This window comes from Trichechus manatus, unplaced genomic scaffold (genome assembly GCF_000243295.1).
Source record: "Trichechus manatus latirostris isolate Lorelei unplaced genomic scaffold, TriManLat1.0 scaffold00073, whole genome shotgun sequence".
In the NCBI taxonomy this organism is placed as follows: domain Eukaryota; kingdom Metazoa; phylum Chordata; class Mammalia; order Sirenia; family Trichechidae; genus Trichechus; species Trichechus manatus.
The window spans coordinates 13,465,788-13,537,876 of NW_004444009.1; the positions used below are offsets into that span (position 1 = coordinate 13,465,788).

The 72,089-nt window shown below is 38.5% G+C and overlaps 1 protein-coding gene and 1 pseudogene across 3 annotated transcripts; both read left to right on the forward strand.

Moving 5' to 3' along the window:
- The first annotated feature begins 31,582 nt into the window (after positions 1-31,582).
- LRIF1 (ligand dependent nuclear receptor interacting factor 1) lies at positions 31,583-55,808 on the forward strand. Of its 3 annotated transcripts, none has more exons than XM_004380420.3 (4): positions 31,583-31,873; positions 50,469-51,969; positions 53,403-53,675; positions 54,501-55,808. In XM_004380420.3, exons 1-4 carry the CDS (start codon positions 31,806-31,808, stop codon positions 54,939-54,941), a joined length of 2,283 nt encoding a protein of 760 aa, XP_004380477.2. In that variant the 5' UTR covers positions 31,583-31,805; the 3' UTR covers positions 54,942-55,808. The 3 variants fall into 3 exon arrangements, with proteins under 3 accessions (XP_004380477.2, XP_023590724.1, XP_023590723.1); XM_023734955.1 differs by lacking the exon at positions 31,583-31,873 and adding an exon at positions 45,760-46,073; XM_023734956.1 differs by lacking the exon at positions 50,469-51,969 and having other exon boundaries at positions 31,594-31,873.
- A 453-nt stretch (positions 55,809-56,261) lies between these two features.
- On the forward strand, positions 56,262-57,465 carry LOC101356644 (60S ribosomal protein L17 pseudogene; annotated as a pseudogene).
- The last annotated feature ends 14,624 nt before the right edge of the window (positions 57,466-72,089 follow it).

A 72,089-nucleotide genomic window follows, 5' to 3' on the forward strand; every position in this document is an offset into this window, starting at 1 on the left:
TGCTGAGATGGGTTGTTTTTGCCACATACTAGGGTCGACAGGGTGGGCTGGGAATCAGTGCAGGGCAGGTTCCAGTAGGCCACTCCTGTGCTGCTTGGGGGTGTGATGTTCAGTACATGGTGCAGGTAGGCAGGAAGGGGGGAGACTGATGTTGAGCTAAGATTGGTATGGGAAAGAAAAGAGAGGAACAGGGACCAAAAGCATAGAAACAAAAAAGAGTCTAAGGGAGCTTCCCTTTCGAGTGGAGAGATAAGAAACTGAGAAACAGAAAAAAAGGGAAAAAGGGGAAAATAAAATAAATAAATAAATAAAAATTAGGATAAAGAAAAAGAAATCCTCCAAGGATCCTACTGGTGTGGGTGCTAAATCTCAGGAAGTGGCTCCTAGGCTGAGAAGTACAGCCTGCCTAGAAGAGGTAGAGATGTCACACACTGCCAGGTATTCAGGTGACAGGAAGAGAAGGTAAGTATAGAGATACAAGAAACTGAGATATGAAGAAAGAGAAAAAGGAAAAAAGAGAGAAAGGAAAACAAACAAAAAAAGAAAGTAATCCCCCCCTCCCAGGGATCCCACTACCTGGCTGTGCAGACTAGGGAAGTAGCTCCCAAGCTGCACCATACAGCCTGGCTAGAGAGGCTCCTAACCCAATAAAAGAAAAAGAAAACAAACAAAACAAAACAGAACTAAAAAGAAAAAAAAAGCCCTGGTGGTATACCAGCATGGTGGCATGGTCTGGGAATCAGTTCCACAGTCGAGTGGCACTTCATAGCCTTTCAAGAAGAAGCAAAGAACTTCTGGACAACATGGCGCTATAGACAGAAGCACAACGTGGTCCCTCCACAGCAAAGATCTGGAAAACTAAGTCAGAGACACACATCAATCCTGAAACCCTAAGCATCAAATGAAGAGATAAAGAACTCACCCAAGCACCAAAGGGAATAAAAAACTGACAGAGAACAGAGAGTGAGGAGAGATGCATTCAGAGGTCCCCTATGAACTAACACAGCATGGATCTGCCATCTTAGACTCCTATCAGAGATCAGCAAATGGGGGTATGAGAAAGCAGCTTCACAGAGCTTCCAGCAGGAGACAGAACAACCAGTAAACAGCGATATATGCTTTCCCACCCCCCACCCTTTCCACCCCTACTCGTCCTCCTCTTCTACCTGCAGCCAAAATTTCTTGGCTGGGAAGCACTTGCTTCACCCCGGAGCCACTTGGATTACACCCGCTCACACTGGCTGGCTTCCTCAGTGCAATTTGTTGGCTGCCGGTGTTGCTTTTTTCCACTTCTTTAGATTGCTTCCTTACCTCTCACCACCTCCCCCTCCTTTCTTTCAAATACCTGGCTCCGTGTGCCATCTTTGCTTCTTCCTGAAATACTGCAAAACACTGCTTGACTGTGAAGCTGCTTCTTGGCCCGTGCTGCCACACTGATGGGACCCCAAGGCTTTTGTTTGTTTGTTTTCTTTTTCTTTTCTCAGCTCAGAAGCCCCTTATAGATGGGCAGTACTGTGCAGCTTGGGAGCTACTCCTTACTCTGTGCACATGTGCAGTGGCATCCTTCAGGGCATTTCTTTTTTGTTTCTTTCTGTTTCTTTGTTTTGTTTTCTTTTATCTCTTTCTCCCTTTTGTATTTCTTCATTTCTCAGTTTCTCATCTCTGTACTTACCTTCTCCTCCCAACCCCTGAATGTCTGGCACTGTTTAACACATCTACCCCTTCTATCCAGGCTGCACTTCATGGTCTGGGAGAAACTTCTCCAGTCCTCACAGCTGCACCAGTGGGTTTCCTGGGGGTTCTATTTCCTTTTTTTCATTTTTCTAATTTTTATTTGTTAATTTTTTTCTTTTATCCTTTTTCTTCCTTTTTGTTTTTCTCCATTTCTCAGTCTTTCATCCTACCACTCCAATAGCAAACTCTCTTAGCACACTTTCTTGTGTGAATGTTTTTGAATCCTGCTCATCGCTCATCTCTCTCCTCTTTCCCATACCCATCTTAGTTCCACACATCAAAGTCTCACCCCTCCTTCCTGCCTACCTGCACCGTGCACGGAACATCACACCCTCAAGCAGCACAGGCACGACCTACTGGAACCTGCCCTGCGCTGATTCCTGGCACATCCTGTCTGCTATAGTATGTGGCAAAAAAAACCCATCTCAGCAACTCTCCTTCAGCAGGACCTGCCCTGCTGTAGCATATCTGAGTGACTGACCCTGCCCTTTGGAGAAGGAGGTGAAAAGTATCGTGCCTACAGATGAGCAAACAACAAAGAATGCACAGCGGCCCAGCTCAAACATAACCAAATTAAAAAAAAAAAAAAAAAAAGGACAGAAGGACAAAACAAATCTACAATCAATAAACAAAGAAAATAACTACTGCATGTCCCGAAGACAGCAGACAATATCAAAACATATACAAAAAAAAAGACAGGATGGTTCCAGTAAGGGTCCAAAATAAGACACTATATGACTTTCCAGTAGAAGAAAAGGCACTAGAACTACCTGATAGGGAATTCAAGTCTCTAATTTTCAGAGCTATCCAAGAATTGAGGCAAAAAGCAGACAAAAAGAGGGAAAAATAGACAAATTCATGGGAAAGGCAGACAAATCCATTGAAAATACAGACAAAAAAAATGGAGGAATTAAGAAAAATAATACAGGAACAAAATGCCAAAATAAATTCACAGAGAGAGAGCATATAAAAACAACAATTAGTAATCCAAAAGAGAAAGAACAAGATTCCAGAAATAGTGTCTTAGAAGGGCTGAGGAGCAGATTTGAAACAATGGAAGACAGGAACAGCAAAATTAAAGACAACCACTTGGATACAATTATGTTTGAGGAAAATTTTTTTAAAAATACCAAAGAAAAAGGAAGAAAACCTGAGAATTATGTGGGATACAATCAAAAGAAAAATCCTTGAGTGACTGGAGTTCCAGAACAGGGGGAGAAAACAGAAAACACAGAGAAGATCATTGAAGAACTGCAGACAGAAAACTTCCCTAATATAAAGAAAGATGAAAAGCTGACCATCCAAGAAGCTCCATGAACCCCATATAGGATAGACCCCAAAAGAAAATCACCAAGGCATATCATAATCACACTCGCTAAAACCAAAAACAAAGAATCCTGAGAGCAGCTCGAGAAAAATGAAAAGTCACAAACGAAGGAGAAACAGGAAGACTAAGCTCGGATTATTCAGCAGAAACCAAACAGACGAGAAGGCAATGGGATGACACATATAAAAACATGAAAGAAAAAAGTTGCCAGCCAAGAATAATATATCCTGCAAAACTCTTGTTCAATATGATGGTGAAACTGGGATATTTCCAGATAAACAGAAATTAAACGACTATGTAAAAACCAAACCAAACTTACAAGAATTATTACAGGGAGTCCTTCAGTCTGAGAACAAACAATATCAGACCACATGCTGAATCTAGAATGCGGGATCATGCCAGCCAGATATGAACCTAGGAAATGAACTCTCAAGGACTATCCAGAAGCAAAAGAATTACAACAGGGAGCCAGAGAGGTTAATCTGTAAATGACAACAACATAAGAACAATAAAAGAGTGAATAAACAGTGTAGGTATACAACCTATTAATAGAGAGGAAGGCAAGGTGATACCAAGTAATAATAGACTGCTTCAAACCTAGGAAGATAAGGGTAAATTTCAAGGTAACCACAAAGAAAGTTAACAAACCTACTCATCAAAATAAAGAAGAAAAACATGAAGTCTTAGTAAAAAAAAAAAAAAATTACGAAAACAAAAGAAATGAAAAGAAAATCCACAAACCAAAGGAATTCAGCACAGGAGAGTAAGAGGAACAAAGAAAATGTCAGCACCACAAAAAAAGCACTACAAAATGACAGGAATAAACTCACACCTATCATTAGTTACACTGAATGTAAATGGCCTAAATGGACCTGTAAAGAGATGGAGAGTGACAGAATGGATAAAAAAACAGGATCCATCAACATACTGTCTACAAGAGATACACCTTAGAAACAAAGACGTGAACTTATTAAAAATGAAAGCATGGAAAAAATATATCAAGCAAACAACTACCAAAAAAAAGCAGGAGTAGGAATACTAATCTCAGATAAAATAGACTTTAAAACAAAATCCAACATAAAAGACAAAGAAGAACACTATATAATGATTAATGTGATGATCCATCATGAAGATACAACCATAATAAACATCTACGCACCCAATGATAGGGCTCCAAAATACATAAAACAAACTCTAACAACACTGAAAAGAGAAATTAATAGTTCCACAATAATAGTAGGAGACTTTAACACACCACTGTCAGTAAAGGACTTCTAGAAACAAACTCAACAAAGGTACAGAAGACCTAAAGGGCACAATCAGCCAACTTGACCTCATAGACATATGTAGAACACTCCATGCAACAGCTGCAAAGTGCAAATTCTTTTCCAATGCACATGGAATGTTCTCCAGCATAGACCACATCTTAGGCCACAGAGCAATCCTCAACAAGATCCAAAACTTTGAGATAATAGAGATTATTTTCTCTGACCACAATGCCATCAAGGTAGAAATTAACAACAGGAAGAACAAGGAATAAAGATCAATTAGATGGAAACTGAATGACATCCTGCTTACAAACCACTGGGTAACAGAAGAAATCAGAGATGGAATCCAAAAATTCCTAGAATCAAGTGAGAATGAAAACATATTATACCAAACCTTTGGGACACAACAAAGGCAGTTCTCAGAGGACAATTTATAGCAATAAATGCAAACATCAAAAAAGAGGAAAGGGACAAAATCAAAACATTAACTACAGAATTAGAACGAATAGAAAGAAAACAGCAAAAAAAAGTCACAGCCACTAGAAAATGGAAATAAAAAAGATCAGAGCAGAAATAAATGAAATAGAGAATAGAAAAACAATACAAAGAATTAACAGAACCAAAAGTTGGTTTTTTGAAAGGATCAGCAAAATCGACAAACTACTAGCCAGACTGACAAATTAAAACAGGAGAGGACGCAAATAACCCAAGTAAGAAATGAAATGGGGGACATTACAACACACCCAACTGAAATAAAAAGGATCATAACAGAGTATTATTAAAATCTATACTTCAACAAATTTGAAAACCTAGAGGATATGGATAAATTTCTAGAAACACACTACCTACCCAAACTACAGCAAAGTGATGTTGAAAATCTGAACAGACCCATAGCAACAGAAGAGATTGAAAAGGTAATTAAAAACCTCCCAACAACAACAACAAAAAGCCCTAGCCCAGATGGCTTTACTGGAGAATTCTACCAAACATTCAGAGAAGAGCTTATACCAGTAATACTAAAACTATTTCAGAACATAGAGAAGGAAGCAACACTTCTGAGTTCATTCCATGAAGCCAGCATAACCCTGATACCAAAACCAGGCAAAGAAGCCACAAAAAAAGAAACTTACAGACCAATATCTTTCATGAAATACAGATGTAAAAATTCTCAACAAAATTTTACCAATAAAATTCAGCATCATATCAAAAAAAAATACACCACGAGCAAGTAGGATTCATACCAGATATGCAAGGATGGTTCAGTATTACAAAATCAATTAACATTATTCACCACATAAATAAAAGTAAAGAAAAGAATCACTTGATCATCTGAATTGACGCAGAAAAGGCATTTGAAAAAGTCCAATACCCATTCCTGATAAAACCTCGCAATATAATAGGTATAGAAGGGAAATTTCTCAACATAATAAAGGGCTTCTACGCAAAACCAATGGCCAACATCATTCTTAATGGAGAGAGGCTGAAAACATCCCCCTTGAGAACAGGGGCAAGACAAGGATGCCCTTTATCTCCAGTCCTATTTAACACTGTGCTGGAAGTTCTAGCTTGAGCAATAAGGCAAGGAAAAGAAATAAAGGGCATCCAAATTGGTAATGAAGAAGTTAAACTGTCCCTGTTTGCGGATGATATGATACTATACATAGAAAACCCAAAGACTCCACGAGAAAACTACTGGAACTAATAAAAAGAGTCAGCAGAGTAGCAGGATACAAGATAAACATAGAAAAATCAGCTGGATTCCTATACACCAAAAAAGAGAACAATGAAAAGGAAATCAGGAAAACAATACCATTTATAATAGCCCCTAGAAAAATAAAATATTTAGGAATAAATCTAACCAGGGATGTAAAAAACCTATACAAAGAAAACTACAAAAGACTACTGCAAGAAACCCAAAGGGATCTACATAAATGGAAAAACATACATATGCTCATGGATATGTAGACTCAACATTGTGAAAATGACAATTCTACCCAAAGCAACTTACAAATATAATGCAATCCCGATCCAAATACCAACAACATTCTTTAAAGTGATGGAAAAACTAATCATTAACTTTATATGGAAAGGGAAGAAGCCCCGGATAAGTAAAGCAGTATTTAAGAAGAAGAATAAAGTAGACTCGCACTACCTGATCTCAGAACCTACTATACAGCTATGGTGGTCAAAACAGCATGGTACTGGTACAGTCACAGATATACATTGACCAATGGAACAGAATTGGGAACTCAGATGTAAATCCATCCACCTATGGTTACCTGATCTTTGACAAAGGCCCAAAGTCCATCAAATGGGGAAAAGACAGTCTTTTTAACAAATGTTGCTGACAAAACTGGATGTCCATCTGCAAAAAAATGAAACGGGACCCATACCTCACACCATATACAAATACTAATTCAAAATAGATCAAAGACCTAAATATAAATCCAAAAACTATATATAAAGTTTATAGAAGAAAATATATGATCAACCCTAGAGGCACTAATGCCCGGCATTAACAGGATACAAACCATAACCAACAACACACAAACTCCAGAAGATAACCTAGATAACTGGGATCTTCTAAAAATGAAACACTTATGCTCATCAAAAGACTTCACCAAAAGAGTAAAAAGAGAACTTACAGACTGGGAAAAAAAATTTTTGGACATTACAAGTCAGGCAAAGGTCTAATCTCTAAAATCTACAAGAAAATAGAACCTTTACAACAAAAGACAAATAATCCAATATCCAATTAAAAAATTGGCAAAGGAAATGGATAGACACTTCACCAAAGAAGACATTCAAGCAGCCAACAGACACATGAGGAAATGCTCAAGTTTACTAGCCATTAGAGAAATGCAAATTAAACCACAATGAGATACCATCTCACCCTGGTATTACTGGCACAAATCAAAAAAACTGGAAACAACAAATGTTGGAGAGGCTGCGGGGAGACTGAAATTCTTATGCATTGTTGGTGGGAATGCAAAATGATACGATCATTTTGTAAAATGATATGGCTCTTCCTTAGCAATCTAGAAATAGAAATACCATGTGATCCAGGAATCCCGCTCCGAGGAATATATACTAGAGAAATAAGAGCCGTCACACTAATAGACATATGCACACCCATGTTCATTGCAGCATTGTTAACAATAGCGAAAAGATGGAAACAACCTAGATGTCCATTAAAAGATGAATAGATAAACAAACTATGGTACATATACACAATGGAGTGATATATACCACAAGAAACAACGTTGATGAATCTGTGAAGCATCTCATAACATGGATGAAACTGGAGGACACTATGCTGAGTGAAATAAGTCAGTCACAAAAGGACAAATATTGTATGAGACATCTAGTGTAAAAACTCATGTAAAATTTTACACACAAAAAGAAACAATCTTTGTTGGTTACAAGGGATGAGAGGGGTGGGGGGAAACTAAATAGACAATAGTCATGTGGTAACTTTTGTGAAGGGTAAAACAGTACACAATACTGGGGAAGCCAGCACAAGTGGTACAAGGAAAGGTCATGAAAGCTCCATCGACACATCCAAACTCCCTGAGGGACTGAATTGCTGGGTGGAGGGCTGTGGGGACCATGGTCTCGGGAAACGTCTAGCTCAATGCACGCAACACAGCATATAAAGAAAATGTTCTACATTCTAGCTTGGTGAGTAGCGTCTGGGGTCTTAAAAGCCTGTGAGCAGCCTTCTAAGATACTCCACTGGTCTCACCCTTCAGGAGCAAGAGAGAATGAAGAGAACAAGAAACAATGAAAAGATTAGTCCAAAGGACTAAGGGACCACAACTACCATGGCCTCCACCGGATTGAGACCAGTACAACTAGATGGTGCCCAGCTACCACCACTGACTGCTCTGACTTGGATCACAACAGAGGGTCCTGGACAGAGCTGGAGAAAAATGTAGAACAAAATTCTAACTCACAAAAAAGAGACCAGAACTACTGGCCTGACAGAGACTGGAGAAACCCTGAGAGTATAGACCGCAGACACTCTTTTATCTCAGTAATGAAGTCACTCCAGAGGTTCACTCTTCAGCGAAAGATTAGACAGTCTCATAAAACAAGACGACACTAATGGGGCACAGCAGTCCAGGGACAAGGACTGTAAGGCAGGAGGGGACAGGAAAGCTATTAATAGGGAACCCAAGTTTGAAAAGGGACAGTGTTGACATGTTGTGGGGTTGTTAACCATTGTCATAAAACAATATGTGTACTGTTTAATGAGAAACTGTTCTGTAAACCTTCATCTAAAGTACAATAAAGAAAATTAAAAAATAAAAAAATTAAAAAAAAAGAAGAAACAAACATGGCACACAGAGCCAGGTGTTTGAGAGCAAGGCGGGGGATGTGGTGAGATGTATGGAAGAAACCAAAAGAAGCAGAAAAAAGCAACGCCAGCAACAAACAAATGGCACTCAGGGAGCTGACCAGTGTGGGTGGGTCAAATCCAAGCAGCACAGGGCTGAAGCCAGTGCCTCCCGCCCAAGTGACCGTGGTCACTGGAAGCAGAGGAGGCCGAGCAGGGGGTGTAGAAGGGCAGGGGGTGGGAAAGTGTATATCGCTGGTTACCTGTTGTTCTGTTTCCTGCTGGGAGCTCCATGAAGCTGCTTTCCAATACTCCCTGTCCACCTATCGCCAAAGTGGGCAGGGGGAATCCAAGTGGCAGGGACCCTGCCTACACTTACCGGTTTGCCAAGCTACTGCAGGCAGCAGTGAAACCGCAGAGGTCGCACAGGCAGGAGAAGGATGGGGGGTAGGAAGACATATACTGCTGGTTACTGGTTGCTGTGTCTCCTGCTGGGAGCTCTGTGAAGCTGCTTTCCTGTACTCCCAGTCTTCCAATCTCCGAGATGAGTCCAAGGTGTCAAATCCATGCTGCATTAGCTGATAGGGGACCTCTGCACATATCTCTCCTTGCTCTCTGTTCTCTGTCAGTTTCTTATTCCATTCAGTGCTTCGCTGAGTTCTTTATCTCTTCATTTGACACTTAGGGTTCCAGGACTGACGTTTGTCTTTGTTGTGCTTAGTTTTTGGGGTCTTTGCTATGGAGGGAAGGCTTGGTGCTTCTGTCTATAGCACCATGTTGGCTCCGCCTCTCGCCTCTGAATTTTCTAGTAATCTTATGGTTTTAGTTTCCACATTTAGGTCTTTAATCCATTTTAACTGTTTTTGTGTATGATGTGAGGCATGGATTCTGGTTTTTTATCCCCCCACATGTGGATATTCAGTTTTCCCAACACCATTTATTGAAGAGACTCTTCTTTCCCTATTGAATGGACTTTGCACCCTTGTCAAAAATCAATTGACCATAGATGTGTGGGTTTATTTTTGGACTGTCAATTCTATTCCATCCGTCTGTCTATTGTTATACCAGTACCAGGCTGTTTTGATTATTGTAGTTTGTTTTAAAATCAGGAAGTGTGAGTCCTCCTATTTTGTTCTTCTCTTTCAACATTACTTTAGCTATTCAGGGCCTCTTGCCATTCCATATAAAGTTGAGGACTGATTATCCCATTTCTGTAAAGAAGGCTATTGGCATGTTGATCGGGATTGCATTCAATCTATAGATTGCTTTGGGTTGTATCGAATTCTTAACAGTATTAAATCTTCTAGTACATGAACATGGAACATCTTTCTATTTATTTATGTCTTTTAAAATCTCTTTCAGCAGTGTTTTATAATTTTCATTGTATAAGTCCTTCACATCCCTAGTTAGATTTATTCCTTGGTGTTTTATTCTTTTTCATGCTATTGTAAATGGAATTGTTTCCCTAAATTTCCTTTCAGATTTCTCATTGCTGGTGTATAGAAACCCAGCCGATTTTTGTTTGTTGACCTTGTACTATGCAATTTTGGTAAATCCCTGTATTAGTTCTGGAAGTTTTCTGTGAACTCTTCGGGATTTTCTATACAGGGTCACGTCATCTGGGAATAGAGATAATTTTACTACTTTTCCAATCTGGATTCCTTTTTCTTGTCTTATTGCTCTGGCTAGGACTCTAATATAATATTAATTAGAAGTGGTGAGAGTGGGCACGCTTGACTTGTTCCCAATTTCAAGGGGAAAGCTCTCAGTTTTTCTACACTAAGTATACTGTTGGATATTGGCTTTTCATATATGCCCTGAATCATACTGAGGAATTTCCCTTCTCTTCCAATCTTCTTGGAGGTTTTCATCAAGAAAATGTGCTTGATTTTATCACCTACCTTTCCTGCATTCATACAGATTATAATGAGGTTCTTTTCCTTTGTTCTGTTGATGTAGTATATCACATTGATTGATTTTCTAATGTTGAACCATCACTGCATTCTTGGAATACGTCCCACTTGGTCATGGTGTATGACTCTTTTAATATGATGTTGGATTCTGTTCACTAGTATTTTCTTGAGGACTCTTGCATCTATATTCATAAGGGATATTGGCCTGTAGTTTTCTTTTCTTGTGGTGTCTTTGTCTGGTTTTGGTATCAGGGTTATGTTAGCTTCATAGAATGAATTAGGGAGTATAAGTTCCTTCTCTATATTTTGGAAAAGTTTGAACAGGCTTGGTGTCAATTCTTCTTGAAGTGTTTGGTAGAAGTCCTCAGTGAAGCCATCTGATTCAAGACTTTTTTTGTTGTTGTTGGTAGGTTTCTGATCACTGATTCAATTTCTTCACTTGTTATGGGTCTGTTGAGACTTTCTATTTCCTCTTGAGTCAGTTTGTGTAGATTACGTGCTTCTACGAATTTATTCGTTTCATCTAGGTTACTGTTTGTTGCCATACAGTTGTTCATAATATTCTGTCATAATTCTCTTTATTTCTATTGGGTCATTTCATTTCTTATTTTGTTTATTTGCATCTTTTCTCCTTTTTTCTTTGTCAGTCTAGCTAAAGGTTTGTCAGTTTTATTGATCTTTTCAAAGAATGAAGTTCTGTTTTGGTTGATTCTCTCTTGTTTTTCTGTTTTCGATTTCATTTATTTCTGCTCTGATCTTTGCCATTTCCTTTCTTCTGGTAGGCTTAGGTTTACCTTGCTTTTCTCTTTCTAGTTTCTGAAGTTGTCGAGTTATGTTGTTTATTTGAGTTCTTTCTTCTTTTTATGGGTAGGCATTTATTGCTATAAGTTTCCCTCTTCTGTCTTCACTCCACCACATAAGTTTTGGTATGTTGTGCTTTCGTTTTCATTTTACTCTAAAAAATTAGTAATTTATCTTTTGATTTCTTCCTTGACCCTTTGGTAGTTTAATAATGTGTTGTTTAATTTCCATATATTTGTGTATTTTCCAGGTTTATTTTTTTCTGTGGTAAAAGAAAATACTTTGTATGATTTCAATATTTTAAAATTTATTGAGGCATGGCTTGTGACCTAACAACATGTGGTTTATCCTGGAGAACGATCCATGTGCACTGGAGTAGAATTTATATTGTGCCGTTGGTGGTTGGAGTGTTCTATATATGTCTGTTAAGTCTAGTTGGTTTATAGTATCATTCAGGTCATCTGTGTCCTTGTTGATCTTCTTTCTAGATGTTCTGTCCAATATTGAAATTGGTGAAGTCTCCAAGTACTATTCTAGTGCTATCTATTTCTCCATTCAATTCTATCAATGTTTGCTTTATACATTTAGGTGCCTCAATATTGGTTGCATATATATTTATGATTGTTAAATCTTCTTCATGAATTGCTCCTTTTATAATTATATAATATCCATTTTTATCTCTTCTAACAGATTTTTATTAAACTCTACTTTGATATTAAGATCCACCCCAATTCTCTTTTGGTTATAGTTTACACGGAATTTTTTTCCATCCTTTCACTTTCAACTTATTTGTGCCCTTGAGTCTAAGGTGTGTCTATTGTAAACAGCGTGTAGTTGGATCATGTTTTTTAATCCATTTTGCCACTCTCTGCCTTTTAATTGGAGCATTTAGTGTATTTACATTCGCTGTAATTACTGATAAGTGATTTACTTCTGCCCTTTTTTATTTGTTTTTTTATGTGTCTTAAGCTTTCTTCATCCTTTACTACTGCTTGCTTTTGTGTTTTGTTGGTTTATTGTAGTGAGCCATTTTGGTTCCCTTCTGCTTTCTTTTCGTGTATGATTTGTAGATATTTTCTTAGTGGTTACCATGAATATTACATTTAGCGTCTTGTATTTATAACATCCTAGGTTAAGTTGGTACCAAATTAACTTCAATAACATAAAGAAATTCTATACCTGTACTGTTCCTCTCATCAGTTGGTGTTGTTATCACCAATTACCTCTTTATATTTCATGTGCCCTGTAACATAAATTTATTCTTGCTTTTTTATACATTTGTCATTAAAAAGAATGAAAGGCAAAACAATTAAAATTATCAAGTATGAATAACATATTACCAGCCCTTTTACTTGTCCATGCAAATTCCCTTTATTTGATATCTTTATTTTTATGTATTGCTTTGAAGTACCTTCTAATGTCTTTTCCCTTCTGTCTTAGGATGTGTTCTCTAGAGGAGCAAAACCAGTGAAGCATATATAAAAATATAGAGAGAGAGATTTATTTCAAGGAAATAGCTCATGCAGTTGTACAGGCTGACAAGTTCCAAATCCATGGGTCAGGAATCAGGCTGGAGGCTTCTCCTAATTCACGTGGTTGCAGAGGCTGACAAACCCAAAGTCTGCAGGTCAGGTGTCAGGATGCTGGCTCAGGGGGTTGTGGGAGTCGGAAAATCCAAAATTTACAGGTTAGGCAGCTGGCTGAAGGCTTCTCCAAGAACTGGAGAGCAGACAATGAGCTGAATGCAGGCTCAAAAGAGAGTGTGAACTTTGCCAAAACATCTATATATATTGGATACAGGCCACACCCCCAAGGAAACTCCCCTTCTAACAGATTGGCTGCTCTACAGTAGATCACAAAATGGAGGGTAATTACGTAATACCAGCCAAACCACTGAGAATCATGCCCTAGCCAAGTTGACACATAACATTAACTATCAGAATTCGCTGCTTGTCAACTTAGCACATGTACACATCTCATTAAACCATACATAATCTCTAAATAAGACAATTATAAAAACATACCTGCACCTAACATAATACAACTAACATGTGTACAACCAAAAATCACTAGCCGCTGTTCCCATCTTATATTTTATAATAAGTAATGGAATAAGGGGGTGGAGAAGACAAACATATTTAAAGATATATGTAAATGTGTATGTATATTGTTGTTTTTAGGTGCCGTCAAGTCAGTTCGGACTCATAGCGACCCTATGTATAATGGAACAAAATATGACCCAGTCCCACACCATCCTTACAATCATTGTTATGCTTGACCCCATTGTTGCAGCCACTGTGTCAATACATCTCATTGAGGGTCTTTCTCTTTTTTGCTGACCCTCTACTTGACCAAGCATGATGTCCTCCAGGGACTGATCCCTCCTGATAACATGTCCAAAGTATGTGAGACAAGCCTCGCCATCCTTGCTTCTACGGGGCATTCTGGTTGTACTGATTCCAAGACAGATTTGTTCACTCTTTTGTCAGTCCATGGTATATTCAATATTCTTTGCCAGCACCATAATTCAAAGGCGTCAATTCTTTTTTGGTCTTCCTTATTCATTGTTCAGCTTTCTCATGCATATGATGCGATTGAAAATACAATGGCTTGGGTCAGGCGCACCTTAACCTTTGGTTTGTAACGCTTTAAAGAGGTCTTTCGCAGCAGATTTGCCCAATGCAATGCGTCTTTGGATTTCTTGACTGTGGCTTCCATGGGTGTTGATTGTGGATCCAAGTAAAATGAAATCCTTTACAACTTCAATATTTTCTCCGTTTATCATGATGTTCCTTGTTGGTCCAGTTGTGAGGATTTTTGTTTTTTTAGGTTGAGGTGTAATCCATACCGAAAGCTATAGTCTTTGATCTTCATCAGTAAGTGCTTCAAGTTATCTCACTTTCAGCAAGGAAGGTTGTGTCATCTGCAAAATGCAGGTTGTTAATGAGTGTTCCTCCAATTTTGATGCCCCGTTCTTCTTCATATAGTCCAGCTTCTTGGATTATTTGCTCTGCATATAGATTGAATAAATATGGTGAAAGGATGCAACTCTGACTCACACCTTTCCTGAATTTAAGCCAAGCAGTATCCCCTTGTTCTGTTTAAACTACTGCTGCCTGATCTATGTACAGGTTCCTCATGAGCACATTAAGTGTTCTGGAATTCCCATTCTTTGCAGTGTTAACCATAATTTGTTACGATCCACACAGTCGAATGCCTTTGCGTAGCAGATAAAACACAGGCAAACTTCTTTCTGGTATTCTCTGCTTTCAGCCATGATCCATTTGACATCAGCAATGATATCCCTAGTTCCACATCCTCTTCTTAATCCAGCTTGAATTTCTGGCAGTTCCCTTTCGATATACTGCTGTAGCCACTTTTGAATGATCTTCAGCAAAATTTTACTTGCTTTTTGATATTAATGATATTGTTCAATAATTTCCACATTCGGTTGGATCACCTTTCTTTGGAATAGGCATAAGTATGGATCTCTTCTGGTTGGTTGGCCAGGTAGCTGTCTTCCAAATTTTTTGACATAGATGAGTGAGCACTTCCAGTGCTGCCTCTGTTTGTTGAAACATCTCAATTAGTATTTCATCAATTCCTAGAGCCTTTGTTTTCACCAATGCGTTCAGTGCAGCTTGGACTTCTTCCTTCAGTACCATGGGTTCCTGATCATATGTTGCCTCCTGAAATGGTTGAACGTAGACCAATTCTTTTTGGTATAGTGACTCTGTGTATTCCTTCCATCTTCTTTTGATGCTTGTTTAATATTTTCCCCATAGAATCCTTCAATATTGCAACTCGAGGCTTGAATTTTTTCTTCAGTTCTTTCAGCTTGAGAAATGCCGAGCCTGTTCTTCCCTTTTGGTTTTCACATTGGTTTGCACATGTCGTTATAATACATGTATATAAAGAGATTGTTGTGTGCTGTTGAGTGAATTCCAAATCATAGTGACCCTATAGGACAGAGTAGAACTGCCCCATAGCGTTTCCTAGACTGTAAATCTTAATGGGAGCAGATCACCAGGTCTTTTCTCCAGAGTGGCGGGTTCAAACCACCAACCTTTCAGTTAGCAGCTGAGTACTTAACCATTGTGCCACCAGAGCTTCTCTATCAGCTTCGAGGTATTGTAATAAAAGTTTTTGATAATGCATCCCACAATAATAGGAATTAGGATACCATGTGATTGGCAGTTGGCTTCTCGCCTCCCTTAATCCTTTGCACTCAAATGCGGAGCTAAAATTATTATGCTTAGCTGGGAGTCTGGTGTGGTTATATATACATACATACATGTATTAAAAAAGGAAGAAATACTCATAACAATTACAGTCCTCATTTCTGCAGTTAGTCATGTGGTCTTAGTTGGTATTTAGAACTACCTTCTTCCACCTCCCATTCAGTATTCCCTTTGCTCTCAGCTGGTCATGGTTTTTTGCCTGATAGAGTGGCCCAAACCTTCATTCCTGAAGGGTCTGGGCCATTACTAATCCTGTAGAAATTGGGTTACTGTAGTTTTCTATTGACTTTAATCACAGGGCATGGTAGTACTAAGAAATGTCCTAAGTAATCTCCTGTATTCCAGACATACTCTTCTTTACTTCCATTATGTAATATCAATATGATTTCCCCTTGATAATCAGGATAAATCACACCAGCCAATATGATAACTCCATTTTTACCTGTTTATTCAGAGGCATGAGGAGCCCAAAGTGCCCCAATGGCATTCTTAACTGCCTGTTCGATGTAATCGGTGTTCTGTCTCCTTGTGGGACCATTCTTCCCTTTGGAACTAAGACCTCTAGACCACAGAGCATGGGTCACGGAGACAGAAGGAAAAAATTTTGAAAGTGGGTCACTAGGGGTAATAGTGAGTGGTTCCACTCACTTTTCCACCCCTTGATTCCTGGACCCATGAATCTTGGCTGTGGGAGAAACAGCACCATAAATTGGACACTGGTTTAGAGCATATATAGCCTCCTTATGAACACTGCCCCAACCCTGCAAGGTATTGTCACCTAGCTGGTACCATAATTGTGTCTTCAGAAGGCCATTCCATCGTTCTACCAAACCAATTGCTTCAGTATAATGGGGAACATGGTAAGATCAGTGAATTCCATGGGCATGGGCCCACTGCTGCACTTCATTTGCTGTGAAGTTAGTTCCTTGATTCAAGGCAATGTTGTGTGGGATACAATGATAGTGGATAAGGCATTCTGTAAGTCCACAGATGGTAGTTTTCGCAAAAGCATTGCATGCAAAGAAGGCAAATCTGTATGCAGAGTATGTATCAATCCCAGTAAGAGCAAAATGCTGCCCTCACCACGATGGAAGTGGTCCAAAGTAATCAATCTACCACCAGGTTGCTGGCTGATCTCCCCTAGGAATGGTGCCATATTGGAGACACAATGTTGGTGTCTGCTGCTGGCAGATTGGGCACTCAGCAGTGGCTGTAGCCAAGTTGGCCTTGGTGAGTGGAAGTCTATGTTGTTGAGCCCACACATAATCTCCATCTCTGTCACCATGGCAACTTGGTTCATGAGCTCATCGGGCAATGACAGGAGTGGCTGGGAAAGGACACTTATCCACAGAATGCATAATCCTATACACTTGATTATTAAGTCCTCCTCTGCCAAGCTCACCCTTTGGTGAGTGTCTTAGGCTGGGTTCTCCGGAGAAGAAAAATCAGTAAATCGTATAAATATCTATACCGAGAGATTTATATCAAGGAAATGGCTCATGCAGTTGTAGAGGCTGGAACGTGGGTCAGACTGGAGGCTTCTCCTGATTCACGTAGCCACAGGGGCTGGTTAACCCAAGATTTGCAAGTCAAACATCAAGGCTCTTGCTCACGGGCTACAAAGATTGGCAAACCCAAGACTGGCAGGCAAGACGGCAAGCAAGCTGCTGTCTTAAGTCCCAAGATCTGGAGGTCAGACGAACAGAAGCCAGCTGCAGGAGCTAGAGCAAGAAAAAGTCAGCAAATTTTGCCAGAAAGTCCACTTATATTTCAGGCAGGCCACACCCCAAGGAAACTCCGTTTTGACTGATCGGCTACTCACAGCAGATCCCATCATTGAGACTATCACATTATATCAAATCTCATCATAGAAATGATCACATCATCATACGACTGCCAGACTACATCATAACTGCCAAAACGCTGAAAATCATGACCTACCCAAGTTGACACATAACCTTAAAGACCACAGTCCACCCCTTGCCAACTTGGCACCTGTACACATCTCCTTAAACCATACATAATCTCTGAATAAAGACAATCATAAAGTCATACTTGTGCATAACATGACGCGACGAATACACATACAACTGAATATACACTAGCCCTGTTTACATTTTATATTTTATAAGTAAAGAAAACAAAAATATTTGTTGTACACATATAAAGCAGAAATACTGATAACAATTACAGTCCTCATTACTTCAACTGGTCACGTAGTCGTAACTGTTGATTTGAACTACCTTCTTTGACCACCCATTCGGTATTCCCTTTGCCATCAGCAAGCACCTCACCTGGTCGTGGTTCTTTGCCTGCTGGGGTGACCTAAACCTTCATTCCTGGAGGGTCTGAGACGTTAGTAATCATGTCGCAATTGGGTTGCTGTAATTTTCCACTGACTTTAATCACAGGGCATGGTAGTACTAAGAGACGCCCTAAGGGATCTCCTGCATTCCAGATATTCTCTTTTTTACCTCCATTATGTAACATCAATATGATTTCCTCTTGGTAATTAGGATCAATCACACCAGTCAACATGGTAGCTCCATTCTTTGCCTGTTGATCCAGAGGCATAAGGAGCCCAAAGTGGCAAGATTGCATTTTTAGCTTCCAGTTCAACAGAATGACTGATGTGTCTTCAGGTGGGAACAGTCCTCCTTTTTGGAACTAGGACCTCTAGATCCACAGAGCATAAGGTCGTGGGGACACGAAGCAAAAATTTTGCACTAGGGATAATAGTGAGTGGTGCACTCCCATTTCCACCACTTGATTCTTTGATCCATGAATCCTGGGTGTGGGAAAAACAGCACCATTTATTGGACGCTGGTTTAGCGCATATACAGCCTCCAGGAGAACATTGCCCCAATCCTGAAAGGTATTGCCACCTAGCTGGTGCTGCAATTGTGTCTTTAGAAGGCCATTCCATCATTCTGTCAAGCCAGCTTCTTCAGCATGATGGAGAACATGCTAAGACCAGTGAATTTCATGAGCTTGGGCTTACTGCTGTACTTCATTTTCTGTGAAGTGAGTCCCTTGCTCTGAGGTCATGCTGTGTGGGATAATATGATGGTGGATAAGGCATTCTATAGTCCATAGATGGTAGTTTTGGCAGAAGCATTGCATGCAGAGAAGGCAAATCTATATCCAGATTAAGTGTCTATTCCAGTAAGAACAAAATGCTGCTCTTTCCATGATGGAAGCAGTCCAATGTAATCAACTTGCCAACAGGTTGCTGGCTGATCACCTTCAGGGATGTTGCCATATCGAGGACTCAGTGTTGGTCTCTGCTGTTGACAGATTGGGCACTCAGCAGTAGCTGTAGCCAAGTCGGCCTTGGTGAGTGGAAGTCCATGTTGCTGAGCCCATACATAACCTCCATACCTGCCACCACTTAGCCACTTTGTTCATGAGCCCATTGAGCAATGATGGGAGTGGCTGGGGAAAGAAGATGACGGCTGGTTTCCACAGAACATGTCATCCCATCACTTGATTGTTAAAACCCTTCTCTGGTGAGGTCACACTTTGGTGAGCATTCACATGAGACACAAATATCTTCACTTCTTTGGCCCACTCAGAGAGGTATATCCACATACCTCTTCCCCATATCTCTTTGTCACCAATTTTTCAATCATCTTCCTTCCAAGTCCGTGACTATACAGCCAAACCATTGGCCACAACACATGAATCAGTATACAATCACACATCTGGCCATTTCTCCTTCCAAGCAAAGAGAACAACCAGATGCACTACTTGACCTTCTTCCCATTGGGAGGATTTCCCTTCACCACTGTCCTTCAGGGAGGTCCCAGAAAAGGGCTGGAGTGCTGCCCCTGTCCACTTTTGAGTGGTGCTGGCATATCGAGGAGAACCATCTGTAAACCAGGCATCAGTTTTCTCTTCCTCAGGCAACAGATCATAAGGAATTCCTCATGAGGCCATAGGTGCAGACTCGGAAATGGAAGGTAATGTGACAGGAGTGGAGGTCATGGGCATTTGAGCCACTTCCTCACGCAACTTACTTGTGCCTTCAGGTCCTGCTCAGGTCCACTCTCGTATATACCACTTCCATTTAATGCACGTCCGACTTTATGGCTCTGTGGGTCAGACAACACCCAATTCATGATGGGCAGCTCAGGTCACATGGTGACTTCGTGACCCGTGGTTAAGTGTTCAGTCTCTACCAAGGCCCAGTAACAAGCCAAAAGCTGTTTCTCAAAAGGAAAGTAGTCATCTGCAGAGGATGGCAGGGTTTTGCTCCAAAATCCTAAGGGTCTGCGCTGTGATTCACCAATAGGTACATACCAAAGACTGCAAACAGCATCTGCATCTTCCACTGACACTTCAAGCACCATTGGCTTAGCTGGATCATATGGTCCAATGGGCAGAAACTCTGTGCACAGCAGCCTGAACTTGTTGCAGATCCTTCTTTTTTTCTTGGCCCCACTCAAAACTAGCAGCTTTTTGAGTCACTTGATAAATAGGCCAGAGTAGCACATCCCAATGAGGAATATGTGGCCTCCAAAATCCAAAGAGGCCCACTAGGTGTTGTGCCTCCTTTTTAGTTGTGGGAGCAGCCTGATTCAATAACTTATCCTTCACTTTAGAAGGAATATCTCGACATGCCCCACACCTTGGACCCTTGGAAATTTCACTGAGGTGGAAGATTCCTGAATTTTTGTCAAATTAATTTCCCACCCTCTAGCACACAAATGATTTACCAATAAGTCCAGAGTCATTGACACCTTCCTTACTAGTTCCAATCAGCATAATGTCCTCAATGTAATGGACTAATGTGATGTCTCATGGAAAGAAAAGGTGATCAAAGTCCCTGTGGACTAAATTAACACATAGGACTGGAAAGTTTATATAATCCTGAAGTAGGCAACTGAAAGTATTTTGCTGGCCTTTCCAGTTGAAGGCAAACTGCTTCTTGTGGTTCTTCAAAACAGGTATGGAAAAAAGGCATTAACAAGTTCAATAGCTGCATACAAGGTACCAGGAGATGTATTAATTTGCTCAAGCAATGAAACCACATCTGGAACAGCAAACTGCAATTGGAGTCACCACCTGGTTAAGTTTTCAATAATCCACTGTCATTCTTCAAGATTCATCTGTTTTTTGCAATGCCGAATAGGTGAGTTGAATGGGAATTTGGTGGGAATCACCACCCCTGCATCCTTCAAGTTCTTGAAGGTGGCGTTAAACTCTGAAATCCCTCCAGGAATGCTGTATTGCTTTTGGTTTACTATTTTCCTAAGTAGGGGTAGTTCTAATGGCTTCTACTAGGTTTTTCCTACCATAATAGCCCTTACTCCATTTTTCAGGTATCCAATGTGGGGGTTCTCTCAGTTGCTGAGTATATCTATCTCAATTATGCATTCTGGAACTGGGAAAATCACTACAGGATGGGTTCCAGGACCTAATGGACCTACTGTGAAATGGACATGAGCTAAGATTCCATTAATAACCTGACCATCATATGGCCCTACTCTGACTGGAGGGCCACAGTGATGTTTTGGGTCTCCTGGAATTAGTATTAGTTCAGAGCCAATCTCCAGTAATCCCTCAAAAATCTGATTATTTCCTTTTCCCAATGAACAGTCACTGTCATAAAATGCTGTAGATCCCTTTGGGGAAGGCTGGGAGAAAGATTGACAGTATAAGTTTTTGGCAGTGTATTGGAGTCCTTCCTCAAGGAGACCTGGCCTCCCCTTCATTCAAGAGGGTGTGGGTCTTTAAACTCGCTGAAGTCTGGGAATCGATTGAGGGGATGTGACCCTCTATTCTGGCAATTCAAGTAAGATTGCTGTTCGCTTAACCTAGAATTCTTCTGCTTGTACAGATCAAGTAAATGTTCAGTAGGTTTCCTATCTATTTCACTCCTTGTGACACCATGACTTAAATAGCCAATGCCATAAGTGCATATGAATCATACTATTCTGATTACTACTTTGACTCCGCTATCCATTACAGTAACCATGCCCACCTTGTCTTTGTCAATTGAGTGCCACCACATGGCCCCTACTACCACAGGGTCCAATCAGCTGCATTGTAGTTAGGTGTCTTAATTCAGTTAGGGCAGTTCCCACTGTCAAATTTGACTTACATAAAATAGCAATCACAGCAGTCTTCAAGAATGCTGGGGCTCCCTTCACAAATTTGTTCCTCACTGTTGTGTTAAAACGTGTGTTCTCTGGGTACTCTGTGTGTTGGTCTATAGGTCTAACCTGATAAATCCACTCTAGCATGCCAATTTCCCTAAGATTTTGGATACCTTCTTCTACAGTGTACCAAGGCAGGTCTGGTACTTCAGCTTGATTTAGTGTAGGCCACGGAATAATCCATGCTTCAGCGACTCAACCAAATAAACTATTAGATCCTTTCCTAACCTCTCAAACTGAAACATTGAATGAAGAATCTGTGCTTAGTGGGCCCATATCAATAAACTCAGACTGATCCATCTTTATGTTCCTTGCACCATTATCCCCCACCCTTAATAGCCATTCCCACACATGTTCCCCAGGTTTTTGTTTGTACATATTAGAAAAGTCAAGCAGTTGTTTTGGAGTGTAACGTACATCCTGCTGGTCACACTTTATAGTTCACCTTTTGGGGCTCACTGGAACTTAAGTCTAGTTTTAGGTCTGGAAGCCAGAATTGGTGGTGGGGATGTGTTTTAAGAACCTTAAGCATTGTCTTGTAAGGCATCTGCCTCAGGCAACGCCCCAGGCAATGACTACGGCAAAGGCTCTTTAGACATAGCTGGGTTAATTTTATTAGATGGGGTAGAGAGGCTAATGGTTTTACTGGAGACGGTGGCTTAGCAAGCAAAGATGAAGTAGTCTCTTCAGATGGGAGTTAGAGGTCTGGTTCTGTTGGCAGGAGTGACTGAACAGAATTTAGGGGCTCAGTGTTTTCAGCTTCCTGATTATCTGCCCATATGTCCTCATCCCAAGTTTCAGGATCCCATTTCTTCCCAATCAATGCCCTCACTTTTACTTCAGACACCATTTGATGTTGGGAATTGAGTTGGTGTTCTAATTCAGCCACTCTTACAATAACACCTGGGTTTGGTTTTTGGCAATATCAGCTCTGTTACTACAAGATATAAAGCTTTCTTTCAAGGTACAAGTGGAAACTTTGAGGTCATTTATGCAGTGCATGAGCTTTGAATCTGAAGCTCTGAGCTCATCTCTTTCTTTCACCAGTTTGTTTAGTGAAAGCAGGACCAACCATCTTCCTTATACTTCTCAGTACGACAAAACCGTAGAAAGGTATAAAACATACAGTCACCCCGAGACTTGCCTTTCACCAATACCTGATCTATTTGGTGGTGATATTTTGCATATGGCTATTGCGACCTCACGCCATGGATTAGCAGCGCCCTCTTTTGTATTGGAAGCAGATTAATCCACATCTTTAAGACTCACTAAACTTCAGAAACAATTCAGAAAACTCATCTTCACAGTTCTGGTTCTCTAGAGCCACTCTCAGTACCAAATGTCTTAGGCTGGATTCTCTAGAGAAGGAAAACCAGTAAAGCATATACATATTATAGAGAGAGAATTGTATCAAGGAAATAGCTCATGCAATTGTAGAAGCTGCAAGCTGGAATATCCCAAGTTCATGGGTCAGACTTGAGGCTTCTCCTGATTTACATAGCCACTGGTACTGATGAACCTGTGATTGGCAGGTCAGACAGCACAGGTCTTGCTCACAAGCTATGAACATTGATGAATCCCTAGATTGGCAGGCAAGATGGCAGGTAAGCTGCTGGTTCAAGTCCCAAGATCCAGAGGTCAGATGAACAGGATTCAGAGGATCCAGAATGAATAAAATTCCTTGTGCCTTGCCAGAAAGTCCACTTATATTCCAGCTGAGCTCTTAACCACTGCAACACCAACTGCTAGGTGGACAGAGCTTTTGGGCTTTGCTCATCATTTCCTCTTCCTCTTCATGATAGCTCCTTCTCTCTCCCTAGTTTAATTAGGATTTGGAAGTTCTAGACCTTGATTTTCAACTTTCAGTGTCTCCCATACACTATGTACGTTAATTTTTTATTCCTTTTATAAGCTGTATTCCTCCCTCGAAAATTTGCATTTGCTCTTAAAAATGCAAAACATTTTTATTATCACAGTATAGCTTACAAACGATGAAATATAGAAATCTTAAGTACTTATGCATACATTCATGTAGAACATTTCTAGGACCCTAGGAGGCTTCATTTCATATCTTACCAGTCAATACTCCACAACTAAGGATAACACTATTTAGGTCTCTATTATGATAGATGAGTTTTGGGATAAGGAGGCAGAGATCGAAGTTCAGAGATTCCAACTCACTGTAACTTAAGCAAATTTCCAGAGAGGTGGAAACCGTAGAGAAATAAGCCCAATAAAAAATTCACCATAAATCAAATCATTGGCCAAACCCCTAGCTGCACATGCACATTGAAGTTATACAATAAATCCAGTAGAACACAGCAGCTGGAAAGCTAACAAGCTGAGCAGAAATTTCAGCAGCCATGCTGTACTGAGGAGCCAGAAGCTGGAGTTCAGAGCATGTGAAGGGGCTTTAGTAAACATCTGGGCATTCAGTTTAGTTCTCAGAAGTCCACGTCCTATGAATACAGACCATAACCTAGAAGTAATAGTAAAACTGAAATGGATGAATCCTAACAAAATCTCAAACCAACCCTTACAGGATTGATGGGGTCTGTCACGGATTGAATTGTGTCCCCCAAAAATATCTATCAACTTAGCTGAGTCATGATTCCCAGTATTGTACGATTGTCTACCATTTTATCATGTGATGTGATTTCCCTATGTGTTGTAAATTCAATCACTATGATGTAATAAGATGGATTAGTGGCAGTTATACTGATGAGGTATACAAGATTGGATAGTGTCTTGAGCCAGTCTCTTTTGAGATATAAAAGAGAGAAGTGGGCAGAGACAAATGGGAAACTCACACCACAAAGAAAGCAGTGCCAGGAACAGAGCACGTCCTTTGGACTTTGAGGTTCCTGCACTGAGATGGTCCCAGACCAAGGGAAGACTGATGCATCACAAGGACTTTTCTCCAGAACAAACAGAGAAAGCCTTCTCCTGGAGCTGATGCCCTAATTTGGACTCGTAGCCTACTAGACTGTGAGAGAATAAATTTCTGTTTGTTAAAGCCATCCACTTGTGGTAATTCTGTTAGAGCAGCACTAGATGGCTAAGACAGGGTCTATTGGTACTCTATCTGCTTTCCAAATAAAAATTTAATCTCTTAAAGTTTTTCACACACAGTGTTCAGCATCTAATAAAATATTATGACATATCCTATAAAATAGTAGCAAAAGCAAATAGTACAAGTAGATAATAAAATCAGACCCTGGATGATTCAGATATTGCAGTTACCAAACATACATTTTTAAACTACGATTAATAGACACAAATATAACAGAAAACTTTGCCAGAGATATGAAATGTATGTTAAAGAGAGTAAAACGGAAATTGTAGAACTGAAAAGGCAAAATTAGGAGTTTAAAAAATGGTTGAAATAGTATATAAGACATAATTGTTCAGAGGATTAGTAAACTGGAAAACAGGAGAGAAGAAAATATCCTGAATCAAGCACACAGGGGGAAAAAGGGTAGAAAATATAGAATAAAGCATAAGAGACATATGGGACATTAATAAAAGTTTTAACATATGTATAATTGGAGTATATAAGAAAAGAGAGAGATACAGAGAGAGGGAGACAGGAAGTGAGACAGAGGCATAATATTTGAAAAAATGTTAGTCAAAAAATTTCCAAAATGAAAGTCATCAAAATACAAATTCAACCATGTCTATAAACTCAAAAGAAGTTAAATGCAAAGAAAGTCACACCAAGGGATATATTTAAACCGCTGAAAATCTTACAAACTGCGAAAAATTGAGACTTTCACTTCTGGAAAAAGAGTACATGTATTTTTACGTATATTAAGTATAGCTAAAAACACTGTATGTATATATGATGGATGGATGGATGCATGCATGGATGGATGGACGGACGGACGGACAGCTGGATGGACAGATGGATACATACTGGTGGCTAGGAACCTTGGGACCTAAGGAATGACCTGGCAATGAGCTCCCTCATTTTCCTTTTGCCTCACATATCCTTAATTGGATGCTGGATAAGCCAGCAATCTAAAAATGCCAATGGGAACAGAGAACAAAGAAGCTGCAAGAAAAATATCCTCTCTCTATGCAAAGGACAAGGAAAGGAGCAGCTTAAAAGACAAAAAACTTTTAGAAAGTAATTGGTGTACTCTAACCAAACAGCACACAAAAAAGTGTCATCAACAAAGGCTCAAGAGAGAGGTTAAATGTCTTGTCTCACCCTTCCTACTTTTACTTTTCCATATAAACTTTAGAATCTGTTTGTCAATATCCACAAATTAATTTACTACGTTTTTTATTGGGATTGATTGGGGTTCTTTCTCTCTCTTTTTATCTTCCAGTCTTTTCTCACCTTTCTGCTTTTAATTGGTCATTTTATATGATTCAACTTTCTATCCTCGCCAAGCATATCAATACCTCTGTTTTAAAATTTTTAGTAATTATCCTAGAGTTTGCATTATATGTTTACAACTAATCTAAGTGCACCTTCAAATAACACTATACTGCTTCAGAAGTAGTGTAGGTATCTTATAAATAAGTATTCCCAATTCTTCCTTTCTATCCATTATAACATTTCTTCCATTCATTTCACGTATCCATATGCTATAATCATCCAATACATTGTTGCTATTATTACTTTGAACAATTACCTATTATACCAGATAGGAACCTCTGTGGGATAGGCTCTTTTAAGCCTAGCAGAATGGCAAAACAGACCAATCCTCTTGGTTGGCCACAAACACCTTATTTACATAGTAATTTACCAATCCTTGTAGGGGTTTTACACATTTTATTTGCATAGTAGACTAACCAATCCCTTTGCAAGATTGTGGAGTAACAAATCATCTTAGCAGAGCTACAAACCCAGAGCAAGAAGGCCATATATATAGAAACCCATTGCCCTGAACTGGTCTACTGGTGACATACTACCTCAGTTGTTTTTTTTTTTTTTACTTTTACCTCATACTTACTCTATACTTATTTCACTAGAAGCTTCAGTTTTTGTGTCGCTGAGAAAATCATTATTTCTTCTTCACCTTTAAAGGATAATTCTGCTGGATACAAACCTCTAGGTAAATGGTTTATTTCTTTTAATGCTACATATTCCATTACTCTCTCTTCTTGCTAGCATAGTTTCTGATAAGAAATCTGATATAATTTTTATCCTTATTCCACTAAATATAAGATACCTCCCTTCCTCTAACATATTTCAGATTATCTTTCTGTCTTTGGTTTTCTGCAGTGAGTATAATATGCCTAGGTGTAGTTTTTTGGGGGTATTTATGCTGTTTGGTATTCTCTTATGTTCCTGGATTTATGGTTTGGCTTCTTTCATGTTTTTTTTTTTTTTTTTAATTCTCGGCCATTATTACATCAAGTATTTCTTCTGCTCCTTTCCTTTCTCCCCATCTAGTATTCCGATTACATATATGTTACACCTTTTTAATTGGTCCTCAGTTCTTGGATGTTCTGTTCTTTTTTTCATCCTTTTTTCTCTTTGCATTTCAGTTTCTTAAGTTTGGATGGACAGATCTTCAAACTCATTGATTCTTTGTTTGCTTTTAATTCCTTCCCATTGTTCTAAAGTTTTCCTTAAATTGTTTTATCAGTTCTCTAATTCTTTCCTTAGATGCAGGCATTAAGCTATTTATCTCACCTATTACGTTCTTGGCAACCCTGGTGGGATAGTGGTTAAGTGCTACGGCTGCTTACAAAAAGGTAGGCAGTTCATATCTACCAGGTGCTCCTTGGAAACTCTACGGGGCAGTTCTACCCTGTCCTATTGGTTCGCTATGAGTCAGAATCAACTCGACAGCAACAGGTTTGTTTGTTTTGGTTTTATCATGTTCTTTATCCTAACATATTTTTAGACCTGATTTTTTTTCTGATTTTCTTTGATTTTTTTATTGCTTTTGTTTTCTTGTATCACCTTGATTGATAATACATATTTTAGGCTTTTTGATTGTTTCTTCTAATAACGTTTCTTCAGATTATATAAGTATTTTAATTGTTATGTTTTCTTTTGAGATAGTTGTATTCCTTAAACTTTTTACTTTGTCTTATAATATCATATTCTTCTACTGGTTTGGGTTGTTTTGTCTGATATTGTGTGTTGGACAAGGGCCAAAGGCCAGACCTTTATCCATGTCATTTTCCAGTAACATGAAGGAGGTTTGGAATGGGTTGAGCTTTAGAACTCTAGGCATCACCAAACCAGTTAGTCATTCTCATTTGCTGCTCTCCCACAGACCAAGTCAAGTCAGGATTTCACCTTTAGGCCCTTGAAGTAGGTGGAATTTGGAGGAGGCTGTCTCCTTAGGTGATAATCTACAAGACTGAGTGATTTTGAAGGAGAGAGATGGAGAAATAATGCCTGACAATGGTCATATCTAATCTATTTTATTCAACGCATCACCTCAGCAGTACTGTTTTGCTGACCTGGTATTACCTTCATGAACACCTGTCCCAGAGGTCTGGACTATTTCCTCAAATTTGTTCTGTGACTGGGCAGACATTGATTATCTCAAGGCAATGTGGGAGGGAGACAACTGAAAAACTTACAACTGCATTTTTCCAAACTATTCCTTCAATGCGTCCTCTGTGCTCCACCTTGGGCTGCAGATACTCACCTCCCCTGCCACATACATTCATAATTTTAAGACTGCCTTTGGTCTCCCTGACAATGTTCAAAATTCCTCTTAATGCTGGAATATATATTTCACACTTTGTAATTTAAAGAAACCAGCAACTCATGGTAGTTCATCATCCTAGCAGGTTCCAGCAAGTATTGTAGTTTATAATATTCGCAAAGAAACATCTCTGCTGTATTTTATAGTAATTCTTCCCTTTTCACCTGTATTTTGTTTACTTGTAAGTTCTCTATTTTTTTCTTTATTAATCTTGCCAAAAGCCTATCTCTACTATGGATCTTTTCAAAGAGTCAACTTAATTTATTAGACTACCTTTTTTTATGTTGCATATTTCACTCATTTATTCTTCTTTCTTTTGGTTTTCTCTGTTGCTTTTCTCAACTTCTTGAGTTCAATGTTTAACTCGTTTTCTTTTAACATTCTTATTTTATGATAAATATATTCACTTACTTTTCATATGATTTCATGTGTAATTGAAGGGTAATTATTAATAGGTTATTTGTTTTCTAAATATGTTTTAGTTGTTGTTTTCTGACTTGCTAATTACTTTGTTTGGAAAACACAGTTTGTATAATACTGATTTATTGAAACTTAGAGGCTTTCTTGTTGCCTGATACATAGTTTATTTTTATATTTGTTCTATGTATGCTCAAAAAAAAAAGTGAGCTATCTGATGAGAGTTACTTATGTACTTAATAGCTTGGTCCCGTTCATTGTATTTAGTAGAACTTCATGTCCACACCTATTTTTTGCCTTTAACTGTGAATTTCTCAGATGTGTGTGTGTAAAATCATTCTCTGCATCTTTCAACTTACCTATTGGCAGCAAAGTGGTTAAGAGCTTGGCTGCTAACCCAAAGGTCAGCAGTTCGAATTCACCAGCCACTCCTTGGAAACCCTATGGGGGATTTCTACTCTGTCCTATAGGGTCGCTATGAGTTGGAATTGACTCGATGGCAACAGGTGTGGTTTTTTTTTTTTGTTTGTTTCCCTTCCTTCAGTTGTTGCTTAATATGCTGAGGTTGTATTGTAAAATAAGTTTTATCTTCTTGTTTGTTGTTTCGCTTACCAGTTCATAATTTTCCTCAGGGAAATTTGAGACAATAAAGTATTAATTATCAAGATTTAAGGAACTCCTTTATTTAATGTCTCAAAAAAGGAAGACTAAATCTGCAAAGGAAACTGAGAAGTAGACAAAAAGGTAGAAGAAATAACGGCAAACTATACTGTCAGTGGAATCAAAAGAGAGGGAATAATTAATAGTGCTGCTGAGCAGAGTATTTTGAATGTGTGAGATAATCAGCATCAATTCCAACAGACATCTGCATTAGTGATTTAATGAGTGAAGTAGATGCTGTGATGTACCTCCCAAATCTCTCTTCAGGAATGAAGGCCTTTTTCCCCCAGCTGCTGGGAGTGCTGCTAGCAGATATGCTTCAGCTATCAGCTATCAGAGATCCTTCTTGACCAAGGGCATGCCTGCATCGAGTGATGGACTGCCATGGGTTATAAAGGCCCAGCCCACTCACTTGACTCAGGAAAACTTTGGAAGTTCATCCCATTTTTTGAACTCCACGTGGGAAAGGCAGTCACCCCTGTTGAAACTGCACATGATAGCCCAAATTCTCCCTTGGGCCAATTTTGCTTCCTTTCCTTCTCTCAGTGCTAATCATTAATAAACTCTCTTCATACCAAAGTCCATTTTAAGAGTCTGATTCTAAGGGAACTCAATCTCTGACAATAAAGCAGATCACCAGGCCTTTCTTCTGTGGTACTGCTGGGTGGGTTCAAAGTACCAATCTTTAGATTAGCAGCCGAGCACAAATTGTTTGTGCCACCCAGGGACCTTAAGGAATGAATAGTGAGAAATCGGGAGAAGCAAGAATAGGCAACTCTTTCAAGTATAGGACAGTATAGTATCATAGATAGGATAACCAAAACCAAGACAGCATCCCTTTAGGATGGGAAATATTTGAGCACATTCATAAACTGAAGATAAATGAAGATAAATGCTAGTTATAGAAACAGGATTCCATATAGTTGAAGTTATCTCTAACAAAGAGTGAACAGTAGTTGTATCACTTCCTGTTAAATGTATCAGGACATCAGGTTCTTTAATCAGTATTAGCTTCTAAGGACTTAGGTGAATGACATTCTTGAAAGATCAAAATAAGCCATAAATTGTCTACTTTATGTCAGTCTCCTAAATTTGAACAGCGTAAGCCAGTTTACCCAGGGACTGACTATACCCGATGAAACTGGATTTCCCAGACCACTTATCCCACACCTTCCTTACATTTCCAACTAAATTAAAATTTCTGCTCCTTAAGCCCGAGAACCTGTTTCGCGGATAAGTGATTTAACCGCAGGAATTGACATTCTGAAAAGCTTTTTCTCTGGCGATTCAAATAAAAATACCAAAAAAAAAAAAAAAAAAGTTTACATAGGGAATGAAACTTTTAGAGAACGAACGAATTAACTGTATGACAGTAAATAGTTTTGACTTGGCATAAACGTGGGGTAGGTAAGGGGAGGGAGTTAAGTCTAAATGTAAAGCTTCAAGGAAGAGGATGAAAATGAGAAACCCTCCTAGAGGTAGCAACAACACAGCACTTGCTACAGGCAGGCGTCTAAAATTTTCTAACGCCACGAAAGCGTGGCGACTCCAAAAAAGACGGCCAGCGTCTTCTGAAGCACTGGAGGGAAAGAAAGAGTTACACTAAAAGAGAACACAAAGGCAGAACATTTACAACTGACCCCGGAAACATTTTAATTTGCGTAGATTTCTGGAGAATTTTCTCTTGTGATTCGTCACTTGATCCGGAAAAAGAGGTAGCAAATGTCACTTGCGATTGGATTGTATCATAAAGGCGGGGCTTTAGTGAGCCACTCACCTTGGCAACCGGACGTGACGATCCCGGAAGCCACCAGGCTGAGCTTTGCTCCGGCTGGTGGCTTCGGGGGGGCAGGGTCGTTAGAGCTAGGCTGGCTCTGTCTTCAGCTACAGACCCGACCCATTTGGGTGACGCCATTAAGGCCACGCCTCCTGCTGCTAGTTCGGGTGGCTCTGAGGCGATGTCGTGGGCTCTGGAGGCGGAGACATCGGACCGATTCTCTCGGAGTTTAGGGTAGGGCCGGCGCCGTCACCAGCTTCAAGTCTTCCGGTGTATGGGTGGTTGCGCCGCTTTCCTCCGAAGTCTGAGGATACGCCTTCTCCAGAACCAGCTGTCGCCACCCTTTCGGCATTGAACCCTGCAGAGTTGCTCCGGGGCAACTCCCGCCCAACACTCTCTCGCTCTAGTTTCTCGCCCCCTTGAGGCCTTCGGCCTTACACAACCCTCTTTTCTGGTTGTGCTTTCCCCTCCCACCCCCTCTAAAATGTCCAATAATCTACAGAGGGTCTTCCTGAAACCCGCAGAGGAAAATAAAGGCAACGCCTCGCATTGGTAAGTACCGGTTTCGAATCTCCCTCCACACGCCCGCCCTTGGCCCCGTCTCTTAGCTGGATGTCGAGTCAGCCGTCGTTTCCTGTTCTGCAATGCAGATGAGTTTGACCTGGCAGGGTGTGCCACTCAGCGGGAAGTGCTCGTCAGTTCGGCACTTAAAGAGTCATTTGAGCGCGTTCCTCTTGGAAACGTAAAACCTCCTCAGAGCCTGACGCGTTCAGCCGCTGCCCTGGCTCCGCAGGAATCCAGCGTCTCAAGTTTTATAGGCCTACAGAGTAGATCTCCACGGGGGAGAGAAACCAACATGGCCGACGCTTCTGTGCGACCAAAACCTTCTGGAAGATTCTTGCGCATACGTAGGAAAAATACACAGCAGTCGGCGCGGATTAGCAAGTGCAGCCCTGATGGTGCTGAACCTTCAGTGAAAATAATCATAGTTTAATAGAGTTAGTGAGGAAGAAAGTAAGGATATATTTTTGTGTAATTGCTAAGAGTATATGAATTTAGAAATGGAAACATTGCTGTAAAACAAGGGAATAGAACGTTTTCTTTAAAAATATTAGCTTTATATGAAGAGAGGAAAGTAAAAATAGAGAAATTATTTTGTGAAATCAATGCTTTGAAATAGCATATTTGAAGCAGGTGTGATTAGAGTACCATTTGTAATTAGAAGTCTGTGTAGAGGAAATACATATTTGACATGGAGAGTCCAGTATTTACTAGAAAGGCATTTATTTGTAAATTTAGAAACTAGATTATCAGTAATTTAGTAGTTGGTTTTTTTAAAGTTTGTATTAATTAAACTGAGATGAAACGGGAACAAGATGTTAGCTAAGGTAGAATATTTGAAGTTAAATCTGCATAGTTTGTGGATGATGGTAAATGGTGAGAAAAAGATAATGAGTCTTCTGCAGAAGGGAAATTAAGATGCGAAATTCATAAAACGTTTTGTGTTTGAAGAAAATTGAAGCACCTGGGTTTAATCCTGGCTTTGCCACTTACAGTTTGTGAGCCCGTGGGTGAAGTACTTAAACCTTTCTGTGTCTCAATTTCCGGACTATAGTGATTTTAAAGATCGAAAATGAATATATGTAAAATATTTAGAGTAGGAAAACGCTAGAACACTATGTTATTATTACATTATAAAAGTAGAACTTTACTTTTGTACAAATTTTAATCCAGAAAGTAGATTTTCTTTAATTACATGTAGATGACAAAACCTAACTGTAATAAAGACATAAGTAATTGTTATTCTTTAAAAGCATGCATGGTATTATAGAGGGAAATGAGCACTAATGGTGGTGAGCTAAGGAGTCCTTGAGGAGCCCTGGTGGCGCAGTGGTTAAGCGCTCTGCTGCTAACCCAAAAAGTTGGTGGTTGGAACCCACACAGCGGCTCCTCAGGAGAAAAGATCTAGCGATCTGCTCCCTTAAAGATGACACTGTAGAAAACCCTATGGGGCGGTTCTACTCTGTAACATAGGGTGGCTGTTAATCGGAATTGACTCCACGGCACTCATCAACGACGAGTTCCTGGGTGGCACAAAGGGTTAAGCGCTCCACTACTAACCTAAAGGTTCGTGGTCAGATCTACCCAGAGGCACCTCGAAATACAGGTCGGGTGATCAGCTTCTGAAAGGTCACAGCCTGGCAGACTATGGAGCAGTTCTGCTTTGCACACATGGGTCGCCATGAGTCGGAATTGACTCTGGCAAGTGACAACAACAACAGCGGTGAGCTAAAACAATATTGAAGAACCGCCAAGAAAGATCCATTGTATATTGAATCATAAAAAGTTCTAGCTTTGTTTGTTTATTTGGTGGTAGAACTTGGAGATAGGAGGCTGAAGTAGTGTCCTGTACAGATGTGCAAAAGTAGAATTATTTTTTTGACGTTTGTTTAATTTCTTCGACCTTCTTTTAATACCTGGATATTTGATAAAATCTGACTTACCCTGATTGTACATTTTTACAATGCATTCTTTTTCTATATCAGGTAAAGAGTAAGAACTTTATATTTTTATTTATTGTTTAACTTTTTTATCCAGTTTCTAATCCTTTTGACTATATGTGGGATTTTAAAAAGCGTTATAACTCAAATTGTGTTTTGGTTACATTTGTAAGTATTTTCTAGTTCATTTACTTGATTTATACATTATTGTTTTCATAATCTTTGAATGTATTTATTTTTCATTACTACCTTCAAATCACTGAGGTTTTACACCACCTATGTGGGACATTTATGAAATAGCTTTCTGAAGATATTGGACATTTACTTTGGTTATTGAGTGCATATTTGATGCCATTCTATTTTGTAACTGTCTACGTGGTATCCAAATATAATTTTGTAAATAATAATGGTTAATGTTAGCTCTTTAGTTTATTGGAAATTTAGTTTTTTTTCTTATTTTTCAGATAATGTTTTTGATGGTATGAAGTTATTTTATCATAAACTTAAAAATGATTATGATTTTCTTATAATCTATAGCTATTGGAATTTTCTTGAGTCACTTCTTTCTGTTGGTAAAGAGTTTTCAGAACTGATATAAAATATTCATTGTTTAAAGTGTCTAATCAGGACATAAAATGTAAATTTAATCTTAATAGTACAAAGGAAAAATCTGGAAGATATTTGTGATAGTATACATTTAGTTTATCTGAATTTGGACTTTGTTATCAAATAACAAAACAGGAATTACAGTGGTATAGTGGAAAGAAGGTAGGGTTTGGAGTTACAGAGACCTGGGTTCATATTTTAGTTGCACCACTTACTAGCGGTGTTGTTCAGAAATTTGGTTAAAAAACATTCATTGAGTGCCTAGTACGTGATAGACTATAATAGCTGGGGAGGCAACACTAAAGAATAGGACATGATCCATGCCCGTGAAAAACTTCATAGTCTAGGAGGTGGGGAGAGAGATGATATAATAAATTTTATAACATTATACGGAGGGTGCTATGAGGGCATAGAGGAAGGCAGTTGCAGGAAAGATACCTGGAGCAGCTGAGTTGGGAAGCATACTAGCTATCCAGTTAAAGACGAATGCAAGGATATGGCCAGGTAGAGGCAACCCGTAAGTAAAGCCCAGAGGTGTAAAGTAGTATGATTTATTGTTAGCATAAATTGCTCAATTCTAAACTACAAGCAGGATAAATAGCTCTTGAGGGTTTGGTTAGTCCTGCTAAAGAGATTGTTGTTGCGTGCCATTGAGTCGATTCCAACTCAGTAATTCTATAGGGCAGAGTAGAACTGCCCCCATAGGGTTTCCAAGGCTGTAAATCTTTACTGAAGCAGACTACCACATCTTTCTCCCATGGAGCTACTGGAGGGTTTGAACCGCTGATACTTCATTAGCAGCTGAGCACTTAACCACTGCACTACCAGGGCTCCTCACTAAAGAGATTAGACTTCATGTGCACTACCAGGGCTCCTCACTAAAGAGATTAGACTTCATGTATTGTAGTTCAGAGGCTTTTAAGAAACGAACTGACATGGTTTAGATGTGCATTTTAGATAACTGATGGCATTGTGGATTTGAGGGTGAGGGGCCAGGCATATGAGAATGCTATTTCTGTTATCCTTTCAGAGATTCTGAGAACCTGAACTAGCTGATGGAGGATAGGGGTTAGATTCACAGACACAGAGGGGAAAAGAGGTGACCTTGTTAGTAAGTTGGCACTGAAAGATGAGGAACAAAGGTGTATCAGTTATGATGTCAGTTTTCTGGGTAGATATGGGTAAATTAACTGAGATGGGAACACATCAGAAAAGCAGTTAGGGAGATAATTTGAATCTGAAACTCAGAGGCAGAATCAGAACTGAAAATAGAGACTTGGGAGTTACCAGCTTGTTGTATGCCATAGAGTAGATTCCAACTCATAGAGACCCTATAGGACAGAGTAGAACTGCCCCCATAAGGTTTCCTAGGCTGTAAATCTTTACAGGAGCAGATGGTCTTTTCTCCCATAGAGTGGTGAGTTCAAACCACCGACCTGTCAGTTAGCCAGAGAGTGATGGGTTCAAGCCACTGACCTTTTGGTTAGCAGCCGAGTGCTTAACAATTGTGCCACCATGGCTCCTCTGCCAGCTTAGAGGTATTGTAATAAAAGTTTTTGATAATGCATCCTACAGTAATAAGAATTAGGATATCGTGTAATTGGCAGTTGGCTGCTATCCTTCCTTAACCCTTTGTTCTCAAATGGGGAGCTAAAATTATGCTTAGCTCGGGGCCTGGTGTGGTTAGAAAGATAGTGCTTCATTGTCAGTTCAGTTTATATTCAGTTGTATGCAATAGAAGTTTTGTTATCTTTATTTTTGTGATTTGTATAAGTTTGTGTGTGTGTGTGTGTGTGTGTAGGAAAGAGACAGACACACTATCCCATGTGTGTCAGAGTAGAACTGTGCTGCATAGGGTTTCAGTGGCTGATTTTTTGGAAGTAGATTGCCAGGCCTTTCTCCCAAGTCACCTCTGGATGGATTTGAACCTTCCCCCTTTCAGTTAGAAGCCAAGTGTATTAACCATTTGCACCACCCAGGGTTCAGAAAGGTTAAGTAAATTTTCCAAAGTTAATCAGCTAGTAGTTGGAAGAGTCAGGATTAGAAGAAGCTCATCTTTCTAGTATATTCTTTTCTTTTTTAAAGTCTTAAAAGCATTATTTTTCTGATGCAGTTTCTTTGCTCAAACATCAGCTTGTTTAAAACAATTAACATGTTGATGATTTTTCTTTTTAAATGACCAAACCAGAGCATGAGATGCAGAATCTAGTTTTGACATTAAGTAGGGGGATATGATCTTTAAGAAAACAGAATCTTTTATAGGATCTTAGTTACTTAATCTCTTAAATGGAAGGTCCTTCTAGTTCAAAAAAATGTATATTGATTGAAGAAGTATGAATTTCACCTTCATTTATCACTTCTTCCTTAGCATTCTGCATTTCAGTTTAATTTTTAGAGCTCATTCCATTTTGTTGCAGCAAGTCATAGGTTTTTTTTTTCTTTTTTAATAGCTGGTAGGATTCAATTCAGTTTACATTTATTGAGTGTCTGCAATGTGCTAGTTACTCCATTAAGTGCAGATGAAATAGACATGAATAGGTTAACCTACCCTTAAGGAACTGATGGTCTGGTAGATTATGTGAATTTCTAACTGATACATTAAACTGGAAAAAGCTGTATTTTTCTCCCCTTTTTAGAGAGAAAGTCAAGAAAGAGAAGAGAGGAAAATCTAATGATGCGATTTGAGAATAGTTTGTGCAATATTCATAAAAAAAATTTTTTTTGATAAAGCAGAAATATAGAGGCTCATATAATGAAGTATAGGCAGCTGAGTGCCACAAACGGTTAAGTGCTCGGCTACTAGCTAAAAGGTTGGCAGTTCTAACCCACCCAGACGCAACTCAGAAGACAGGTCAGGCAGTCTGCTTCCGAAAGGGCATAGCCTTGAAAACCCGATGGAGCAGTGGGGTCGTCATGAGTTGGAATCAGCTCGATGGCAATTAACTGCAGCAACAATAATGAAATATGTTAAGTATCAAAAGTCTGTGTCAGTTGTTCAAATACCATGTCAATTAAAATGTTACTTAAGATTTAATGAGTGTGCTCGCCCCTAAACAGATAAAGGCATAAGTTCTGCTCTGCTGGAGCTTCTAATCTTCTACTGACAGGTGAAGTATATAAATAAACTAAATAAGCATTAAGAAAGACAAGAAAACATAAGTGTACGTATTGGAAAGCTGGTTAGGGAGGAGTTTCACGATGGACGGGTAATTAGCTAGCAGTGTCATTTGCAACAGAGAGCACCTAGGGGATGAGATAAAGACACATTTAATTGTGAGGACATATATTTGGTAGTCTTTGAAATAAGGTTTTAGTAGAATAATGGGGAAAAAAATAGACTGCTGAAGAGAGTGGGTTTCAAGAAAACTTTCTGGCATATCAGTCCCTAATCTTTGTTTCTTACCACCATCCACCAGCTTCCTGTCTCTGAAAACTTGGCACCTACCTCTCAATCTTCTCCCCAATCCTGCATAACTTCAGCATCTATATAGATAACCTATTTGTCACCCTGGTCTTTCAGTACAAAGATCTTTTTCTCCAGTGATCTTATTTTCCATTCTATCTCAGCCAACTTGTTGTTAGTTGCCATTGAGTCGTTCTGACTCATACAGACCTTATGTACAACAGAACAAAACACTGCTGCGTCCTGCGCCATCCTCACAATTGTGTTTATGTTTGAGCCCATTATTGCAGCTACTGTGTCAGTCAGTCTCATTGAGAGTCTTCCTCTTTTTCACTGACCCTCTGCTGTGTATGATGTCCTTCTGCAGGGACTGGTCCCTCCTGATAACATGTCCAAAGTACTTGAGAGAAAGTCTCACCATCCTTGCTTCTAAGGAGCATTCTGACTGTACTTCTTCTGAGACAGATTTGTTCGTTCTTCTGGCAGTCCATGGTGTATTTGACACCATAATTCAAAGGCATCAGTTCTTCGGTCTTATTCATTGTCCAGCTTTTGCATGCATATGAGGCAAATGAAAATACCATGGCTTGGGTCAAGCGTGCCTTAATCCTCAAGGTGACATCTTTGCTTTTTAACACTTTAAAGAGATCCTTTGCTGCACATTGGCCCAATGCAACGCGTCGTTTGATTTCTTGACTGCTGCTTCCATGGGCGTTGATTGTGGATCCAAGTAAAATGAAATCCTTGACAACTTCAACCTTTTCTCCATTTATCATGGTGGTGTTTATTGGTACAGTGGTGAGGATTTTTGTTTTCTTTATGTTGAGGTGCAATCCATACTGAAGGCTATGGTCTTTGATCTTCATCAGTAAGTGCTTCAAGTCCTCTTCACTTTCATCAAGCACGGTTGTCTCATCTGCATATCTCAGGTTGTTAATGAGTATTCCTCAAATCCTGATGCCATGTTCTTCTTCATATACATATAGTCCACTTTCTCAGATTATTTGCTCAGCATACAGATTGAATAAGTATGGTGAAAGGATACAACCCTGATGCACACCTTTCTTGATTTTAAACCATTCAGTTATCCCCTTGTTCTGTTCAAACAACTGCCTCTTGTTCTATGTACAGGTTCTACATGAGCACAATTACCGTATTTTTACACAAATAATGTGTGCCTTCTACAACTTCTCCCTCCCCCCACAGGAGATTTTCATAAGTGCTGCTATGCTAATATTTTTACACGTTGCTGTAAAAAACTTAGCATAACATGTTTATGAAAATACCTTGAGAGGGGAGGTAGCAGTTGGCAGACAAATGTAGAAGGTGCTTGTTATTTGTGTAAAAGTACGGTAACTACAGGGTCGGATTATCCAGTGAATGAGGTAAATGTGCTTAGGGCATCAATAAAATAGGGGCATCAGTTGTCCAAAGCAAAGACGTATAGATGCCAAGCAGAAAGGACACAAGGAAAAGTGAGCGCTGAAGTGGAAGGGAACTGGCAAGGCACTAAATGAAATTGATACCATCTTATAAATTTTGTGTACGATAACAATTATATTTTCCTTTTCATTTCGAACTGATGGGGTATAACCTCACATTCAGTTCTCTCTTGTTAACCAGTAAGAACGTGCTAATGGCACTATAATCACATGACTCATGACATATCTGGTGCTGCACAGAGCGAACCAAAATGTGTCTTCATATTGAGCATACCCTTGTATTTTTATCATGCTCTTTGTGATCACTCTTGCCCCTGTTGGGTATCAGCACTTGTCCAGTGAATTGTGAAGATGCAGTATCAGAGGACAGAAAGTGAGTGCGCAAGTTTTTAAGTGTTACTTCAAGATGAAAAACACTCATGGAGACCTGGGAGGGGCTCACCAACAAACATTGTATGACAAACGAATGAAATTATCTCTGATTGCTTTCTAAGTACTGTTTCTTTTGACTAGCTCAGACCTGAAGAATAAAATTACATGTTCCAAATCAAATTTTTTACTTACTAATTTTCAAATATAAATTTTGTGTTAACATCCAAATTCGAATGTATATTTTATTTTATAAATTTTACTTGTTTTAAAATTTTGTTTTCGGTTATTCAAATTTATTTACTGTGGTAGAACCAAATTTAAAAAGTGACATAATTTTATATCCAGGTAAAATGAAATGACAGCAACTAAGTGGAGTGCAAAAATAAAAGCTAGCAGAAGATAAAAGGATTTGTGAATCCCTAAAGACAGTTTCGAAATTTAACGTCCTTTTTAAAACATAATGAATCAGAAGAGACTTCTTCCGTTGAATGCTCAAGTTTAATGAGTGCAAAATTGTTGTGCTAGTACCGCTAGTGCTGAAATACAAATACAGCAATGTGATACAAATATAGCAGAAATTTGTTCCAAATTCTGCATCCTTTCCTTGCTGTAGTAAAAAAAAAAAAAGCAATAATGCTGTAGAAAGTGAAACTATTTTAGAGTCTGAAATTGTTGCATCTGCAGACTCCATAAATAACAGAAATACAAATCCTGCTTTGTGGAATAATTTTTTTTCTAATGATGTAAATTATTGGATCAAGAGAGGGACAAGTGATTGTCAACATCACAGTGAACCATTTGAAACTTCATGTCAGAAACTTCTGGATGGTAAACAGTCAAGGTTCTGTAGTCAGAATATTTGTCTAGGGTGCAAAGCTAATGGTGAAAATTTTAAGAGGGAGTTGCTACTGTATTCTCTATCAGTTGTCTCTGTATGTTGTTTCATTTGCAAACTATTCAGTCCTAAATCATTTAATTCTTAATTTGCTATGGATGGATTTAGTAATTGGTACAACTCAAATATGATCGATAAATATGAAAACAGTTTAATTCACAGAGATTGTATGTTGTCATACAAACTAAAGATGCGGTTTTGGTTTAATTCATGAACTGGGAACACAAATTAATGAAGAATGTCAGTACTGTTTCTGTCATAACAATCTCTGAATGTGGACTGTCTTTTCAAGGAATAAATGAAGTGTTTGGGTCCCCACAAAATGGAAATTTTGGGTGTTTACTTGAAATTGTTTCTCAGTTTGATCCATTTTTAGCAGGTCATATCTCAAAATTTTTGGTAACACAAGGGCAACCCATCGTGTATGTCTAAAACAACATGTTAAGAATTAATATACTTAATAAGTGGTAAAGTTCAATCAGCTGTTTTCAGTGGAATAAACATAGCTTGATATTTCAGTTTGTAGATTCCACTCTTGATCTTTCTCATACAGATCAGCTAAGTATTGTTTTAAGATATGTTATCTCCAGCAGATGGAAAACCTCTTGAGTGATTTATCACATTTACCAGCTTAAAAAGCCAGATCGGTAAAAAAAATTGCAAATCAGGTACTTCACTCTTTATGTGAAGTTTGCAAAATTGATTTTTCTAAGTGCAGAGACCAGTCCTATGACAATGCTGCCAGTATGTCAGGGCATTATAAAAGCATGCCACAGAAAATTTTAGAACGTAATGAATATGTCATTTTCATACCATGTACTGCACATTGACTTAATCTTGTAGGATGTAGCACAGTATATTGTTGTCCAGAAGCAGTTGATTAAACTGTTCAGTTACTTGTACACATTTTTTGCCACCACTACTCACTGATGGGCGGTTCTTAAAACATATTTAGGCAATGATCGAGTATTAAAATGTCTTTCTAATTAATACATGTTGTAAAGCACATGCTGTAGCAACAAGTGCACAGTCAGATTCTAGATGCCTTAGAAAATACTGGTGAAGACCAGATACAAAAAGGAGATACCAAAAGAAGCTGAAAACATTGCCAACAAAGTCTAAACACTAGAGTATGTATTTATATTGGTTATGTGGAATAACGTAGCAGTTTCATCAAACGAGTCAAGCTCTCCAAGATTCAGAAGTAAATTTAAAGACACGCACAGATCTCTACCAGTCATTAACAGAGTATTTACATAATTTAAGAGGAGATTTTGAAAATTTTTGAAAACAACAGAACACATACTGCCAAATACTGATTATCAGGCAGGTCACCGTCACAGAAACATTAGAAAGAAACAAGTAAATGACAGAAGTGCTCCAGAAGTATCATTGAGTGCCATAGATCAATTTCACATAACCACATACTACACCATTATTGACACAGTTGAATCTTCCGTGAAAAGAAGGGCGAAAGTGTATGAAGCTCTTTCAGATCGATTTTCCCTCTTAGTGTGGATATATCTGATGAAGAATGCATGAAGGCATCCAAGAAGACTTATCCTGATGCTTTAATACAAACCTTTTACAGAGAAGTGCAACAATTTCATTACATGAGAACTAAGTTTACAGATTTAGAAAAGACAATTTTATTCATGTACGTATAATAGAAGACAAAACACAATGTGTATTTCCTAATGTTGAAATTACACGTATTTCTAACTCTAATGATCACAAACTGCACAACAGAATGCTCATTTTCATCCCTAGAGAGACTGACAAACCCTCAGTGTACAACAGTGATTCAAGAAAGACTTGATTCAGTATCCTTTTTATGGATATAGATATTGTACGGCAGCTTAAGTGTGATGAAATCATTGAAGAATTTGGAAGAGCAAAGAATAGAAGTGTTTTTAATTATAACATGTTAGAGATGAGAGTTCTATCTAAAAATAAAATAAGTTGTAGTATTTGTTTTCTGATCATTAAATTTTCTTTTATGACATCTTTTCATTTATAATTATAGCATTACATACAAAACAAGCATCAAAATTGAAGTATCAGCCATTTAAAGCAAAATTGGTTAAAGTCAATTTTTCATTGTGGGAGATGAGTAGAATTTTGCATTGATTGTTGAAACAAGTTCACGGCTGTATTTGTTGTAGAATATGTGGAATATTCTTTTTGTAGAGAATGTAGTATATAGTAAAAATCTTAATACCCCACATCCACTAAAAGTTTTATAATCCAGTTCATCTCATTCCACTAAAATGACATAAGCCACTTTTTCGTTCAGTTGCTAATGCTATACGAAAACCCAAACCCGTAGCCGTCGAGTCGATTCTGATTCATGGTGACCCTATAGGACAGAGTAGAACTGCCCCATAGGGTTTCCAGGGAGAGGGTGGTGGATTCAAACTGCCGATCTTTGGTTAACAGCTGAGCTCTTAACCACTGTTCTACCAAAAAGAAGTTACATTATGGATGGCTGAGACACACAGGCACACACATATGTATACCAAAACCAACCAAACCTGTTGCCGTCGAGTCGATTCTGACTCTGCAGCCCTATAGGACAGAATAGAACTGCCCCATGGAGTTTCCAGGGAGTGCCTGGTAGATTTGAACTACTGACCTTTTGGTTAGCAGATGTAGTTCTTAAGCACTACGCCGCCAGAGTATCCACATATACGTATGGATATATATATATAACTGACATTCTGTTTGAATGCATAAGTAAGCAGAGGAGGGGGCACCACAGATTACCAGTGTTAGGGGCCTCACATGCCTTAATCCAGCCCTGGGTAAGTGTTCTGGAATTCCCATTCTTCGCAGTGTTATACATAATTTGTTATGATCCACACAGTCGAATGCTTTTGCATAGTCAGTAAAACACAGGTCTTTGTAGTATTCCCTGCTTTAGCCAAGATCCATCTGATTTCAGCAGTGACAGCCTTCATTCCACGTCCTTTTCTGAATCTGGTTTAAATTTCTGGCAGTTCTCTGTCAATGTATTGCTGCAACCATTTTGAATTATCTTCAGCATACTTTGACTTGAATGTGGTATTAACAATAATTTCTGCATTCCGTTGGAGCCTGTTTCTTTGGAATGGGCACAAATAAGATCTCTTCAGTTGGTGGTCAGGTAGCTGTCTTCCAAATATCTTGGCGTACACTAGTGAGCAACTCCAGTGTTACATCCATTTGTTGAAATATCTTAATTGGTATTCTGTTAATTCCTGGAGCCTCGTTTTTCGCTAATGCCTTCAGTGCAGCTTGGACTTCTTTCAGTACCATCGGTTCTTGATAGTATGCTACCTGCTGAAAGGGTTGAACGTCAACCAGTTCTTTTTGGTAGAGTGACTGTGTGTTCCTTCCATCTTCTTTTGATGCTTCGTGCGTCATTCAACATTATAATACTTTGTCTTCTCGAGCCTTCCCCTGGATGTCTTCTGTTCAGCTCTTTTACGTGATCATTTCTTCCTTTCGTTTTAGCTACTCTACGTTAAAGAACAAGTTTCAGAGTCTCTTCTGACATCCATTTTGGTCTTTTCTTTTTTTCCTGTCTTTTTGATGACCTTTTGCTTTCTTCATGTGTTATGTCCTTGATGTCATCCCACAGCTTGTCTGGTCTTTGATCATTAGTGTTCAGTGTGTCAAATCTATTCTTGAGATGGTCTGTAAATTCAAGTGGGATATACCCAAGGTCATTGGCTTTCGTGTACTTGTTTTAATTTTCTTCAGTTTCAGCTTGAACTTGCATATAAACAGTTGATAGGTCAGTTCCACAGTCAGCCCCTGTCCCTGTTCTGACTGAAAATATTGAGCTTCTTCATCGTCTCTTTCCACAGACATAGTCAATTTGATTCCTGTGTGTTCCACCCAGCAAGGTCCATGTGTATAGTCGCCATTTCTGTTGATGAAAAAAGATATTTCCAATGAATAAGTCATTGGTCTTGCAGAATTCTATCATGAGATCTCCCGCGTTGTTTCTACTACCAAGGCCATATTTTCCAAGTACCGATCTTCTTTGTTTCCGACTTTCACATTCCAATCACCAGTAATTATCAATGCATCTTGATTGCATGTTTGATCAATTTCAGACTGCAGAAGTTGGTAAAAATCTTCAATTTCTTCATCTTTGGTGTTAGTATTGGTATGTAAATTTGAATAATAGTTGTATTAACTCTTCTTGCTTATAGGCATATAAATTATCACTGACAGCGTTATATTTCAGGATAGATCTTCAAATGTTCTTTTTTTTAATTGTATTTTAGGTGAAGATTTACAGAGCAAACAAGTTTCTCATTAAACAATATGAATATTGTTTTGTGACATTCGTTGCCAACACCACGACATGTCACTGCTCTCCCTTTCTTGACATTGGGTTCCACATAACTACATTACTAGCTTTCCTGTCCACCCCTGCCTTCTCATTCTTGCTCCTGGGCTGGTGTGCCCATTTAGTCTCGTTTTGTTTTATGGGCCTGTCTGATCTTTGGCTGAAGGGTGAACCTCAAGAGTGACTTCATTACTGAGCTATGAGGGTGTCCGGGGGCCATACTCTTGGGGTTTCTCTAGTCTCAGGCCAGTAAGTCTGGTCTTTTGTTTTGTGTTAGAATTTTGTTCTCCTTTTTTCTCCAGCTCTGTCTGAGACCCTCTGTTGCGATCCCTGTCAGAGCAATCGATGGTGGTAGCTGGGCACCATCTAGTTGTACTGGACTCATTCTGATGGAGGCTATGGTAGTTGTGGTCCATTAGTCCTTTGGAGTACTCTTTCCCCTGTGTCTTTGGTTTTCTTGCTTCAGATGGGGTGAGAGCAGTGGAGTATCTTAAATGGCCGCTTACAAGCTTTTGAGACCCCAGTTGCTACTCAACCAAAATAGATTGAAATGTTCTTTTTGACAATGAATGCGACACCTTTCCTCTTGAATTTGTCATTCTTGGCATAGTAGACCATATGATTGTGATTCAGAATGGTCAATACCAGTCCATTTCAGCTCACTGATGCCTAGGATATTGATCTTCAAGCGTTCCATTTTTTTTTTTGACAATTTCCAGTTTTCCTTGATTCATACTTCGTACATTCCATGTTCGGATTATTAATGGATGTTTGCAGCTGTTTCTTCTCATTTTGAGTCCTTCCACATCAACAAATGAAGGTTCCGAAAGCTTTACTCCATTCATGTCATTAAGGTTGACTCTACTTTGAGGAGGCAGCTTTTCCCCAGTCATATTTTGAGTGCCTTCCAACCTGAGGGGTTCGTCTTCTGGCACTTCATTAGACAATATCCCGCTGCTATCCATAAGGCTTTCACCAGCTGATTTTTTCAGAAGTAAATTGCCAGGTCCTTCTTCCCAGTCTTAGTCCCGAAGCTTTGCTGAAACCTGTCCACCATGGGTGACCCTGCTGGTGTTTGAAATGTTGGTGACATGGCTTCCAGCATCACAGCAACACCAAGCCACCACAATATGACAAACTGACAGACGAATGGTGACCTTGTTATCGGATGAAATTGGTGCATCCTGCTTTGTAAACACCACTTCCTATATTTCTGAATTACTTGTTTAAGTATTCCCACCATGACTGTTCTTTAACTTTACCAAGCCTTCCAGTGCAATAATCCCTTTTTTTCTCCCTATACTTTGGCCGTTAATGTGTTACTGTTTCCCTCTCATCTAGCGTAGATTGTTTCATCATTTTAATAACTTTCGTCAACACCCTAAACTCCTTTGCTTCTCTTTGATTTTTGTTTCACCCTTCTGAAGCCACCCAAACCCTGGATGAACTCATCTGTCTGCTCTCTCTTTGCCTATACCTAGTGAGACAAAATCTCACAAGAGCATAGGTTGGTATCACTATAAATTCATAATTACTGCCTATTTCCCTTGACCATTAACACTGCCTTGCGACCCTATTGTTTTCTGTGGTCACCTTATTCTTTCACAAAGACCGTTCAGAACTTCTTGGTTCTTCTCAGATCTCTCCCTTGTTTTTGTTCTTAGCAGATGATGTCATGTCCTTTTTCATAGAGAAAATAAAAGCTATTCTATAAGAATTGCCTTAACCTTTTGACACCAAAGCCATGCACCTACCTGTAAATGCACCCATCCTCTCCAGTTCCAGTGGAAGGATATGTTTCTCCAGCAGTCTCCAAAGTCCATTCCTTCCACTTGTCTTCTAGATTTTACTTGGATCCACAGTCAACGCCCATGGTAGCAGCAGTCAAGAAATCAAATGATCTATTGCATTGGGCAGATCTACTGCAAAAGATCTCTTTAAAGTGTTGAAAAGCAAAGATGTCACTTTGAGGATTAAGGTCCACCTGACCCAAGCCATATTTCCAGTTGCCTCATATTCATGCAAAAGCTGAACAATGAATAGAAGACCAAAAAAGAATGCCTTTGAATTATGATGTTGGTGAAGAATATTGAATATATCATGGACTGCCAGAAGAACAAACAAGTCTGTCTTGGAAGAAGTACAGGCAGAGTGCTCCTTGGAAGCGAGGATGATGGGACTTCATTTCACGTACTTTGGACATGTTATCAGGAGGGACCAGTCCCTGCAGAAGGGCATCATGCTTGGTAAGGTAGAAGGTCAGCAAAAAAGAGGAAGACCCTCGACAAGACGGATTGACACAGTGGCAGCAGCAATGGGCTCAAACATAACGATGATTGTGAGAATGGCGTAGGACTGGGCAGTGTTTCGTTCTGTTGTTCACAGAGTCACTATGAGTCAAAACCAACTCAATGGCACCTAATTACAACATCTTCTAGATCCCATTTCCTTCCTCCTCAGACCTTACACTATTGATTATTCTTCTTTCTTATTATCAGTCTCTTCCTCTTGACCAGTTCACGTAAGCATTTATATATGATGTGGTCCATCCAACCTTAAAAAAAGAGAATAAGAAAGATCCTTTCTGAGGCCCCATTTCCTCCTCCAACTCCTTGCTAGTCTTTGTCTTCCTCTTTACAGTCAGTTCATAAGAAAGTTGTCTGTATATAACTGAATAATTGAAATGTTTTAGGCAGGGAAGTGACATAAGACCAGATCTAGTGTGCTGAATGAATTGAAAGGGAGAGGATATGACTGAAGCCAAGAAGACTAGTTACAAAGCTGCTGTAGCAGTCTAAGCCAGAGGTATGTTTACCTGGACTAGAGTGGTGACAGTTTATTTGGAAAGAATTTAACAGGTTAAGGGAAATTTAAGAGATAATAGCAATAGAATTTTGTGATGGATTGATATATAGAGGGCAAGAAAACAGGAATTACTTGCTCTAACTTAGGCATCTAAGATAGATGGTCGTGCCATTTATTTAGCAAAGAAAAAAACCTGGAGGAGAAGGAATAGGGGGAGGGGAGCAGAGATCTTCTGGTCATTTGAGTTTTAGGTGTCCTTGAGATTCTAAATGGAAGTATAAAGAGGAAAGTTGGGTATATAAGCCTGAATCTCAAAGGAGGTACAGATACAAATATTGGGATTGTTGATATGTAAGTGGTAATTGAAGTCATGCAAAGAAAAGAAGTAATCTGGGGAAAGAATACAGAATAGAAAGAGAAGTTTGGCCCAAGCTTTGGTGAACTCCAACATTTGAAGGTTGATTCAAGTAGGATGAGTTAGCAAAGAATACTGAGGAGTCACGATAGAGGTAGGAGAACGACATATCTTGGAATCCTTGGGAAGAGAATATTTTAAGAAGAGAAGCAAGCATTTTATATTTATGCAAATACATCATTGAAGTCATTTAGTTATAATTGCCTATGCACATGTCCATGTGTCCACTAGTTTGAATTATTTTAGGCGTTGTGGGTTGACCTAGCTTGGGAGCCAGCAAACTTTTTTGTAAAGGGCCAGATAGTAAATATTTTAGGCTCTGTGGGTCATCTAATCTCTGCTGCAACTACTCAGTTCTGCCATTGTAGCTCAAAAGCAGCCATAAGTAGTATGTGAAAAATGAGTTTGACTGTGTTCCAATAAAACTTTATTTATGAACAATGAAATTTGAATTTCATATAATTTTCATATGTCACAAAATATTATTATTTTGATTTTTTTCCAGTAATTTAAAATACAAGAACCATTCTGAGCTTGTGGGTTGCACAAAAACAGGCAACAAGCCAGATTGGCCCACAGACTATAGTCACTTTCCCAAACTGAACCTGCTGCCTGACCATAACTCAGTACATTTTTGTTAATGAGTTAATGCTGACTAAGTTCTGACCCCAGTTCATATGTGCTTTTTTGGTGGTGAGGGAGTAGTGAAGGTGGAGTTTCCTTGAGTCCTGAGAGCAAGAATTCATACTTTTGTTTGGGTTCATGCTTCTGTTTAGAGATTAAATCTTAGTTTATGAAAATTCAGTGTAACATTTTGAAGCACTATCAAGTGGCCACAAAACTGATTTAAATTTTTGTAAAGATATAATGATGTTATTTCTGTTTGCAGAAGGATAAAACTGAATTTCAGTACTTCTAGGATGCATGGCATTTTTAGCATTGATTTTTATTAATTCATGAAGGTTTTAAAAACACCTGTAGGTATTAAAACATACTTTTATACTGTTGAGAATGCTGATTTTTTTTTTTTTGCCCTTGAGTTTTTCATCTTCATTTGATTCTAGTTATGTAAGACCAGTACTGGTCCAATAAGCCTATGGACTCTACACTCAGGTTACTCAGAGTGTAACATGAGAGACAGATTAAGATGTTGCAACCTGTGATATGTAGCAAAGGAAATTAACGGATGTAATATGGATAATTACAAAGGAGGGGAAGGGGTTGTTAAGGTGGTCCGAAAAGATATCTCTTGGAAAGTATCATTTATGCTGAGAATTGAGCCATGTGAAGAGTTGGGTGGAGGAGGAGTATCTAGCTAGAGAGATAGCGTGTGTAATGACCCTGAGTCCCATGAGACCTTGGTATTTCCCAGGAACTGAAAGGAGTTTTAGTATAAATAAAGTGTCCGCATTTAAGTAATTACCAAATAATTGATTTTTACAAACAAGGATTAGTATATATTGGCTTTTCTTAAAAGCAGACAATTTGTACTAAGAAGTAGCTCGTAAGTACTAAGATCAGAATTGGCTAGGTAAAAAATATTTCATTGACTTCCAGTCTCTTCTGCATTCATCGAAAACTAACCATTTATCTGAATTGTGGTGCGTTGTGTGTATGGATTGATAGGCAATTGGAATTAATATAAGTAATGGCCATGTGAGCCCCAAACCTCACATGTGCTGAAACAATAATGAAACAAGAAAATGGTTCCTACGTGAGTAACTTAGTTTAGCCTACAATACAAAAATGTGGCACACTAAGGATCACTGTAAGAGATATCTTAAGCAACAGAATGGTTGACAGTATAATTTGTGAGTCATTATCTCTGGGAAAAAGAACAGATTAGGGACCCCCCCCCCAAAAAAAAATGGAGTGAAGGAGATAGAATAAGTACAAACCTGTTGCTGTTGAGTCCATTCTGACTCATAGAGAACCTGTAGGGCAGAGTAGAACTGCCCCATAGGGAGAGTTAAGTATAAGTGGAGGTTAAATGAGAATTCAAGGAAGAGGGGAACGGAAGGATGCTAACAGTTTTAAGAGGAGCCTGTTGTAGCACACGTAACTTTTTGCAGGATAACATCTTAGAAGAGTCTACTTTTAGTTTTAGGAATAAATGTTAGTATCTCATTCCCATTGCCTAATCATGTCATAAGATCTAAATCAAAGCTGATTATATCTTTGTCTCTTCTATTTCAAAATCTTTTACGGTATTTTGGTTTGAAAACTCAAAATGAGAAATTATATAATTTATTATATTTTATTATAAATTTTTACATTTAAAATAATATTTGCAAGTTTTTTTTTTTAAAATAAAATGTATATACCATGTAGTATGTTGTTTTATTTACTCATAATGTTCTTTTAAGTGTTTCAGGCTGCATGTACCAAGTAGTTCAGACGATTGGCTCGGATGGAAAAAATCTTCTGCAGTTACTTCCAATTCCTAATTCCTCTGGAAATCTTATACCACTAGTTCAATCTTCAGTCATGTCTGATGCTTTGAAAGGGAATACAGGAAGCCCAGTTCATGTTACTTTTCAGACTCAGATTTCCAGCTCTTCCACAAGTGCATCAGTTCAGCTGCCTGTTTTTCAGCCAGCCAGTTCTACAAACTACTTTCTTACAAGAACAGTAGATGCATCAGAAAAAGTTAGAGTTACTTCTGTGGGAACTAAAAATTTTACCTCATCAGTTTCTAAAGTTCAGAGTCATGGTGTGAAAATTGATGGACTCACCATGCAAACATTTGCTGTTCCTCCCTCAACACAAAATGATTCATCTTATATTTTAGTAAATACTCAGAGTCTTCCAATGACTGTGAAGTCTCCAGTTTTGCCTTCTGGGCATCATTTACAGATTCCAGCCCATGCTGAAGTGAAATCTGTACCAGCGTCATCGTTGCCTCCTTCAGTTCAGCAAAAGATACTTGCAGCTGCAGCCACAAGTACCTCAGGAACAGTTGAGGCCTCCCAAATACCAACTGTAATTTATGTATCTCCTGTAAAAACAGTGAAAAATGTAGTTACCAAGAACTTTCAAAACATTTACCCAAAACCTGTAACAGAAATAGCAAATCCAGTGATACTAAGTACCACACAAATTCCAATGAATGTTGCTACAGAGACAAAAAGTGGTCAACATTCTCAAGCTGCTCCAGTGAAATGGATTTTTCAAGAAACCCTCCAGCCTTGTACTCCATCACTTGTTCCTGTTAAGTCTTCAAATAATGTGGCTTCAAAGATTTTAAAAACGTTTGTAGATAGGAAAAATTTGGGAGACAACACTGTAAATATGCCACCATTGAGTACCATCAGTCCTAGTGGGACGCAGTCCAAAAGTATACCTATTAAAGATAATGCTTTGGTTATGTTTAATGGGAAAGTCTATCTGTTGGCTAAAAAGGGGTCAGATGTTTTGCCGTCACAAATTGACCAACAGAATTCTATTTCTCCTGATATTCTGCCAAGAAAAGACACATCACAGATAGTGAGTTCAAGTCCAGTCACAGACATATCTAGAGAGGTTGTAAATATTGTCTTGGCAAAAAGTAAATCTTCCCAGATGGAGACAAAATCACTTTCAAATATCCAAGTTGCTTCCATGGCCAGTCTAAGGGCAGAGAAGAATAAAAAGGTGGAGCAACCATCTCTTTCTACACTAAACCCACATAATATGAACCAAACCATTAACTGCTTAAAACCATATAAGACTTTATTCACAAAGCCAGTCTTTCCAGATGGATTTAGTACAGGACAGAATACCCCCAGAAAAGGAAATATCATCCAGAGCATAGAGAAAATAAATTCCTCTATTGATGCAACAACTGTTCCTTCACAACAGGGTGTTTTCAGAGACCAAGAACCAAAGGTAATTTTACCATGTTAGGGTATTCTTTTTATGTATCTATATAGAAAAATGTTTTTTATTCTCAAAGTTATCTGAGATACCTCGTTCTTCCCGCCACACCCCATGCCATCACACACATACCATACACACATGAACACACATGAATGCTTGAGTAAAAGCTTTCAATTGAGGAAATGTTTGAGAAAGTATATAATTAGGAGCTTTCAAGCAATATCTTTCTCTTGAATCATTTGTAATGCCAAATCTTTTAAAACAAAAAAATAACAGAGTAACCAGATTTAGAAAAGTTGGGGAATGTTAATATGTATTTAAAGCTTAGTAAAATTGTGTGTGTGTGTATGTATATGTATGTATACATACATTTAAAAAAACAGTTGCCATTGAGTAGATTCTGACTCATGGTGACCCTACATGTGTCAAGAATACAACTGTGCTTCATAAGGTTTTCACTGGCTGCCCCCTGACCCCCTGCCCCGGAAGTAGATTGCTAGGCCTTTTTCCAAGGCACCTCTGGGCATACTCGAACCTCCAACCTTTCGATTAGCAGCCTAGTGTGTTAACCATTTACACCACCCAGGTACTCTGTGCAAACATACATATACATGTATATTTAATAGCTTAGTTTTAGTATATGAAGAGATCAGTGTTATGCATACAGGAGAGCTGTTTTGTTTTTTTTCCTTTTGGGGGGAGGGGAGATAGTGATTTTTTTTTTTTTTTTTTTTGGTAGAAAGGTTTGAAAGAGGGCTAGGACTAGTCAAATCAGTGCCTCTAAGTCATTTGTGGAAATAAGATTTTATCACATCTTTGATAAGGTTCTTTTTTTTTTTTTTAAGTAGACAAGTTTCCTTCATTTTGTACTCTTGACTTCTCATCCAGTTACCCAACATACCCACATAATTACCTTTTTGTTCTATTTAAGATTTGTGTGTCTATGCTCACTAAATATTTGTATTCACCTTTTCCTTGCTTATGTAATGGTCTGTTTAATAATGTCAGCATTTCTCCCCTTGAGTAAAAAGTTCATTGAACTCCAGAGATGCAAGGAGGGAACTACTAATTGCTATGTACAAGATTGATTTAAGGCATAAGACTTTTCAAGACGACTATAATTTCTAAATAATGTCACATAGATTATTTTTAACTTGTCATTAGTCTGTATTCTTATTTTAGTTGATTGAGAATTGACCACCTGTTACTTTTAAAGTACAAGAAATGAAAATAAATGAGAAGTTATAGGGGAACATTTTATGTTTTCACTCTGTTAAATTCAGTTTTTGGAGTGTAGATAGTAAGGCAAGGGTAATGCAACCCAACCGTTTAGTATTTTAAGATGTTTTATTTTGTGTAAGATGGGGTAATCACTTAGTTGCTGGTCTGATAAAATAGTTTGAGTAATTTGCAGTATTGTTTGTTTTCTTTCTTAATTTCAGATCCAGAATGAAATGGCATCGACATTAAAAAAAGATAAGAAAGAAAGAAATGATATGAAAGATACTCAAGAAGGGAGTAATAAGGCACTATGTCTGAAGAATGATGCTGAATTTAAAAAGATATTTGGCCTCACTAGAGATTTGAGAGTGTGCCTTACTCGAATTCCTGACCATCTGGACTCTGGAAAAAGTTTTGATGCCTTTACCAGTTTGGTGAAGGGTGATACTTACAAAAAGTCAGAGTTGATGGTGGAGAAGGAAGAGAGAAAACAGGTAATTTTACAGTGCCCTTTGTAGGTACTACAAAGATGTATGAATATATTAATTGTCTTGATTTGATTTTTTTCTAGTTTTGTTCGTTAATACAAATGATAGTTACCACCAAATTTGCACATATATGTATTATACCAAGTTTATAGACAGTGTTAAGAAGACCATTTATGTACAGGTAAAAATGCATTCTCAAAGATGTTGTTTTAACTGTTTTTATTTCATTTACTGGTTATTTGTTTCCATTATAAAATTATAATAAAATAGCCATAGTTTTTGAACTAGTTATCCTATTTTAAGATCTCTCTAAAGGAAATAATCAAGTGTAGGGAAAATTTAAGCATTCAGATGTTCATTGCAGCGTTACTCATAACGCAGACGTTTTAAGCAACCTACATGGGCAATGATGAAAAGAAACGCCCCTATAACTTTGCCTGCCGTCATCCTACTTATGAATATGTCATTATTATATCGTTTAATATACTGAACTTCAGATCAGAGACCAATCAGTTACTGATTCTTGAATGAACATTCTCCATATTAGTTGTATTTCTCAGACTTTATATTTTGCTGTAGGTCAGTACTGCTTCTAATACTTGATTTTAGCAGGAAAATGTTAAGCAATTTAATGTCAGTGAATATCAGTAAAATATTGTTATTCATTTTGGTAAGCATTTCTTTTCTGCTTTAATTGTCCCAAATACAAATTTTTAATTGAATTTAATTGCTAAATATTTACATCTACACTTTGTTGAATTTGAGAGCACACTATCTGTATGGCAGTAACATTTTGTTTTTCTTTTGGAATCCTACTCAACATTGCAACAGGGTTTTGATAAAAAAAGAAAAGCAAAAACCATTAAGAAGATGTATTATACAAAGAAGAGAAAAACGGAGAGTACTTGTAACACAGCTATAAATGGAGAAACCAATGTCACCAGTTCCCAACTCCTTAGCAATATTTTACCAACTTCAGAGGTATCACAGTATAACAGTCTCACAAGCCACAAGAAAACCAGAGAAGGAAAGAGAACTGAGGTAGACCATTGTATTCATGATAACCAGGAGAAAGGCACATTGAATTCAAATGCAACTTTTGAACAAAGTCATTCCTTTAATAAAAATTATTATACTGAAGACGTTTTCCCCATGACACCACCAGAGTTAGAAGAAACCATTCGAGATGAAAAAATAAGAAGACTTAAGCAGGTGCTGAGAGAGAAAGAAGCAGCTCTTGAAGAAATACGTAAGAAGATGCACCAAAAATAACAAAATGTAGCTAAACTTAAAGACTTCAGTGAATACCTGGTTTTTTCCGTATACTTTTGTACTAAGTTAATTATAGATGCATTCTGAAAATGTCTTTGAATATGCAATTTGTTTTTCATCACTGGATTGTAAAATTTTATTTAAAGGATACAGAAGAGATTGATTAACATATGACTTCTGTGAATAATCTACATGGGATATCTGAACCTTTGTCTTAGATGCCTTTTTTGGAAGGAAAAGATTTGTATTTTTCACTTATTTTAATTGGAATTCCCCAAGTTTGAATATTTTTGCTATTGTTGTTTGTATCTTTAATAGTTAAATTGCTCAGGTGTTTAACTCCAACAATAGATAATTATTGTGTAGTATTGACTTTCTGCAGTCCTAGAGAGAAAACCAGCTCTAAACTTAGCTTTGCCAATGGGCTTGTATATGTACTCACTTTGTCTCTTTACCCATAAAATGAAGATAGCTTCTACTCAACATATGTTGTAATTTTTAAAAAATTTAATGAAAGAAAATATATTACAGCAGCATTATTAAATATTCAGACATTCTTAAGAATGTTTTTTAACTTGCAGAGCAGTTTTATATAATCCAAAACAGGTTTCAGAATTCAGGCTATATGATGTAATGTTTTCTTAAGGTGATAGGTTATTATTCCTAGGCAGATACATCTCTCTCTTTTGTTGAACATGTACACACTTTACTTGGAATAAATGAAAAGTAGATCTGGTAAGGCATAACAGTTGGTGTCTATTCACCTGGAGCAACAGAGGAAGAAGGAGAGTCAGGAATAGGAAGAGAATATTGAATGTGTGGCTAGTTGCCTCCGCGAACAACTGCCTCCTTTGCCAGGAGACCAGAACAACTAGATGGTGCCTGGGTGCCATTACTGAACATTTTGATCAAAGATTCCATAGACGAATCCTGATCAAAAGGGGGGAAGTGCAGAACAAAATTTCAAATATTCATGGACTCTAGACTTTATGGAGCCATGGAGGGTGGATGGATTCTTGAATCTTTTGCCCTGAGATAATCTTTAAACCTTAAACCAAAAATATCCCCTAAAGTCATCAGTTTGATCGCATATAGACAAACAGCAACTTGAAAGATTAGATAGGAACCTTAGGGGACAGCAAGTTTATGTTACGGGGGAGGAACAACTCAAAAGGGGGATGAGAATTGTTGCACAACTTGAAGAATGTAATCAATGTCAGTAAGTTGTACATGTAGAAAGTGTTGAATTGGTGTATGTTTTACTGTGTATATTCTCAACAACAAAATAAAATTTAAGGAAAAAAATCTGGACAATGGCCACATTTATCACTTTTTTAAAAATCTGTAGTTTCTCTTAATAGAAGACATTTTTCTGTTTGGTTAATTTTTTATTTGGGAGGGTTTGGGAGCGATGTGTGGTAGAGATTAAAAAGGAGAAAGGGGACTGTTCCCGTAAGTGGCCTGAGGTCATCTCACAAAATGGCTCGCTACTCACTTGACCCAGAAGACCCCTCAAAATCATGCAGATCAAGAGGTTCAAATCTTTGGGTCCATTTTAAGAACACCCGTGAAACTGCCCAGGCCATCAAGGGTATGCATATAGAAAAAGCCACCAAGTATCTGAAAAATGTCACTTTGCAGAAAGTGTGCCACTCCGATGTTACAATGGTGGAGTTGGTAGGTGTGCCCCGGCCAAACAGTGGTGTTGGACACAGGGTCGATGACCCAAAGAGTGCTGAATTTTTGCTGCACATCCTTAAAAACGCAGAGAGTAATGCCAAACTTAAGGATTTAGAAGTAGATTCTCTGGTCATTGAGCACATGCAGGTGAATAAAGCCCCCAAGATGTGCTGCCACATTTTACAGAGCTCATGGTGTAATAAACCCATACGTGAGCTCCCCTTGCCACGCTGAGATGATTCTTACTGAAAAGGAACAAATTGTTCCTAAACCAGAAGAGGAAGTTACACAGAAGGAAAAGATATCCCAGAAGAAACTCAAGGAACGAAAACTTAGGGCTCGGGAGTAAATTCGGCTTAAAATAAAATGCAACTAGAAGTATAAGAAGAAAAAAATAAAAGGAGAAGGGAAGATAAGGTTATGGAAAGCGATTAACAAATCTCTGGAAGTAAGAGATGGTTTTAGAGGTCAAAAAACCCTGAACATTGGCAGCAAAATGGGAAACAGTTAACCAGAAAATAGAGTGAAACAAAAGCAAACAACTAGATTCTCCTGTTTTCTTTTTTTTAAATAACAGCTTTATTGAGATAACTCATATACCATAAAATTCACCCTTTTAACGTGTACAATTCGGTGGTTTTTACTATATTCACAGAGTTGTGCAACCATCAACACTAATTTTAGAACATTTTCATCACTCCAGAAACAAACCTTAGACCCATTAGCAGTCACTCCCCGTTCTTCCCTCCATCCAGCCCTCTTGTTAAGTTGCCCTGGAGTTGATGTCCAACTTATGGCGACCCCATGTGTGTCACAGTAGAACTGTGCTCCATAGGGTTTTCAAGGTTGTGACCTTTCAGAATCAGATCACAAGATCTGTCTTCTGAGACACCTGTGTGTGGTTTGAACTGCCAAACTTTTGGCTAGTAGTGAAGTGATTAACTTGGCACCACCCAAAAAAACCAAACCCATTGCTATCGAGTTGACTTGTAGGACAGAGTAGCAATCCTACAGGACAGAGTACAACTGCACTACCCAGGAACTCCTAATGTACTTTCTCTGGATTTGCCTATCCTTGACATACAAGTGGAATCATACAAAACATTTTCTTTTATGACTGGCTTCTTTCACTTAGCATTAGTATTTTCAAAGTTCATGTTGTAGTATGCATTAGTACTTCATTGCTGAGTAATATTGCATTGTATGAATATTCCACATTTTGGTTATCCATTCGTCAGTTGATGGACATTTGAGTTATATTCACTTTTGGGCTATGAAGAGTAAAGCTACTATGAACATTCATGTAAAAGTTTTTGTGTGGACATACGTTTTCAGTTCTCTTGGGAGTAGAATTGTTGAAGCATTTGGTAACTCAGTAACATTTTGAGGAACTGCCGAATTGTTCCAGTCAGGTTTTGTTTCCCCTGCACCACCAAAACAGATCTCATCACTTATGACTTCCACATTGCTAGCTAGATCCAATGATCAAATGGTCAGTCCTTATCTTAATTTACCTATCAGCAGAATATAATTTTATGAATCAGTACTTCCTCAGAAAAAAAATGTAAACAGTTTTTATTATAGGAGTGTATGTGCATTGTAGAAAATTAGAAAATACAGCAAAGTAAAATATTAAAACAACATTCCTATCATCCAGAGATCACCATTACCACCTCAGTGTATATTCTTTCCCATCTTTCTCTGTGCCCTATATATATACATATATGCTTTTACTAAAATGAAGTCCTACTATTCTGAAACAATCTTCAAGTCAATAATATTCACCTTCCAATTTCAGTAAATTTTAATGTCTTCTAATACTCAAGCCAAATTCAGATACTCCAGTTTTGACCCCAGAATATTTTTTAAAGCTGATTTTTCCAAAGCAGTATCAAATCTAGGCCTATGCATATTATCTTGCTGTAGAACTCTTTAATTTAGCACAGTCTCCATTTTTTTATGACATTGATTTATTAAAGAAACCAGCCAGTTGTCTGACTCCTTTTTTTCTTAATATACTTTCACTTCTAGACTACACTTCTCCTGCCTCATTGACTGCTCATGCTCAGTCTCCTTGTTGATTCTCTTCTCCCCAACCTCGTAACATTTAAATACCCCAGGTCTTGGTCATGGGTTTGCTTTTCTATTTATACTCACTCTCTTGGTGATCTCATCCAGTTTCATGGCTTAATATTAGAAACATACTGACAACTCAAATTTTTAGCTTTCTTTCCAGACCTCTGTCCTGGATATCAGATTTGTATAACCAACTGCCTATTTGATATCTTTATTATATGTCTAAGTAACCACTTCAAACTTATATTCAAAACTGAAACCCTCATCTTTCTCCAAACCTGCTTTACCCACCGTCTTCCCCATTTTAGCTAGTGACAAATCCATTCTTTCAGTTGCTCAGACCCTCAAAAAAACTTGTAGTCATACTTGACTCCTTTCTCTCACATCCCACATCCAATCTAAATCCTGTTGGTTCTGCTTTCAGAACAGCTAAATTCTGACCACCTTCTATCAGCTCTTGGACTAAATTACTAGTATCCTTGTAAGTGGTTTCCCTTCTTCCACCTTTGCCCCCCTACAGCCTATTGTACAGCTAGAGTGAATCTTTTAAAACAGTCATTTCTGATTATCCACCAATGACTCCCCATTTCACTCAGTAAAATCCATTATGGTAAGGACTAGAGATCTACAGGGAGCAAACTGGATTAAGTACAAACTGGATTAATCTCCCTAATATGCTGTCATAGCCCCGTGTACCACTGGTTTTGTCTAGGCAGAGAGGTCATAAATGTTTCCTCAAAAGTGATGGTTGAGCTGACATCTGCAGGGAAAGTAGGAATTAAATAAGCAAAGGGGTAGGAAGTAGAGGTGGAAGAAATTTCCCCAGAAGGGAAACAAAGTTAAAAGGTTGTAAGGCGGGAAAGAACACAGCATATGTGAAGAACTAAAAGGCCAGTTTAGCTGAATGCTGAGAGAGGAGAGCATGGTCAGGATGGCTGGAAGGAAAGGTTTTGTTGCTGAAGTTTTGGTTGAGTCCAATCTGGCATTTATTCCTTTGAGGGCAATTTGATTTTTCTGCCTGGATGCTCATAGTTGTTGTTTTTTTTTAATAGTATAAAAATGTTTTGTTAGATTCTGATTTTTCTGCTTGAATGTTTATGTTTGTCTTCATACATATAATTCAAAAGTTCTATTGGATTCCTCCTACAACATAATGAGTCCTTTCAACTGCCTACACAGGCTTTTCTTCTGTTAAGTATCTTATTATTGCTTCTGACCTATTTATTGATTCTCCTTCAGGAAAAGGAATTATCTATATGTTAGCCCTCTGATCTCAGTTCTCTTTTACTCTCCATTGTCAAAAAGTTATTCATATCATTCATTCTATTTTTAATTGCATCTTTTTTTTTTTATTATTATTATCTCCAGAATTAATATCAGTTCCCGTACTGTGTATTTGATTTCTTTGTATTCTTTCCTTACTGATGTGTACATTTGTTGTTTTTCTCCCCACTCTTCCCAATTGAATAGCAGCCATTCAGTTTAGGTGGGTGTTAGGGATTGAATTGTGTCCTCCCAAAAATACGTGTTGCAAATCCTAACCTCTATACCCGTGGTTATAATCCCATTTGGGAATGGGTTGTCTTGTTATGTTAATGAGACAGGATTAGTGTAGGATGTGTCTTAAATCAATCTCTTTTGAGATATGAAAGAGATTAAATGAGCAAGCAAGAGAAGCAGGGATGGGGGAAGAGAAATACCAAGCCACATGAAGATCACCCAGGAGCAAAAGCTCAAAGGAGACAAGGACCTTCCTCCAGAGCCGACAGAGAAAACCTTCCTCTACAGCCAGCATCTTGAATTCCAACTTCTAGCCTCCTAAACTCTGAGAAAATAAGTTTCTTTGTTAAAGCCACCCACTTGTGATGTTTCTATCATAGCAGCACTATTTAACTAAGACAGCAGGATTGACCCCACCCTCAGCTCCCAGAGTAAGCTCTGATTCATCTAAACCAGAGATTCCCAAACTTTCTCAGTTCAGGCCACTCTCTCTCAGTAATTTGTTCTTGGCACCCCTAGGCTCTGTTTACTAGTTAAGTCCAAATAATATAACAAGTGTGTAGGTCCTATATTAGTTGTCTATTGCTGCATGACAAATCACCACAATTTAGCAGCTTAAAACAAAACAAACGAACAAACAAAAACAATTCTGTAGGTCAGAATCCCAGACAGGCTTGGCTAGGTTCTCTGTTTAGGGTATCACAAAGCTGAAATCAAATGTCAACTAGTTTGAGCTCTTACCTGGATGCTCTGGGGAAAAATCTACTTTTAAGCTCATTCAGGTTGTTGGCAGAATCCAGTTCCTGTGGTTGTAGGACTGAGGTTCTCATTTTCCTCCTGGCTGTCAGATGGGGATCACTCTCACCTCCTAGAAGCTGTTCTCTAGTCCTTGCATAAGGCCCCCTCTGTCTTCAAAGCCAGCAAGAGTGCATTAAATTCTTCTCACATTTTGAAGCTCTCCGACTTCCTCTTCTGCCACCAGCCATAGAAAACTCTCTGCTTTTAAGAGGCTTAAGTGATTAGATTAGACCCACTCAGATAATCTCTCTTTTGCCATATAACAACATATCATGGCAGTGATATCATAATCACAGGTCTTACCCACACTCAAAAGGTGAAGGGATTATGCAAGGGCAAGGGTCACTGGGGAGGTCATTCTTAGATTTCTACCTATCTCATATCCTAATATTTTAGCCATTTGAAAAAATAATACACAAACTGAAGTACAAATATTTTTATTTCATTCTTAAAAACTTACTATTAGAACAGTGTGCCTGCAGCCGATTACTGCAATTGCTGTCAATAAGTTGTACACCTGTAAAAGGCTGAACTGGTCTTTGGTGAAGGGTAAGACAGTACACAGTACCGGGCAAGCCAGCACAACTTGTCCCAGGCAAGGTCATGGAAGCTCCATAGACACATCCAAACTCCCTAAGGGACTGAATTACTGGGCTGAGGGCTGTGGGGACCATGGCCTCAGGGAACATCTAGCTCAATTTGGCATAACATAGTTTATAAAGAAAATGTTCTACATTCTATCTTGGTGAGTAGTGTCTGGAGTCTTAAAAGCTTGTGAACGGCCATCTAAGATACTCCACTGGTCTCACTCTGTTGGGAACAAGGGAGAATAAAGAAAACCAAAGACACAAGGGAAAGATTAGTCCAAAGGACTAGTGGACCACAACTACCACGGCCTCCACCAGACTGAGTTCAGCACAACTAGATGGTACCTGGCTACCACCACTGACCGCTCTGACAGGGATGATAACAGAGAGTCCCAGACAGAGTTGGAGAACATTGTAGAACAAAATTCTAACTCACAACAAAAGACTAGACTTACTGGCCTGACAGAGACTGGAGAAACCCCAAGAGTATGACCCCCTGACATCCTTTTAGCTCAGTAATGAAGTCACTCCTGAGGTTCATCCTTCAGCTAAAGGTTAGAAAGGCCCATAAAACAAAATGAGACTAAATGGACACACCAGCCCAGGGGCAAGGACTAGAAGGCAGGAGGGGACAGGAAAGCTGGTAATAGGGAACCCAAGGTCGACAAAGGAGAGCGTTGACATGTCAAGGGGCTGTTAACCAATGTCACAAAACAATATGAGTACTAATCTAAATGTTTAATGAAAAGCTAGTTTGTCTTGTAAACCTTCATCTAATGTACGATAATAAAAAATACAAAAAAATTTTTTAAAAAGTTTGATTGGCAAAAGTTATGTGATAGATATACTTACAACAACAACAACAACAAAAAAGTAGCTGTTAAAGACGCTTATGTGCAGCCAAAAGCCTCATGGGATTTTGTTCCTTGGTTTGGAAGTTTAGAGTCATGGTTTCATGGGATAACCCAGTCAACTGGCCTAACACCATTTTTAATGCTTCTTTTCTATGTCCTAGGGTCTTAAAAGCTTGCAAGCAGCCATCCAAGACACAACAATTGGTCTCTATTCTTCTAACAGATGAAGAAGGAGAGTCAGGAATGGGAGGAGGATATGGAATGTGTGGCTAATTGCCTCTATGAACAACTGCCACCTTTGCCATGAGACCAGAAGACCTAGATGGTGCCCAGCTACCATTACTGAACATATTGATCAAAGATTCTATGCAGGAATCCTGATCAAAAGGAGGAAAAGGCAGAACATATTGAAAATTCTCATGGACCCCAGACTTTCTGGAGCCATAAAGGCTGAATGAAACCTTGAAATTATTGTTCTAAGATGATCTTTAAACCTCAAACAAAAATATCCCTCGAAATCTTCTTAAAACCAAATAGTAGTTTAGCTTAACTAGTAAAGAATGTCTGCCTTGAGCATTGTGATCTTTCAAGATCTATGTGGGATCAAATTGACAACAGCAACTCAAAATACTGGATAGGAAACTTAGGCAGTGAATTTATGTTAATGGGGTAGGAACAACTCAGAAAAGGAGGATGAGAATTGTTGCACAACTTGAAGAATGTATTCAATGTCACTGAACTGTCCATGTAGAAACTGTTGAATTGGTGTATGTTTTGCTGAGTATATTCTGAACAACAGCAAAAAAATAAAATAACCAAAAAAAGAGAATAGTGTGCCTGTTGGGCACTGCACAACTTCTCAGACTTCAGAATCAACTTAGACACTGCCACCCTCGATTCTCGTTCCATGATAATTGAATGCAGTGCTTGCTTTTTATCATAGCAATTACAAAAAAAAAAGGTTTGCAAAGATAGGACATATATATGCAGATGACACCACATTGCTTGCTGAAAGTGAAGAGGACTTGAAGCACTTACTGATGAAGAACAAAGACTATAGCTTTCAGTATGGATTACACCTCAACATAAAGAAAACAAAAATCCTCACAACTGGACCAATAAGCAACATCATGATAAACGGAGAAAAGATTTAAGTTGTAAAAAATTTCATTTTACTTGGATCCACAATCAACACCCATGGAAGCAGCAGTCAAGAAATCAAATGACTCACTGAGTTGGGCAAATCTGCTGCAAAAGACCTCTTTAAAGTGTTAAAAAGCAAAGATGTCACCTTGAAGACTAAGGTGCACCTGACCCAAGCCATGGTGTTTTCCATCGCCTCATATGCATGTGAAAACTGGACAATGAATAAGGAAGCCTGAAGAAGGATTGATACCTTTGAATTATGGTGTTGGCAAAGAAGATTGAATATACCGTCGACTGGCAGAAGAATGAACAAATCTGTCTTGGAAGAATTACAACAAAAATGCTCATTAGATGTGAGGATGGTGAGACTTTGTCTCAAGTACTTTGGACATGTTATCAGGGGAGACTAGTCCCTGGAGAATGACATCATGCTTGGTAGAGTAGAGGGTCAGCGAAAAAGAGGAAGACCCTCAATAAGATGGATTGACTTAGTGGCTGCAACAATAGGCTCAAGCGTAACAGCTATTGTGAGGATGGCACAGTATTTCATTCTGTTGTACATAGATAGGGTCCCTATGAGTCAGAACCAACTTGACGGCACCTAACAACAACAGCCACAATGTTTAATGTTGAAACTGTGAACTGCTGATTCTCATTTGCAGTAGGTATGTTCTATAAGGTTGCTGCCAACACTGAATTCACAAATACTGAACCATAGCTTTAGGGGAAATATAGGATTATGTTCCTGTAAGCCTCTGGTCACATCATTTTCATTAACCAATCAATACATAACCTAGTTATATGTGTGTTTCTGTTTAAAAACATTTTTTAATATATATAGTTGATTCATTAACATTGAACTTACGATCAACTGCACTATAAGTCATGCCTGAACAAAGGTTATCTAGCACATATTTTCTCCATAAGGCATATCACAACCTGCTTGTGCTTAAGAATACTAGACAGCATTTCAGCATTATGCTTGGGGGCAATTTTAAACAGTGAAATCACCCAAAAAAAGCACAAAAATGCAAAAATGTAGTACTAAATTGACCACAAAAAGGACATTATTTACAGAATGGGAGCTAAAACAAGAAAGCAGAGCCTCCCCTTTGTTCAACCTCAGCTAGGAATGTGCATGTTAGGCAGTTCACATTTTTCACTGCATGTCCGTGAATGACTGAGAAAGTGCCGGAAGTATGGATTTTAGGATTATAAATCTTCAGTGGATAGGTGAATTCTCAAATACAGAATCCACAAATAATAAGGATTGACTGTACCTTGAACTAGTAGTTTTGTACAGTATCTGGCAGATATTGAGTATTACCCTCAAAAAATCAAAATACCTCATTACATCTCCATAAGTTTTCTCTGGTATCTTGGGGCCCCCTCAGTGCACAATTTGGGAACTGCAGGTCTAAATCACTTAATGTAGTTTCTTTCCAGGACTTCTGTAGCTTGTGACATTCATCTGGCCACAGGATTGGTTCAGGGATGGTCTTATGCTTCCTCTAGGAAGTTTGGAACATAGACATTTTTTCTCCTTCTGAATTGCGTGATACACAGAAAATGGCTGGGAACGCCGCAGCTATTTTGCCATCAAGAGGGAAGCCAGCATGAAGATGATGCAGACACATGAAGGAGGACAAAACCAAGAGAATCACAAAGAACATAGAGCTGGAATCTTTACTGAACCATGTGTGAAACCATGCCTGTTACTGTTATTGTTGTTGGGTGCTGTCAAGTTGATTTCGACTCATAGTGGCCCCATGCGACATAGTAGAACTTCCCCATAGAGTTTTCTTGGCTGTAATTTTTTATAGAAGCAGATCGCTAGTTCTTTCTCCCATGGAGCCGCTGGGTGGGTTCAAACTGCCAACTTTTTGATTAGCAGCCGAGCACTTAACTGTTGCTCTACCAGGGCTCCTCGAATTTTTTAGTTACAAGGTCTAGGGTTTAAGACAATTAGAATAGTTTTTTTCCCCTAACTTTAGTACTCATTTGATAAATATTTATGAAGTCCCTGCTATATACCAGGCATTTTTTAGTTACTACGGATAAGTGGTGAATGAAGCAAAGTCTCTGTTCTCATGTAAATTAAGTTCTAGCAAGGAAGAATGAAAATGAACAATTATATAATTATAGAGAATGAGAACTTGTATGTAGAAAAAGAAAGCAGGGCAAACGGTTGGAAAGTGACAGGTTGTGACTATTTTAGATAGGTAGTCAGAGAAAGTGTCCAAGGAGGTGACATTTGAGTTGAGATCTACTGGTGAGAAGTGATTTGCGCAAAGTTTTGAGGGAAGAGTGTTGCAAGTGGGCAGAGCAATAAGTGTAAAATTCCTGAAGTAGGATCGAGTTTGCCTTGTTCCAGGAACAGAAAAAAGAACAGTGTGATCATAGTAAATAAGAGGAAACATTATAAGAGACGAAGCTTAAAAGGTAGGCATGGGCCAGTATATGCAAAGAATTATAGAGCATAGTGAGGGAAGCCATTAATGGAAGCCACTGGAGGACTTTAAGCAGCGAGTGATACAGTTTGATTTATGTGTTTAAAATACAACAAACATGGTAACATAATAACTAAGATATGATTTTTCACTATTTTCCAGTAGTTGCTGCTTTGCATGTACTAACTCATCTAATGCTTACAAAAATCTTACAATGTATCTTTGTATTTGAATTTTATAGATAAGGAAACTCAGGCAATTTGCCCAAGGTCACTGCATGCTGTGAGGTAAATGCACAGGTGGAGTAAAAATTAATCTGTTGGGAGGTCTTTTCAGAGTTTGAGGTGAGAGATGATGGCTTGGACCCAGGTGATAGCATTGAGGGTGGTGAAAATGTTTAGAGTATATTTTGAAGATAGTGGCTATTGGACTTGTGGCTGGATTGGATGTGAGGTAGGGGGAAAATAAATGAGGATGATTAGTAAGTTTTTGGCCTGAGGAATTGGGTGAATAATATTTATTAGATGAGTATACAATATAGTACTATATAATAGAGAGTATTAAATGAATTATATTTATAAATCCTTAGAACAGTGTCTGTTAAGACAGAGAAGACAGAAAAAGGAGCTAATTGCAATAAAACCATGCTTTCAGCTTCGGATATGTCACATTTAAAAGCTTTAATGGGCTTCTAAGTAAGAATGTCAAGCAGGAAATTGAATATAGCAGTCTGAAGCTCAGAGGGAAATTTGGGATTAGAAGATGCATAATTAAGGTTATCAATAAATAGATATTTAAAGTAACAGGCTGGATAAAATTACCTAAGGAGATTATATAAACAGGGAAGAAAGAAATTGTGGGCTCCTCTCTGAGTACGTTTGAAAGTTGGGGAACAAAGAACAATCTTAAATGAATTTTGAGGTTTGAAAGAAGAGGAGAATATTAAATGAGTTATATTTATAAATCCTTAGAATAATGTTTGACCCACAGTAAGTATGTCAGTGTTTGTTAAATAAAAGAAATTCAACTAGAATCATCCTAATAGAACTATTCCATCCATCTCCTATTTTCCTACCTCTTCATTTCAGCCTACTTTCTCCTTTTGATTTTTCCTCTTCTTTCTTACAAAGGCTTTGATGCTCATGAAAGTCATCACGTACCCGTATTTCTTCTAATAGCGTATTTCATGATACTGAATATGTGGCTTGAATTCTATACAACAGAATTCTTCAAAGTTTGTCATACTGATGAGTATATTCAATCATGGGAGTGATTACATTAAAACACGGAGAATCATGGCCCAGTCAAGTTGACACACAATCTTAACCATCACAAATGCCAATCTTCTCATCTTGAAATTCATTAAAATTATAGTTTTATCTTCACCATTTCACTAGAGCTGCCCTTGTTAAGGTCTTCAATAACCATCATGTTACTAAATCTAATGGTCAATTCTTAGTCTTTGTCTTACTTGATCTGCCAGTAGCATTTGACACTTTTGATCTTTCTATCTTCATTGAAATGTGTTCTTCGCTTGGCTTCCAGGACACCATATTCTTCTTGTTTTCCAACTACCTCAATGGCTGCTCCTCAGTTTCTTTGGCTGATCCCGCCTTTTCTCCATGACTTCTTCATGTTGCAATTACTTAGAGTTCAGTGCTTGTTTGTCTTTTACTTTCCATCTATATCGCTCATGTGATCATCTCATTCGGTTCTGATGGATCAAAATACTATCTATATGCAGAAACTCTCCTCTGAACTACAAAATTTTATATCCAACAGCCTTCTTGACATTTTCACTTGAAGGTTTAATGTTGTTAGATGCTGTCGAGTTGGCTCCAACTATAGTGAAGGAATGAAATGTTGCTCAGTCCTGAGCCATCTTCATGATTGTTGCTATGTTTGAGTCCATTTCTTTGGCTGTTGTGTCACTCTATTTCACTGAGGGTTTCCCTTGTTTTCTCTGACTTTCTACTTTACCAACCATCATGTCTTTTTTCCAGTGATTGTTTTTTTCCTGATGACATGTCTAAAGTAAGTGAGCCAAAGTCTCACCCGTCACTTCTAAGGAACATTCTGATTGTATTTCTTCTAAAACTGATTTGCTCATTTTTCTGACAGTCCACAGTATATTCAATACTCTTCACCAACACCACAGTTCAAATGCATCAATTCTTCTTTTGTCTTTCTTTTTCATTGTCCAGCTTTCAAATGCGTAGGAGGCAATTGAAAAGACCATAGCTTGGGTCAGACTCACCTTACTCATCAAAGTGACATCTTTACTTTTGAAAATGGTAAAGAGGTCTTTTTTTTTTTTTTTTTGGCTTTAAAGAACAGAAATTTATTTTCACAGTTTAGGAGGATAGAAGTCTGAATTCAGGGCACCAGCCAAAGGGGAAGGCTCTCTTGGGTCTGGGGGAAGATCCTTGCCTCTTTTAGCTTCTGTAGCCTCAGCTTTTGTTGGTTCCTTGGCAATCTTCACATGGCATCTATCTTCTCCAGTTTGTGCTTCTTGTCTCTATGTCTACCTAGTCTTTTTATAAATCATAAGTCATGAGGTTTAGCACACACCCTACATTGATATAGCCTTATTATTACAAAGAAAACCTTGTTCTCAATCAGGATTGCAACATATATTTTGGGGGGACACAATTCAATCCATAACACCTTCTTTTCATATGAGCTTCCTTTAGTTCCTTGCTATCTGAAATGCGGCCTGTGAGCCAGCTGCTTTGACATCATCTGGCAGCTTACTAGCAGTGTAGAATCTCAGGCCTTACCCCACATCTTCTGAATAAAAATATGCATTTTAACAAGATTTAATGTTAAATGGTAAAGAGGCCTTTTGCAGCAGATTTGCGCAGTGCAATACGTTGTTTGATTTCTTTTTTGGCTTTAACAAAGAGAAATCTTGTCTTTCACAGTCTAGTAGGCTATAAGTCCACATTCAGGGCATCAGCACCAGGGGAAGGCTTTCTCTGTCAGCTCTGGAGGAAGATCCTTGTCGGCAATCTTCCCCTGGACTAGAAGCTTCTCTCTGCAGGAACCCCAGGTCCAAAAGACATGCTCTGCTCCCAGTGCTGTTTTCTTGGTGATGTGAGGTTCCCCAACTCTCTGCTTGCTTCCCTTTCCTTTTATCTCTCTTTTTTAAAAAATTTCTTTAATTGTACTTTAGATGAAAGTTTACAGAACAAATAGTTCTCATTAAACAGTAGGTACACATATTGTTTTATGACTTTGGGTAACAACCCCAGGACATGTCAACACGCTCCTTTCTCGACCTTGGGTTCCCTATTACCAGGTTTCTTGTCCCCTCATGTCTTCTAGTCCTTGTCCCCGGGCTGTTGTGCCCCATTAGTCAAATTTTGTTTTATGGGGTTGTCTAATCTTTGGTTGAAGGGTGAACCTCAGGAGTGACTTCATTACTGAACTAAAAGGGTGTTGGGGGCCATACTCTCAGGGTTTCTCCAGTCTTTGTCAGACCAGTAAGTCTGATCTTTTGTTGTGAGTTAGAATTTTGTTCTACATTTTTCTCCAGCTCTGCTCAGGACTCTCTGTTGTGATCCATGTCCGAGCAGTCGGTGGTAGCCGGGCATCATCTAGTTGTGCTTGACTCAGTCTGGTGGAGGCAGTGGTAGTTGTGATCCATTAGTCCTTTAGACTAATCTTTCCCTTGTATCTTGTTTTCTTCATTCTCCCTTGCTTCCGAAGGGGAGAGACCAGTGGAGTATCTTAGATGGCTGCTCACAAGCTTTTAAGACCCCAGATGCTACTCAATAAGGTAGAAGGTAGAACATTTTCTTTATAAACTATATTATGCCAATTGAGCTAGATGTTCCCAGAGACCATGGTCCCCACAGCCCTCAGCCCACCAATTCAGTCCCTCAGGGAGTTTGGATGTGTCTTATGGAGCTTCCATGACTTTGCTTTGTACAAGCTGTGCTGGCTTCCCCAGTATCGCATACTGTCTTATCCTTCACCAAAGTTACCACGTATCTATTGTCTATTTAGTATTTCTCTCTCCCACCCCTCCGATCCCTCGTAACCATCAAAGATTGTTTCCTTTTGTGTGTAAACCTTTTCATGAGTTTTTACAGTAGTGGTCTCATGCAATGTTTGTCCTTTTGTGATTGACTTATTTCACTCAGCGTAATGTCCTCCAGTTTCATCCATGTTATGAAATGCTTCACAGATTCATTGCTGTTGTTTCTCGTTGCATACTACTCCATTGTGTGTATGTACCATAGTTTGTTTATCCATTCTTCTGTTGATGGGCATCTAGATGGTTTCCATCTTTTTGGTATTGTGAAGAATGCTGCAATGAACATGGGTGTGCATATGTCTATTCGTGTGATGGCTCTTATTTCTCTAAGATATTTTCCTAGGAGTGGGATTGCTGGATCATACGGTATTTCTATTTCTAGCTTTCTAAGGAAGCTTTATATTGTTTTCCAAAATAGTTGTTCCATTTTGCATTCCCACCAGCAGTGCATAAGATTTACGATCTCCTCGCAGCCTCTCCAACATTTGTTATTTCCAGTATTTTTGATTCATGCCAGTAATGCTGGGGTGAGATGGTATCTCATTGTGGTTTTGATTTGCATTTCTCTAATGGCTAGTGATCTTGAGCAATTCCTCATGTGTCTATTGGCCACTTGAATGTCTTCTTTGGCAAAGTGTCTGTTTATTTCCTTTGCCTATTTTTTAATTGGATTATTTGTCTTTTTGTTGTAGAGGTGTTGGATTTTCTTATAGATTTTAGAGATTAGACCTTTGTATGACATGCAGTGTCCAAAAATTTTTTCCTAGTCTGTAGGTTCTCTTTTTACTGTTTTGGTGAAGTCTTTTGATGAGCATAAGTGATTAACTTTTAGAAGATCCCAGTTATCTAGCTTATCTCTGGAGTTTGTGCATTGTTGCTTATGGTTTGTAATGTGCTAATGCCGTATATTAGCTCCCGTAGTGTTTATCCTAATTTTTCTTCTATTAACTTTATAGTTTTTGGCTTTATATTTAGGTCTTTGATCCATTTTGAATTAGTTTTTGTGTATGGTGTGAAGTATGGGTCCTATTTCATTTTTTTGCAGGTGGACATCCAGTTTTGCCAGAACTGTTTGTTAAAAAGAATGCCTGTTCCTCATCTGATGGACTTTGAGCCCTTGTCGAAGATCAGGTGACCATAGCTGTATGGATTGACATCTGGGTTCTCAATTCTGTTCCATTGGTCAATGTATCTGTCGTTTTACCAGTACCAGGCTGTTTTTATTACCATAGCTGTATAGTAGCTTCTGAGGTCAGGTAGTGTGAGTCCTCTTACTTTATTCTTCTTATTCAGTAGTGCTTTATTTATCCAGAGCCTCCTCCCTTTCCATATAAAGTTAATGATTAGTTTTTCCATCTCTTTAAAGAATGTTGTTGATATTTGGATGGGGATTGCATTGCATTTGTAGGTTGCTTTGGGTAGAATTGTCATTTTCACAATGTTGAGTCTACATATCCATGAGCATGGTATATTTTTCCATTAATGTAGATCTCTTTTGGTTTTTTGCAGTCGGGTTTTGTAGTTTTCTTTTATATGTCTTTCACATCCCTGGTTAGATTTATTACTATTTTATTTTTTTAAGAGCTATTATAAATGATATTGTTTTCCTGATTTCCTTTTCATCATTCTCTTTATTGGTGTATAGGAATACAACTGATTTTTCTGTTTATTTTGCATTCTGCTATTCTGCTGAATCTTTCTATTAGTTCCAGTAGTTTTCACGTGGAGTCTTTTGGGTTTTCTATGTATAGTATCATATCATCTGCAAATGGGGACAGTTTAACTTCTTCATTACCAATTTGTATGCCCTTTATTTCTTTTTCTTGCCTTATTGCTCTAGCTAGGGCTTCCAGCACAATGTTAAATAAGAGTGGTGATAAAGGGCATCCTTATCTTGTTCCTGTTCTCAAGGGGAATGTTTTTAGCCTCTCTCCATTAAGAATGATGTTGACTATTGGTTTTGCATGCTGCCCTTTATTATGTTGAGAAATTTCCCTTCTATACCTATTTTATTG

Bases quoted from the DNA above. Each gene is read 5' to 3' on its own strand.
- LRIF1 (XM_004380420.3), top strand. From the start codon at position 31,806: ATGTCCAATAATCTACAGAGGGTCTTCCTGAAACCCGCAGAGGAAAAT. The intron at 31,874-50,468 runs GTAAGTACCGGT...TGTTCTTTTAAG, and splicing joins AAAGGCAACGCCTCGCATTG to TGTTTCAGGCTGCATGTACC. The intron at 51,970-53,402 runs GTAATTTTACCA...TCTTAATTTCAG, and splicing joins TCAGAGACCAAGAACCAAAG to ATCCAGAATGAAATGGCATC.